The 72,089-nt window shown below is 36.9% G+C and overlaps 1 protein-coding gene across 2 annotated transcripts; it reads left to right on the top strand.

The window, feature by feature from the left end:
• The first annotated feature begins 12,736 nt into the window (after positions 1–12,736).
• LOC131078437 (bifunctional bis(5'-adenosyl)-triphosphatase/adenylylsulfatase FHIT) lies at positions 12,737–56,071 on the top strand. Of its 2 annotated transcripts, XM_058016139.2 has the most exons (6): positions 12,737–13,056; positions 13,188–13,222; positions 13,376–13,475; positions 14,156–14,304; positions 55,301–55,399; positions 55,557–56,071. In XM_058016139.2, exons 1-6 carry the CDS (start codon positions 13,020–13,022, stop codon positions 55,674–55,676), a joined length of 540 nt encoding a protein of 179 aa, XP_057872122.2. In that variant the 5' UTR covers positions 12,737–13,019; the 3' UTR covers positions 55,677–56,071. The 2 variants fall into 2 exon arrangements, with proteins under 2 accessions (XP_057872122.2, XP_057872121.2); XM_058016138.2 differs by having other exon boundaries at positions 12,741–13,222.
• Positions 56,072–72,089: the final 16,018 nt, after the last annotated feature.

A 72,089-nucleotide genomic window follows, 5' to 3' on the forward strand; every position in this document is an offset into this window, starting at 1 on the left:
GCCTCCCCTTAGAAGAATAGGAGATATTAAATCTCATGTGCTATGTTTGAAACTACAATTTTGTAAATTCATCTAGTTTACAAAATTTTCAACCAACAATGTTCATGTGTGAATGTTTTATGAATCTTTTTTTTAAATCTTATTGATGTGCTTATTTGAAATAAACTGATTAATGAAAGATTGAAGTCCAAAATTTTAATTTATGTTGATTCACCCCACCTCTCAGCATCTGACTTATGTTCAACAATTGGTATGAGAGCTTGGATCCTCTTGAGTAAGCTTAACTATATGAGGTAGATCTACAATTTTGAATACTATGTTTGAAGAAAAACTAAATGTTATGAATGCCATGGAATAGAGTTACTATGAATGTGAAGGTGCAGTTGACATGGAAAGATAACTAAGATATGCTCTTGTAGATATGGATGAGAGAAGATTCAAATTAAAAAAAGCTGAGGACAAAATTAAGTATGTCAAAAAATTGTTGGATGAAGGAAGAAAGCAAATGAATGATCTTGATATAAAGCTGAATAGCAAAACAAAGGCTTTTACTAAACTTGAACAAGAGGTGCATTAGCTAAAAAGGGAATTGAAGGAGGCAAAGGAATAGATTGATAAAAGTCTAAACCTGAAAGGTGGAAGTGAAGTTCTTAGTGCTATACTCGGTGCTTAGAAACAAATCAAAGACAAAGAAGGTCTAGGATATGAAGAAGGAGAATGTTATAAAGGGAAAGAAAAGAACAATGATCCTTCAGTTTAGATTCTTTATTTTAAGGGTAATTGTTTTACTTGCAATAAATATGGACATAGAGCTAGTGAAAGTAGAAGTCAGATAAAAAATCAACCTATTGTGATAAGATGATATTTATGCAACAAGTTTGGACATAAAGAAAATGAGTGTAGGAACATGATGATTTGGAATCGATACAGAAATACAAATGTTGGACAATCATTTCATGAAATTTGTTACTCTTGTAATAGAGATGGGCATAAAGAATTTGAATGCAAAGCATTTAACAGACCTAGAAGTAATGGATGGTATGAAAATCATTATCAGAGGAATGCGGTTTGCTACAATTGCAACAAAGTAGGGCATATGGAAAGAGATTGTGAAAACAAATCTAATATGCCTTTCAGATCGACAAAGAAAATGGACGTTAACCTTGAGAAGGAAAATATGAAAAAAGATGTGGGTTAAGAAATGTGATGAGAAGACATATTAGAATATAGAAGTTGTGTCAACACCGACTGATTGTGTTGCTTACTCCGAAAATTAAATTTTCTTGCTGGACTAAGGGGGAAAATTGAAAGAAATTTTCTTGTTTTAAAGACAAATTTTTTATGTCTGAGAATGTTTTTGGGTATTATAAAAAAAAGGACTCAAAAAGGAAAAGTTGTTTTTGGAAAGTACGCTTGTCATTAATGCCTATCCACTTGAAAGAAAATATATTATGAAGACACTTGGTTATTTTGATCATTTGCGAGAACGAAGCCTAAGGAATTTTAGTCAAAGAGGAGCTCAACTTGTTGTGCAAAGAAAACCCTAATTCTATGGTATGTCAATTCCAGATGTCATTGATCCAAAATTGAATCCTCAACTAGTGTTGAAGCCACATCCATTTGTCGTGATGTTGATCAATAAGAATGAAGCATTTTCTAGGTTTACTGCTCAATGTTTATATACTGAATATGTGTGTGCTTGCATTCATGCCTAAATGGAAGAGGTGAGTCACCTAAAATTCAATGACCTATGGTAAAAAGTAACTTAGGAAGATGGTGTAACTCTGAAGGAATACAAAAAAATTGAAGTTGTTGGTTTAGACATTTGGAGAGTATTTCCTAATTTTTTTGATGAGACCAATGGGATTAGAATAATTTTGATTTGTATTCACAAAGACACAATGTATCTTGACAAACCCTACCAGATTATGAAGGATATCCTTCGAACCCTAACTGGTCTATGTCAATTGGGAGAAGTTCTAGTAAAGCGATCTATGAAGAATGATACTCTTACCACTCTAATAGGAGAAAAATGTGATGGAAGAGCAATGACATGAAGGTATGGCTACAACTATATCTATTCATACGACCTTCAAAATTGTGGTATGCAATGAATCATTTGATATTTGTGAACTTATTTTGGGAGAAGTAATGGAGAACCTAAATAAAAAAGGAAGATCAATTACCCTTTCAAGTTTGGTTCATTAAAAATCTGTCTAGCTTTCATGTTTTTGAATGAACTCCCTTGGAAGAGGTAATGTTGTATGGGAGAAAACATCTCTGTTGGGGATGTAGATAGGGGATTATGTAAGAAAAATTATGTTGGATGACAAGAAATATTGAAGGGAATTCAGTGGTTGGTTTGAGGATTTGCAATCATCTATATGCAACAGAGATATAGGTTTTCATTTCACTTAGTGAACTGATGCAAAGACACATTTACTTTTGTTGTTAGTAGGGACAATTGCTATATTACTGTAGTGGAACCATATGTTGGGTGGATTTTAGAGTTGCCCTATGAGGTATCTAATGAAATGGCAGTATGGAACATTGAGCAAGTGAAGAAATTGGACAAGGATCCCAATAAGGACCAATTTGGAATTGTGGAAGAAATTGAAGAAAGTACGAGGAAAGAAAAATCTACAAAGACCTTAAATGAGAGAATGTATGAGATATTCACTAAAATGGGGCTTATAGAAACTTCTAAAAAATATGCTTCTCAGAAGTCTAAGTCCACATCCTTGTTGTCTCATACTAAGCCCAATGTTTCAGAGGTATTTGGAAGTGTGTAGAGTGAAGATATATCCACAGAGAAGAAAATTAAACCTAGGAGGAAAACAAAAGCACAAAGAAAAGTAGAGGAAACTAATGAAAGCATCGATGAGGAGGCAAAACAGGAAAGATTTGTAATAAGTCCCAAGAAAGTGAATTTTGAAGAGACTCCTGTGAAAGAACCTCTAGTGAAGAAACAGAAAAGAGGATCATCCTCTAAAAAGGGAAAGAGGAAGTTTACAGAGAAAGAGGAGAATTCTAAGGTAGAAGTCTTGAACTTGGAAAGCTTGGTTAATGCTTTAGTTGATTGTCAATCTTTGAGCTATGTTTTAAAAATATATGATGAATTTGAATCTGTAAATACAAGAATCTTGTAAAAAGCTATGATCAAATATATGATTTTTTTTGACAAAACATTTAATGAAATTAAAGATGAAATTTTGAAAGAGCTTTATGAAATTTTGGTAGAAAAAAGAAAGGATACAATGACTAAAGAATTGAATTTCAAAATTGCTACAATGGATAAAATTTGTAGTCCTCTGAGCAAGGAAGCTCGATTAAAGGTTTGAAAAGCATTGAACACCCACTTTTGTACTAAGGAAAGAGTAAATTTTATCATGACTTATGATCGAGAGGATATTAAGACAATAAGGAGAAAAACAAATGATATAGCTGAGGAAGTTGCAGAACAGGTTACCATTTCACTATCTTCTCATCTGGAGAAGATCTCAAAGCAAATTGATTTGGGTGAGCCTAGTAGAAGTTGTGTTGCTCTGGTATCCAGACCAAATGTGTCTATAAATGAGCCAAAATCGATTCTAGTTATTGTAGATGTTTTTGATATAGAGGCAAAGAAAGAAGAAGAGAAAGAAACTAAATGAGAGCCTGAGAGTGTGTTTGAAAACCTGAAATATTTACAAGTAGATAATGCCTTGGATTCTTTATTGCAATCCTATGGAAGTGCATCTAAAGGAGAAAATGTAGAAAAGAATATTGCATAAGTGGAAGAACGAGGAAGACCTGAGGAAGAAATGAAAGTAGTAGAATATGAAAAGACTCTTGTAATTCTATCTGTTGTAGCTCTTGAATATGATATTTCACTTGAGTTGTTGCATGTTATTGTCTTACAAGGTAAATTGCATATTGATATGTTATATCTCCACAACAAATGCTATTGCTTGGTAATTCTTTACTCTATGAAGAAAGAAAGAAAAGTTTATGTTTCGAGAGATTTGGTTGAGGATATGTTGAAGTTTCTCCTTGCGGAAGTTAAAGTTGAATCTTAGAATGATGAAGGGAAAATGAGAAATGCATTCAATAAGTTGAAAGTTGGTGTAGTAAATTTTGAAGAAAGACTTACTAAATCTGTTGAACTAAAGACAACATCTTAAAGATTGTAGTCATTGCTGATAAAAGTGTGTAGAGCCTCATGTCAGGCTAAAGGAAAAGATAGTCTCACTTGATGCTTGCCTAGATATTGCAATAGAGACATAGGGTCATTTTGTCTTGGTCGAAGGCCACTGAAGACGTTCTGTAAAGGATTTTAGATATAGAAAGAGCAATATTGGATATTTGAAAAAATCTTGATCCCTAGATAGTTGAAGATGGTTTAGAAAGGATGAAAATTGCTCAGTTAAACAAAGATTTGGAGTTATGGAATGTCCATAAATAAGCAATTAAGAAAGACTTTGATAGATTGTGGGACACAGTTGAAATACATATATTTGGAATGTTGAAAGTATCAAAGAATGAAAATATGTTGTCTGTTTTTTGTCTCATCTCCATCAAGTTTTGAGGATGTTGAAAAATGCATTTTAGATATGGATAGTCAAATCAGAGTGCTTGACTCTGTAGATATAGACTAGAATGTTGTTCTACAACAGTTGCAGATAGTGCATGGTGGATCCATCACTCTGGTTCTTCTAGGTGCTTAATTTCTTTCTGGTTGTTTATTTAATTTTTGTGTATATGGATTATTTTTTTGAGGGGAAGTCTCTTGTATCCTTTGTCTTTGATGGCAAAGGGGGAGAGAAAGAGTAGTTTTTTGAGAGGAAAGGATAAGATGCGGAGTTTTTTTGTTATAAATGGATTGGTAAGTTGTTTGGTAGGTGTTACCATCAAGACAAAGGGAGAGATTGTTATAAATATGTCTTTATCTTGTCATTGATGCCAACCCCTTTGATTCAGAAGTAGTCTAGAATGTGGAAGTATACCGAAATCAGAGTTTTGGGTCTGGAAGTTATGTTTGGTCTAGTGTGTTCGTGTTTTGATTTGGAAGAGTTTTGTGTATAGATATTGTTATTAGAGTGTATCGAAAGACCCTTTCATGTATTGTCCAATAATCTAGGTGTTTCTTTTTGATCTAGAGCTTCTTGGTTGGTTTTGTTTTTGGTTCAAATTAATATCAATACGTTTCATATTTTGGGTCCGATTGTATATTTTGGGTTAGAGGTGTGCATACACATTATAATCTCTTTTGTGGCCGACTTGGTAAAATGATTGTTTTAGATTGGTATATATGTACAAATGTAGGATAGAAGCATGTATGTGTGTATGAGAAAAAGCGGAATATAGCGGTGAATGATTGTGCGACTTAATGTAAGGATGGTGATGTAATTAATGCAGAGTTATCAGTTGATATAAGGTCTATGATCTGGAGACTTGGTGATTCAGGTATTTTGTTAGGTCTAGATTTGTGCTATAATAGAAAATGTGATTAGCATACAGAGATGCTTTTGTTCATGCAATTCCTTTTCTATATATTATAAAACTATATCTTGGCCTATTGCAGTTAGCTTCAGTGTGCAAGTCGTCTTTTATATCTTGCCCCAAGAGTAGTTAGCCTTGGTTAGCAAGTCCGGAGCAATAAGCTTCCATCTATAATCATTTCTATATAGTGGAGTAATTTTGTGAGTTTTCACTCACTATGGTTTTTCCCAGTTTGGGTTTTCCACGTATAAAATATTGGTGTTCATGTGTGAATGTTTTATGATATCTTTGTTTAAATATTATTGATGTGATCATCTAAAATAAACTGATTAATGCAAGATTGAAGTTCGGAATTTTAATTTATGTCGATTCACCCCCTCAACATCTGGTGTGTATTCAACATAGATAGACTTACTGAAAATAATAAGTGCTATTTTTGAAAAGTGGACATGAAATTACATTCCTACTACTGTTTGTTGGTTGCTTTGTGTCTACACTTATTTTATTAGTTTACATTGTCATTTGTACATGCTTTAAGGCCTAATTATACAATATCTCAATCAATCAATTGATCTTCTTTGCAACAAAGGAACAAAACCTTGGTAGTTTGGCTCTCTTTGATTAGAGTTAGCCAAACTAAACACCTTTGGTCAATTTTAAATCCATTTTTTTTTATGGAAGATAGGTTGGTTCTAGTTAAATTATTAGCTATTTTAGTCCATCTCTTTTCCATATGAAACATATTGTTAGAATCTTGCCTTATTTATGGATAACCTTAGAGTAATCCTTCATGATGATTACACAAAGATTTCTAGTCTTTTTACCCTTCCTATAATTTTTAAATGTAGTGTTATTAGAGTCATTTGAAAAGAATTTGTGAAACTTGAAATCTGTGTAGTTATTGTAGCTCCTTTTTGTTGGTTTTTATTAGATATATCAATTATAACTATTTAGACTAATGCAACTTTTATATTTTATGCAATCAACTTTTCCTAAATTGAGAGTAAGCCCCATACGATTCATAACTAACTTTGTTGCCCCTCCAAACCCCTTCCCACCCCACTCCCCCTTCCCACCAGTAAAAATAAATAATATACAATCTTTTTTAAGTTTTTGAAAAAAGCTAAGGAAGCCACAAATAGAAGTCCTCCTCATGTGTCCTCTAAGAGAGTTTAACCCAAACGCCTCAAATGCCACAACACTATGGCTATTTGTTACATGGAGGATAGTTATAATAATGACAAAAGCCATGTAATGGCATATTATTTGACTACAAAATAATTTAACAATAGAATTTGTTTTTGCATTGTAATGTATTGTCAATATGAGAATTATAAAATTTGTTCTAAAATGAGATAAATGAAAAAATAATTTAACGCTAAACAAACAACTGATAAATAAAGAAGATAATTTCAACTTATCAAAAATACTTTAAAGGGTGATAATATAATTTAGAATCATTAAGAAAAATAAAACCAAAGTGGACTTAGATATTACGTAAACTCTTACATTTCATGGGGTTATTGTAAATTTTGAAAAAATATGAAACAATTGTAATGTTTCATGCATTGTAACAACATATATTATTAAGTACTAATAAAAATTACTAATATAATTATTATATTAATAAGTACCATGGTAAATAATATTAATATAATAATATTAATGTTTGTACTAAATTAGGTTTATAAATGGTGGGTCTCAAGTTGCAGTGTCCTAAATTGTACTTGCCTACAATTTTACCCTCGCTTAGGCCGCACTTTGGCATTCGTCCTCTAAGGCTTGATTGAAGCACTTATTCTGCTCACACCAATAGTCAAACATAACTTTTCACCATCTTTTTTGACTCCCCTTGATCCTAGAGCCTTGATTTCTGGGACCACGACATTGGGCGCCATGGTCCTCTCAAAAAGGGCCCATCTTGGGGCCTCATAACAATCACCTAATTTGAGTGGGGACCCACATCCTGTGTTGGACTATGTCGGAAATCCAATTTGTTTTTCAACCAACAAGTATAACAGGAGGTCTACCCCTCTCATTTCAAAAGCTAATCAAAATTCCTAATCAACTCAAGACAACAAAATCGAGATCCTACATTCAAGTGAGCAAGCATTCAATCTTTTAACAAGCATCCGAGTAGAAGTGAAGTCATGATTCAAGCATTGGAGATGACATTAATATATTATGTTTTATGAAGACTATCTACATGAAACCCTAATTCCTTGTGAAGATAAAAAAACTTCATTAAAGGTATATCATTAGGTTTTCGTTCATTTTCAACCTTTCTCTCAAAAGGAAAGTATTTTAGTGCAGTACTTCATTTACATTTTCAATTCAATTTCAAGGTTAATTTCAAAACTAGGGTTTGACCTAAGGCAAAACCCTATTCCCAACAATTTCCCCCTTTTCATTGTGTGCAGGAACATGTACAAAACTGTGTTTGGGAGGATTGATAGGATTCATAGAGACAAACAGGTTCACCTTTTGAAGCCAATAAATTTGGAGGACCAGGGCAACCACTACCACGGTCCCGACAAATCAGGCTGAACTTTTGGGAACAAATATGAGCCATCATCTTCTGCATAGATCTAGGTTGGTGGCTCTGTACGACAACTATAGCTTATTGTTTCTATCAAATTGCTTCAATAATTCATCATTTTGACCTAATCTTTAAATAATTCAAATTCAATTTAATCTTAGGGAAAGAAGAGCCCCATTTAGGAGATTTGGAATCTAATTAGAATCTTAATCTCTCAAGGTTAGATCTATCAAATTCATCTTTCCCCAATGTGATGGTAAATTAAGCAAAATTAGTGGTTTTATTACATTTTATGGTGAAACCCTAATTTTTCACCCATTACACAAGTTAAAAAAAAAGACAGACCATAAATCACCAACATTTGGAGTTTTTTCTAAAAAAGGTGAAAAGATTTCTAGATTCCATGTGGCTTTTAAAAAACGACCTCCCCAAGCCCTAGGTGAAAGTGATTGACATCCTCATAAGGTATTTCACCCTTGAGGATAGATATAAAAGGATATACTCATCAATTTCCAATGCTTAACCATCTCCATCATGGAATAAAATGAGTTTTATTTTTTTCTTATTAAGTCCCCTTTCAAGTATTTTGTACAAAAATGTGCTCCTAGGGAAGATTGAGTTGGTCCTAGATTAGGGCTTAAATATTGCACATATAGATTTGAATTGGTGAAAATCCTCACTTCTACTCTTTATCATAGGGTTGTCAACCTTGCTAAGATTTTGCCTAAACTAAAAGAAGATAGTCTGATAGCTACTCTGTCCAACCCTACTAATCTTAGGTGTGGGTTGAGATGTCTCCCCTTTCTCTACACTCTAAATATTTGGTGGCAGATAAGACTCCCCCAACCAAATCCATACCTCTAAGCTCAATATTTTGGTCTCCCCCAAGTGTCCTCAAAATGAGGAATGTTCTATTCCAATTGACATCCAAAATATGTCATGTGCCATAGAAAAACCCAACTTGTGGATAACGACACACAAATTTTAGAAGAGGATTCCTCAACCAACCCTCTTTTCAACTCATTCCCCTTGTATATGTGTCCAACCCCATTGATACTAATGCAGGAGCATCCTCTGTTCATAACAATCTTGCATCAACCAAAAACATTTTCCTTTCTGTTTTCCTTTCTGTTTGTAGTTTTAGTTTTTCTTTCTGTGTGTCCTAGTTTTGGCTCACCGGATCCTGTGGAGTTGGATTCTTCTTGAAGACTTGATCGTCTTTCTTTCTTCCATACCACATTGCTTTTGGATCATTTTCCGGCAAGATATCGCTATCGGTTTCCTTGACAGTTTCCTATTATCGGTTGGTAGTTCTTGTTACCGGTTTCCTAGACCTATTTTGGTGATCTACCAGAACCCCTTCCGAAGCTTGTGGAGCCTTAGGCGTTGATTCCAATGTTCCTTGGTGTGTGGATGACATTTTCCCGCAATTTACGTTTCATCCTTTGGATTTTTCAGAGGAATCTCTTGGCGAAGGCCAACCTTGTTATTCTACACGTTAGGTCTTGTTCTTTGGGTTTTGATCCTTTTGGGCCGACGGGATCCTTTAGATTGATATATATAATTGTAATTGTGCATTAGAATGCAATCAATCAGAGAATCAAGTAGCTAGACTATGCGTAGAAGATAGATCTCAAGATTCAAGGTCTCGATTGTGACCTATTTTGTATGTTCTACTAGGCCTATGAGCCGGTATGTTGTAACCCGGTTGTTATCGGTTGGATGTAATCAATTTTCATAAAATAAAATAACTTGTTCTACATTGCCTCCATCATATCTTTGTGTTTCCGTTGTGTTTACTCTTGCTGACCATTCCAGATTGATCTCTTTGAGGTCCCTCCTCACCGGTGATTGCTTCAGATACCTTTCCTATGGATAAACAATTGATATCCATCTCCCAAACCCAAGAACCCTAAAGCTGCTAGGCTTGTGCAAAAAGAGACTAATAGTCCCCTGCGTAAATATGATAAGGTGTAAAACCTAAAATATCCTAATTATATCAATTTGAAAAGCTATAATGACATGTTAGAGGATAAATCATAATTTTACAATAATATTATGAAATAATTATTATAACAACATCAAGAATCTAAAGAGAATCCAAGCAATTGAAAATGAATTGTATACGATAGACAAAGAGGAGGCTAGCTCGACCATTTTGATGATGAGCTATGATAGGAAGTTTAAAAATTGTTTGCCATGTTCCAAAGACGGAAAAAATTGTAGGAAATCATTACTATTAAGAGAAACATGGATTGGTTGAAAGATAATCTTGCTTAAGTTGTTGCCTTCAACAAAAAAACTAAAAAGAATTCCACCACCAACCTCTATGTGCTACATAACGAACTATATAAAAGGAAAATGGATATCAAATTGAAGGGCTCTACAATAAGAACAAGAGCTAAGACTATAATTTAGAACTTTAATATTTTTGTTATTGAGGACCCCCTAGAGGATTTTTGTGTGGATCAAGTGGGAATTTTTTAAGAAAGAGTTGTAGGCTTCCTCGAGCCTGCAAAAGCTTGCTGATATCAACTAGGTGACACTTTATTCATGTTTTTCTTGTTGTAAATAGTGCTATCAACATTTTTTTTTCTTGTTTACTATTCTAGTTGGTGTTTTTTTTTTATTGTTTCATACCTCATGAAACTTGTTCATCTTACTTGATGGAAGGCTCAATAACAAAAAATTTACTCACACTTTTACCTTTATAAAACTAAATTTATATTAAATTATTGATTATAATAATCAATATCTTCTTTGGATAGATCAAATTGAAATTCAGGTTCACCATTTTTTTAAATTGAGACATAATCATTCATTGTACTTAATTAATGAATAAATGAAGGTTTTTAATAACATCCACAAGGCCAAACAACCTATGAAACCACTAAATAACCAATCACACTGCTAAGAAAAGATCCCAAACAAGTAGGTCATCCATACAACACCTTCTTAATCTCCCTTTCCTTATGGATCTAGGATCTTCTACTATGGATCCTGATGAAAAAATATTCAATTTTTGTTATCCTTACTTCTTTAGATAAGTTATTCAATGAACCCACATTCAATATCTCAATGTAATTGGCCTAAATGTTCATTTGATATGAACACTCCATGATGTAGTGCAATTGTGTCTCCACTAGCTCTAAAGTACAAAACCAACATATTCCATTTGCCAACTCTTCTTTAGGCATTGTCTACCCAGTTTCATACCTAAGCTAGTGCGAACTAGTCCTTAGCTTAGCCTTAACATTTTCACTTTCCATTTTATTTTTGCTCCTATAGTTCTTTTGTGCGTGCTCATATGAACGATTGAAATGCTTGATATAGTATTCTCATTTCCTCCCAACTTGCTTTGTCCACATGCTTACTTTGACTTTTTTATCGCATGTACTTTTGATTGCTCCATTAGTATTTGGACACTCTTTCATGCTAATATTCCACTTATTCACACATTTGTCATTTTGTTTTATCCATGTGTTCTTCCTTCTATCTAATTTGTCTTCTATTGCCATTTTGGGCTAGTGAGGCAACTCTACATTCTATAGTCTCTTTAAGTTACTTAGAAAGCAAATCATAGCTAATACCTCCATAAAAAAGGTGCTAGCTTTAGTCGAGGTAGTCTTGCAAGGAATTAATAGTTTTGTTTTGAAATTACTTGCGAATAGGTGCTTTTGTAATTTCTCTATTTGTTCTACTTCATTGCCTACATGTTGTCACCCCAAACATCACACCCATATAGCACAATCAACACCGGTAATAAGTCAAGAAGAGTTTTCTTAGTTTTCCAATACCATAGTTCAACCCTTCTATATCTATTTTACAATGAGTACAAAAATTTCCATCCTTGTATTATTTTTGCTCTACATGTCTCCTAATTGAGCTTATTGTGGAAATCAAGGCCAAGATATTTATATTCATTAGCCACTTGCAAGCTCAGTCACCTTCAAAGACAAATTCTAGTGAGCCTTCATTCTCTTCAAGGTAAAGATCATGACCTTAGTTTTGTTGGTGTTCACTTGCATCCCAACCTCTTGACAAAACAATTCTAGAACTTTCGAGTGTTCCCTCAAATCATACACTATTTTTGCCATTAAAATAAGATCATGTGCATAGAGAAGCAACTTTATTACATAGCTAGCCAAGTGAACAACCCAACCACCAAACTTGTCTATCCACCCTCTCTAATTTGTCTATATACAGTCCAAATAGTGTTGGAGATAACAAACAACTCTGTTTGACCTTAATGTCACTCTTGAAACATTCTGATAATCCCTAATTGATCATAATCTTGGCCCAAACTTGAGTATACGCTTCCAAAATTCCCAAGTCTTCCATTCTACTTCACAATTTACTTCTAGGGACAATGTGAAACACCCTTTCTACGTCAACAAAGCACGACAAGACCTCTTCTCGTTGTTTATCCCAAATCACCTTAATCAAGTGTTTGAGGCTAATATAGTAATCAATTGAAAGGTATTTTGCCCTAAAACTTGCTTGTCCTTTTGCCATCTTTTTCTTAAATATTGATTTGACACTATCATTCTGTTGAAGAGTTCTTCAAAAAAAAAAAAAGAAAAAAGAAAAAGAAAAATAAAAAAAAGAAGAAAAAGAAAAAAGATGATTGATCATTATAATAGGATAATTGAATAAAATCACTAATAGTTCAATTTGCCAAAAAAGACATGATTCCATTAAGTATTTTTTCATGTGTGATGTAAGAACTTCCAAGTCCATTTTATATATTCTGCTTGAAAATATTCCTATGTCCCATGCTTTACCTACTGCAAATTTTTTAATTCCTCCCTGGATGTCTTTAGCCATTGAATTCTCTCACGCAGCAGGCCAGAAGCTCGTAAGCAAAATATCGTACAAGTTGACGATAATATAAAAGGACATAATCTGGCAACTGAGACGGTGCAAACCAGAGGCCTGCAAATCGACGGTGACTACAGTAGAAATGAGACGCACATGAGTTGCCTTTGTTTTGCGGCCTATGCAACTACAAAGATCCAGAATTTGTGTTTTGAGAGGTGCGTGTAAATGCTTGCATTAAACACACTTCGACCATATATTCTCTCTTCCTTCCACGTTGCTTTGCGCTCCTATAGAACCCCTTTTCTTTCTTGTCGATTGCCCATTCACACGTTAACTTCATCTTCAGTTTCAGCCATGGACAATACTCCTGAATATACTCAGGTAACTCATTCAGTCTCTCCTGTTATTTTGTTCGTACCTGCTTATGACAGAGTTTTTTGAGTTTTCCCCCTTTCCTCTTGTTCGATACAGAAGCCCTGCATGATAATGTTGTTTGTAATTAGAATGTTATTGTTGTTTATCATATCTCCACAGGACTCGTACGATTTCGGGCCTTACAAGATAGATAAGAGCGAGGTCTTCTACACAACCGAGCTGTCCTTTGCTCTGGTCAACCTCAGGCCCGTTGTACCTGGTAGGCGTCTTATTATTTTTGCTTTTTAAGAATGCGACAGAAAAACACCCATACTTTTCGTTGATGTAACAGTTATTTTTCGGCTGAAACTCAGTCTGGAAATTTTTTACAATCTATCAATTAGGCGATTTTTAAGTTTTCCATTTACTGAAACATTCGGCAATTGCAAATGAAGATTTGCCATTTCTTTTTCTTTTGAGAATCCGCTAAAGTTAGATATGAAAATCCTTAAACCCTAAGCTAACTGGAAAAGACCATTGAAAATTTCGTAGTTTTATATAAACGAGAATTCTTTACCCCGAGGGCTGTGCTCCAGCTTTAAAGCTTAGGTAGATTAGTTCGCTGGCACAGAATTGAGCCACAGCCCCAGTCCCCAACAAGGCGCCATATCCCAGGTAGCCATTTGAGAACTTAATGTCAGAAAATGAAAATATACCGCTTCTTAAAATCATCACTAGTTACAGTTTTAAACAATGCCGTGTGGTTTGCTCTTGATAAAATACATCTTGGTTCGGTCAATAATTTTTTTTTTCAATTGCTAGCGATTCTAATAATTAGGGCATTTTTATTAAGGTTTTAGAGATATCTGGTTTGTGTGTTTATATTCTGCTTCTTTTAGTAAGAGTAAAGGTTTTATAGAATCAATGGTTAATCTTGTGGCTTGTGCTTATTAAAAATAGGACATGTCCTAGTGTGCCCGAAAAGAATGGTGAAGAGATTTACAGATCTGACTAAGGAAGAAACGACTGATCTGTGGCTTTCAGCACAACATATAGGTAGCAAGATTGAGTCTCACTTCCAAGCTTCTTCACTTACATTTACAATCCAGGTAAAATTAAGGGATTGATTTTAGTGAATTAATTAAGTTCTCTTGGTTATTCCTTCTCTTTATTTAGAATAGATTATACAAGCAGTCCATTTTAACATACTTAAGTTCCATTTTACTATATTTATTATTATTATCTAATTAGGTAAGTACCAGATAACCAGGTTTTGTTAACCAAGTAATAATCCAGCCTTACAGTCTACAGCGACCTTGCATACTTAAATGACATAATATACCGACTTTCCAATATCCTCCAACCGTTTACTATTCCCATGAATCATTTCCAATAACAATTTCCTTTGTTTCAAATTCAAATATACTGCTTGAGGTATTGGACTTCAAAGCTGCTCTGAACTTGCCCTCAACCTTGTTCTTTTTATACATGTGATAACAGATGGGCATGCTGGGGTGAGCCGCTCGTGAGCATCATGAAACTGCAACAAAGTTGCTAGCGAACCATTATCCCATCTGCGACCTATCATTACCATTTATTAGAAATTTATTTGCCATACTCATTTAGAAACTAACATATAAACATACTGAGTATCCCTTGATCTGTAATTTTCTGTTGATAAATGCATCCCATGTCATATTGGCTCAAAACATTCTTTATTGCCTTCCTTTTTGGAAAACTTGATGATCCCATTCATCCTAAATCATTGATATACCCTACTTACACTACACCATTTCCTGCTTTCCAAGAATTGGAATATTTAAGCTGCAAAAATTTCTTACAGAATATGATATAATTATTTTGCCCGATAAAAATTCTTTTTGTAAATGTTTGGACCCCATTGTAAGTTTGTTCTGTACCAGATATTCTTTTCCCTCAACTATTGGCTGTGGCATGTATTTACTATTTAGTTATTTATCTGCGTTGAAACTCTCTTGTTTTGACTTCATTTATATGCACATTGTTTGAAGTCTTTTAAACTAATGGCATCAACTTTTCTCTTAAACTTGATTGGCTTATAGAACCGAATAATATTGTGTATCAACAAAATTATTCACCAAAAGAACTAAAACACAATTGTCATAAGGGGGAACTACTGAATGATTTAAAGGAAGCACTCACACATATTTTAGAGTGCATGCTAATTATATGATAGGGCATCAGAGACAGTGACTCTTCCTGCCACTAAGGTTTAGCAACCTTTTAGGTCATCAAGTATACAAATTCATACATCTAGAAGAAAAACATATCATGAATCATCTTTTATCATCTCAAATGGGGTAAAAAAAATCAACGTTTAAAGCAATATATTTATTGGCCTTGTGACATTAATTCCAACTCAAATCACAGCATACCTTTGAGTAAGACCTGCGGTTATATTCCAGTACAAACATATTTTATAAAACTCATTTTTATTAACTCTTGAAAATGAATAACTTCACTAGTAAATTTAGAGTATTCAATGTTGAATCAAGGCTTTAGAGCAGAATAGATTCCCATACAAGCAAACTTGATACAGGCTGCCTTACTTTTGAAACACTTACGTCACATTTTCCGCCCTCAGAAAGTGATATTAAATCTCCACACACTTAATAAACAGAATGAATGCTTATAAAATTTAAATGCTTTTGAGGTTTCCATAGGTATCCAATATCCATGCAAGACAATGTGCTCGTTGCATTGGACATTTGGTTCTTATATTTGTGGTGATCTCACAGTTAGTTGGGTGTGGATCACAATCTGCACTTATTCTAGTACAAAATCTGCTATACTATTCATTTTAAGTATGAAATGACTCACAAATGAATCCTTTGTAGTCTTAGGGTCTTGGAATACAAAGACCAGGCCTTAGGACAGATTAACTGTTAGAAGAAAGTCTGATACAAGTTGCTTTGTTTTTGAAGCTCTAAAGTCATGTTTTCATCATTCAGAAAATAATATTAATCTTCCACATGATAAATGAAGAGAGAAATTTTGATAATTTATATAAAAAGTGAAGTGCTGTTGGAGTCTTAATAGGTTTCCAACCTGCATGACTGACACCATGCTTTTTGCATTGGACATCATGCTCTTATATTTTATGGCAATTTTGTTGTTTTTTAGGCGTGTTCTCATAATTGTCGTACTTATGGCTACAAGTTGTAAGTTTATGGTTTAAAGTGACTTCTAGATAGTTATAGTTGTCTTTCAAATTACCTACAAGTAGCTTCCAATACTTGCAGGTGTTTCTGTAAAAAATTCTCATCTTTAAGGAACCTGTTAACTGACTAAGGGATGCTTGTCACTATGTTTCTTGGGACTTGTCCTCTATTCTTTTAGCATGCCTGTTTTTGGGAAATATCATCTCTCTTCTTTGTACTACAATCTTTGCCTTCTACAAGGTCAGCTTCTGTGGTGTAAGTTGCTACATTGACCACTTTATCAGGTACTATTCATTTTCTTCAATATAAAGCTTTTTGGCTCATCCATCCAACATTCTAGTTGGATAACTGATCTTTTGCTATACCTTCTACACATCCACAGAAGCTGGTGGACTGTAATCAAATCTTGACAATAACTTTTTATGAAGCTTCAACAAAATGAGTGCTTTTTGACATTTGAAGCGAAATCTACAGTGTACCATGGATGCATGTCCTCTGCCTTCTAGGGCCATCTTGAATGTCCCAACTCCTAAACATTTCTAGGATGTGGAGGGATCCCTTCTATCCCACTTTTCTTTTTATTTTTTTTATTCTTTTGGTGTCTCTATTTTAGGGGATGTCTAGACATCTCAGACATCCCTGAGACACTGGTGGATGTGCCCTATCTGCTAGGGCGTATTGTGAATGTTGTCACATAGTCCATGCCAACTATTGCTCTTTTTTGTTATAGGTAAATGAAGGGATCGATTTGGGTCCCTGCTCATAAAACTAAGGAACAATACTTATTACATGCAAAAAAATTAGGAGGACACTATCAATCACAATATAACAGAATGGAGACACTTGAAAGAACTCACCATAACTGAGTGACCACTGTACTCTGACACATCTAACACAACGGGCAGAGATCTAAACACTATCTAGAAAATCTACAAAACATCCAAAGTGCAGTGCTTCAAACTAGATTTCATAGAAAGATAAATTCAAGTACCAAGAGCACAATCTACACACACAAGAATCCCCTCCTCAAGAGAGGACAATGAGTGATCTCCTACACTTGAGGGATAAGAGTGTTTTCATGGTCCATTGACAGCCTTCATTAATTGCTTCTAGTGCTACCATCTGCAATCTTTCAATTTATCTTTGTTCTCCATGCTTCTTAGGTTTGATTGTGGAGGTAAATGCCTTTTCCAGGGGAGAGAGACCCTCAAAACTCTTTAAAACTTTCAAAGGAGGATGATAATCCTGAAGCAACAAACCATCATTATCTGAAAATAAGGCCCCAACATCAAGAAGCAAGTCCAGATCTGCTTCCTTCTCCTGGTCACTCACCCACTGATCCACAGGACCCTGGGATGTAATTTCCCAACAGTGTTTGGAGAAAAATGCCAAATTTACTTCAATCCCCAAGAACCCCCTGGAAGAAGTTTTAGAAGGGTTAGCCTTACCTATCTCCTGAGCTGCCATAAAGGACCATTATTCCTCCACATGAAGTTCTGGTCTGGTGCTTTGGCTCGTGGAATCCTTTTCTGCACTTGGATTGGACAAGGACCGGAATTCTTTTCAAAGAAGGGCACTCAGCAATCTTATTGCAACAAAATCACCTAAAAGGCAGGTCCTCAAAATCTACAAATCAAAGCCAAGATTCTTCATTCAAGGAAAAATCTGAATGGAATGAGTGACAGGTTTTGAAATGTCGACGAAAACACAGACCTTAACATGATTGCTCTGATGCCCATCCTTCTCTGAGTCGATCTTGACAAATTTGTGAACCTTAAACTTGATCATATGTGTATTTCTCAAGACCATAGGAAACTTCTTAAAACAAAGTCAGACGTGAATGCTAATCATAGTTTCATCTACAGAATCAAAGAAGGGTTTCCAAGGGCACAAATACTAACCACATTTTTGGGAAACCAAGGTCCATTATTTCCATATACAATCATATGCCTGCTGTGATGGGAATTTAACATTGAAGAAACCCTTGAATGGTAGAGACAGAAAACAACATCCAAAATCACTACAAGTTTGCCTATCCAATGAATCATCTCATTTTCTTTCAGATATATACGTAGATTTCCTGCCCACAAGAGATCTATTACTCATCTCCCTGGAAATCTACTCTACACTTTCATCTGAAAGGAGTAGGTATACTATATCTTTCAATCAGTTTGAAAGAGACGTCCCCCAAGGAGAGGGCACAGAGTCAAATTGATTAGCCTCCACTGAATCTTGAAGATTCTCACGCAGCCCAGAAGCTCTACAAGCCTATGGTCTCAACCTTTCTTCTGCAGCAAAACCTAAGTTGCCGGTTCGGGTTTGGGTTCAGATTCAGGTTCAAGGACCCGGTTAGACAAAATTTTGAAAATGGGTTTCGGGTTCGTTATGTCATGCCTCTGCCATGACAAACATACTCAATAAGAGAAAATTCTTGTATTTCAAGACTTCACCATTTTCTGGAGACTTAATTCAAACCAGACAGCAATGGGAAGGAATCAACTAGCTACAGAGGTTGATAATATTCAGGGTTGTGGGAGCATAACACTTGTTATTAATCGTTCCTCTCCTAACTAACAGTGATTGCAGAATTAGTGAAAATAATTTGATAATGCATAAGAAATGTTATTAAAGGCAGGTTGGTTAGATTAAGAGACGGTTCATTAAGATTAAGGCGACCCCAAAAGTAAGTTTTTAGTTATAAAAGGGCAGCGGTCAAACAAGGAAGAGTTGCCTCTTCCACAAGCAGTTGCAATCGCAGGAAGACATAACTTCTCATCACCATTGGAGGGATACAAATAACCATTCCATCATTCAAGGAGGGGCATGGAACAATATAGATAGCTGGATTCAGGCATTCAGAGCTTTAATATTATAATTGTGATTTGGTATGAACTATGAAGTAAAAATTTCTGTGGTTGACAGCATAATGGTTTTTATTTATAATTACTCACTTATTATCAATATGTATGCAATCTAGGAATTTAATATTATTATTTGATCTCTTATATATAGAATATAGGCAATATTGTATAATTCTTTATATATCTGTTTAAATGCTGCAATCAACCATGATAGGGATAGTAAGGGAATGCAAGGAGGGGAAACTGTTATGAGGTCCTCTTCTAAGCATGCCACCTCATAGTGGTGACATATAGTCCCATGAGGCCAAGGGGGTGCAAGGAGTGCCCCGCCCTTGGGCTTAGAAGGGAAGGATGTTTCGGACACCCTATTGTAGTTTCCCCAAACCTCTACCATGGTTGACCATTAGATTGAGGAACTCCATTCATAAGGAGGAGAACGATGGTGACAAGAAGAGGGGAACAACTATGGGATTCCTCACTAGGTACACCCCCTGAAATGGATGGCAAAGGGCCACATGATGGCCAAGAGGGATGGTATATCTGCTCTTGGGCCTAGGGTAGAGGATCGTTTAAGGCACCCTAATATGCCCCATTATCCTAACTCTCCTATGGTTGAATTCCATCAATCAATTAGATTTATCTTATGATTAAAATTAATGTTCCTAACCCTAGTAGGAAAGATCTATGCTTTGATTTAAAACAATATTTCTAATAAGGAAGATCTATTTTATGGATTATGTTTAAATGATTTCCTAACATGTTTGTAGGATCTCAATTAGGTAAATGATGTCACTAACCCTATTCCATTTCTTGTTTTACTTGGAAATTGTGTCTTAGGGCAAAACTAGGGCATTTACAAAAAGGGGACATTACAATTGGTATCAGAGCCTTGGTTCTACCAGCCCGAGGGACTAGTTGATGCAACTTAGCCAAAGGGCTTTTAAGGGCTCTAGAGAGGGAAAAGAAGAAAATTGCAACAACTAACAACACAAGGAGTGAACAAATGGAACTTGACTTTAGGACTTTCATGGAACAAACAAACCAAGTCTAACAGAATACAAACGCCACCATGAATACTCTTAGATCTCACCAAGGAAATGGGTGAGAGGTCACCCCAAACCAATCTGAAAATGACAATAAAACTATGTTAGGATCCATCCTAAGAATAACTCGGCCTCCCTTCTTACCTAGGGAGGGGCCATCAAGGGAAGAGGAGGAAATTGATACACCCAATCGTGATTTGAAAGAACTTGCTGAAGCATATGCTAGGCCTGACCCCGAAGTCAAGAGGAGCATTCCATTCACGTACATTGTGAGGCCAGGATAAGAAACACCCATTGAAGGGGGAGAAATCAAACTAATAAAAACTTGCAACAAAAAGTAGGCAAATTGACCCTCCCAAACTTTGATGGATTAGGTAAGGTCACGACCCATGAATGGATCCAAAAACTAGATAGCTACTTATCTCTTAACCCCATGTTGGAAGAAGACGCCATTAAGTTTGTCATATTGCATCTAGAAGGGGTTGCTAATGAATGGTGGTACCATGGCTTAGTCACCCAAAACCATCAAAACATAAAAAACTATGATGCCTCCACCGAAAAACTCATTGAGAGGGTTGATCAAAAACATCTCGAAAGATACTAACAAGAATAAGGCAAGAAGGAACCATTGAAGATTATGTGGCCAAGTTCCAAAGACTATTAGTTTTGGTACCTGGAATATTGGAGAAAAGGCTCATCTACCTATTTATAGATGGGTTGTCTAATACCACCTGTGGCCCTTCCACACTCCAAGAAGCAATTGTAAAAGCCACTTGGCTAAATACCGCCGAAGCAAAGGAAAAAGAGCACTCCAATAAAGATGACATCAAAAGATAAGCACTTCTATGCGAAGGATAGGCGCAAGAGAGCATTCCTTTCTAATGATGACTGAGAAGAACTTTAGAAGAAAGGTCTATGCTTTGATTGCAAGAGAAAATGGGAATGCAGGCACACTTGTAAACAAGAAGAAAACCAAGAGAAAAAGTTGTGTTTTAAGTGCAAAGATATATGGAAGCCTAGACATTTTGCAATCGAAGGGACCTTAAAAGAAAAAACTTGTGCTACAAGTGCAGAAAGAATTGGGAACCAGGACATGCATGCAGAAAAAGAAGCTAAGCCCATGATACTGAGGAAATATCTAATGAAGTGACAAGAAATGAAGGAGAAGAAGATCCAAATTGAGGTACAATGAAGAGGACGAGGAATGTGGAACCTTGGCTTCTATCTCAAGGGCATCCAAACATTATCCTTTTAGAATTCAAGGTGTTATTAAGAGGCAAAAAGTAACAACCCTTGTAGATAGTGGAGCAACCCACAATTTTATTGACGAAAACTTGGCTGCAAGACTAAAGCTAGAAGTAGAAGACTTTAAAGCAATGTTACTCCGAGTTTTTGGGATGACAAATTTTTTTGCCAATTTTAGGGACAGCTAATGGACAACGAAGGGGATGGCTGTATAAAATATAGGGAAAATTTAAAATATATAGGGAAATTATAAATGTTCATATGAAAACATGGATAAAGCGTTCACATATACATTATATTCATATGAAAACATGGATATAGCATGCATATGAAAACATGGATATAGCATGCATATGAAAACATTTTAGAACTTTAAGTTTTAACATACAACATCTGCGTTCAAAATTAATTGTCAATACTCAATATGCATTCATAATTCAGAATTCATTGTCAATGTGCATGTGATATTAAAAAAATAACATAAAAAATGCCCAAAGGCTACATTGCTGCCATATAGTTTCATTTTCAATTATGATATGAAAATACTAAAAAGCGAAGTACACTGGTGCCCCTAATCTGCAGCTTCTGACACTGCATCAAAATCAGAGTCCTTTGAGTCTCTACCACTGTCATGGGCCATGTCCACCTCATCCAGTAGAATCCCAACCAATCCCTGTAGTGTCTCCCCTCATCAACTTGGGTCACATCTTCAGGATCAACACCCCACCGTAGATTCAACCTCTTTTCCTCCTATCATGATGCTCCTCCTCTTTCAATGGTTGCTTGCTTCAAAATCTCTTGCTGCTCCAATTTTTTTCCTCTCATACAAATGATCAAATGAGTCAAAATCTTTTGCCTAATGGCTTTTAGGGCGACCTGGGAGGTAGGGGCATGGAGATCACTTAAGAAAGAAGGTGGTTTGGTGGGCTATGGGCATTGGAGAATGGGGCACACAAAGTGTTTTACTACTTGGGGTATAGTGTACACTTGGGATTGCCTTGACTAGGGCTGTGGTGCATAAGCATGGTGTGATTAGGCACATTTTATGTTTTTACGTGGGTTCTCTAGAGTGTGCCATAGTTATGAGGGCCAGACCACATAAATCTTCCTAGGGTTGGGTGTCCATCCCAAGTGTTCTGATTTAGATAAGTATTGAGCTTATTATTATTCAAATATATGAGATGGAGTTGATATAATTAAATTCTCAAAAGATGTTAATTCATTTTCTTTGATAATATTCATATTTTTGGATGTAATTTTATATATTAATAAAGGTTATTTTAAAGTGCCAAATTTTTTAATTGGTGATTTTGATAAACAATCATGCTTGTACATTTCTTTTGCATTATAGATATATTTTATAATTTCTAAACTCAGATAATAATAAATCCACTGACAGACAAAATTAACTCTGATATATTAAATCTTTTCAATTTTATACTTTGGAGTAAAGTAGCATTACATTTTGGTATCAGAGCCTTAAACAATCTTGTGCCTATGAGAGGACCTCCTTGACATGGAGATTATTATGGAGATTAGCGATAGTGTGGCTATGAATCATGTTCTTGAAGAAATTATTTCAATAGAAGAGGAGATTGAGTAGTACAATCAGTAACTGTTATGTGTTATTGAGTATCTAGAATCTGCAACCCATAATATTTTGTTAAGAATGATTCCTTTTAGGATTATATATTCTTTTTGTGGTCTTAGTACATATTTATTATCTTCCATCATGATCAAAATTCAAATTTATCTACTATAGGGCCTAAAATGTCTTTCAATTCCAACTTGGAAGAGAAATCATTTGTGAAATTATCAATCCATATAGAGTTACGATACAAGATGGGGAGGGAAATAATTATTAATATTTAAAAAGCATAGTGAGCAACAACTGAGAAAGTTATTACCATACATTGTTAATTCAAATCAGTGAAGATGAATTTGGGAGAAGACTGCCATAGTTTTTACTTTATAAAACAAGGTTTTGTTTTAATAAGAGAGATTCTTCAAGATCTGGGAAATCATTCCAAAGTTTATTGGGTACAAAACATTCGGCGGTTTTTGGACGAAACCAACTGAGAGAGATAGTGGACATTGAGATGCCCATATCGCTGATGCCAAAGAGTGCTGATGGAAGTACTCCTAGCTGCCATGGCGAGCTCCTGAGAACCAGTAGAATCAACAAGTCTATAAAGCCCATGATCCTCAATACCAACTGCAACTATAGTGCGAGTCTCCCTGTCAACAATGCTGTACTTGTGCAACCTGAAGATGACATCCAGCTGTGGTGAATGCTGCATAATCTGACTGACAGACAGTAGATTGAACTTCATACCAGGTACAAAGTATACATTGAGGAATATTAAATCCCTCCCACTAGATGAAATCTGAATGTTGCCCTTGCTGACAACAGTATACTCTTCGCCTCCACCAAAGATCACTGAATCAGTGAAAGGCATGTACTCTGTAAACCAATCCCGACGATGTGTGAAATGCTGAGAGGCTCTAGAGTCAATGTACCAGGCTGATGATTGAACATCAGAGGAGGAAGGTTTGGGCCATGAATGCATAGAATGCAAATTCCTTTTGATTAGGATGCGTGGTAGAATTGGCTTTCTTCTTGGACCCTCCTTGTTTGGATTGCTGGGATGCTATCAATTTCCGGCAATCTTTCACCAAATGGCCATATATGACAGTAGGAACACTATAAGCTCTTCTTTTTGGAAGATTGCTGAGGTTGACCTTGACCTTGTCCTTTCTGTTGGAAGGACGAAGCTTTACCCTTGTACTTATGCGAGGCTGAGGCTGTGAAAGCCTGTTCAGTGGATGAACTAGCGCTGCTTCCAAACTGCTGCTTCCATCGATCCTGTTGTAGCAGCTTGTTGCAGAGATCAGGAAACTTCAAATCAACACTACTAGAGGAGATATTGAGCGTATCAATGAAATGCTCGTAGGATCTAGGAAGGCTTTTCAGCGTGATCACTACCATATCCTCTTCCACCATGGTTCGACCTATAGCTTCCAACTGATCACGGATGTCCTTGATCTTCGTAAGATGTGCCTAGATAGATGACTGCTCATCCATCATGATAGAAAACAACATATTCTTCAGAAAGAAATCCTGGCTCTTGTCGGACGTTTCATGAAGATCCTTCAAAAGATCCCAGATCTCTTTTGCTGTTTTACCTGAAGGCACCTGTGGGAGTTGATCATCTGTGACAGAGAGTTTGATAAGCATGACATCCTCTCGATTCTTCACATCATGTTTGTCTTGATCATCACCTGCTGTTGTAGGACGAGTTTGCTTGCCCAAAACATGCTGATCAAGGCAATGATACTCAAAGATTGATAACATGCGCTGTTTCCAGGGGTTGTAGTCGAGGCCGTTGAACTTCTGATTGTGTTCCAAGTTCCAACATGATGTTGGTCAAAGATGCCATCAGAGAAATTGAGGTTGAACGTGGTCAACCTAGTGAAGGCACAAAGAATGAGATAGAAGATTCTGATTAAAAATTAGAATAGAAGCAGCTGCTGAGAAAACTAAAACCCTATAGGAGAATTCTGGCATGAATTCCAGGGCACAAATTTCGAGGTTTGGAAGAAACCCAGAAATGATTTTTTTTTTTGCAAACTTAAAACAACAAAATTCCCAACGTCCACAAAATTAGCAAAAATTGCGAATTGTTTTTAAATTCTAAGGCAAATTCATTGGCACAAAATTTGAGGCACGAAAAACGAGGTGTTGACGTGTTTTTTATGACTACGTCGAACATAGAATAAAGTTGTCTAATAGTCACTTCACTCTCTCTTGATCAAAGTGCGATTGCATGCTAAGATTGCAAGAAGTTCAAACAATCGACTTCAAGGTTCCTTTATGCTACGGACATGACTCAGTTGGCTGATGTGATTGCTAGTAATCCAAGGGGCTTTACGTTTGCATCATTCTTTCACTTCTTTGTTGTGGCTGGAACTCCATCATCGGATATGGCAATTCTGCGATGTTGCTGCTTCGAATGGACTAAAATGAACTGAAAGCAAAAGGGAAAGGGTTTAGAAGGATCTAAATCTGCTCCTAAGGGCAGTGATAACAATGAATAGTGCTTTGGTGGACAAATTCCAAATAAACCAAGCTCTGCTTTGCCAAGATCAACTACAACTCCGCAAGAACCGGTGCAATCTTCTGGGGATGCTAGAGGATTTTCAAATCGAGAAAGTACATTTGAATACCTAAAAACGACGCAATCCAAACGACTATTCACAATCGAACTTAGCACAAATTTAGGGGGCTCAGACTAACTTGCATTGCAACTTACAATCAACAAGATGCAAAAAGTATGAACCATGGAAATTCATCAAACAACATTACATTCTCCATTGAAATCAAAGCACTTTACTATTTCTAATCTAAGTGAGGAAGGTGAAACCATGCAAGCTTTGAAAAAATAATTTAAGTGGACACTATCAGAGAACAATGTTTCACTGTTATTATCTCAGAACTTATCGCAACAATTTCATACAAGTCTCCCTCCGATTACAAATGAGGGGGGTCACCCCTTTATATAGGCTTCAAGCCTTGGCTACATGCAAAACCCTAATTAGGGTTTGCCCAAAAGATTCTCCACTCAAGATGCAACAAGGTGGGAATCAACAATAAATACCCCATAAAGCCCATATACAATTAATTAATTACAATCCTACTGAAAATGGCACCCATAAAGCATTAATTAACCATTACATTTAAAAAGTGCCCACTATGCAATGAATGTACCCTCATGCAAAAATCGCCCATGATGCCATAAATACACCATCATCTCCTGAACGTGACGGTTGCATGCAGAAGGAATCTACCATAAATTCAACATGCAATGACCGGGTCGCCATTTGGTCAAATATTCCGGTAATGAATGCGCCACTCTACTGCCACGTGTTCAATAGATCCTCGCCATGCAAGTGGACCTCGCCGTCGTATATCTGCTCTTGCACATCTAGAATTGTTGGAGGGGGGAAATTCATTCAGGGAGAATTTTCTTGAAGTCTCCTCAACTTTCCTTGCTTGAAGAAGGTTTTCCATCAATTTTCATCATCTCCTATTTTTTAGGAATTTTCCACAAATTAGGGTTTCAAGTCCAGGAGGGAGAGAATTCTCCTACGAATCCAAATCTATGAAAATTTTGAAATTTGGATGTGATTTGGTGTCTAAAAAAAGGATTTTTCAAAATTATTCCCGAGGGGATTTCCCGCATTTCCATTCCTCCTTGACCCTCAAAATTCTCCTTTGCCTTGGAAATTTCCATCTTGGACTTTCAAACTTAGGCGTGGAACTTGGAATTCAGCTCAGTGAAGGAATTTCATTATTTCCATGCCTTAGAAAATTTTCAACTTCCTAACTGGGCTTGGAATTTTGACTTTGATAGAGGAAATTCATCCTTCCCATGTCCTTCCTTGAAACCTGGATTTTCGCGTGCCTCAAACAAATTTTCAGTTTTCCAACTTAGGCATGGAATTCACTCTTCATGGTGGAATTCATCATTTCATCCTTGACTTTTTTTCCTGACTTAGCCATTTCAACATCCTTTCCTTGGTCAGGGCACAATTCTTCACTTGTGAAGGAATTTTGAGTCTTTCAACTTTTTCCATGGATATCTCTTTTGGCGCCTTTCCAAGGAAGGAAGAATTTTGATGTTTTTTTTTGTGAATTCCATGGTAGCTTAATTTTAGCGCCCTCCTTTGGCCTAGAGCGGAATTCTCACTTGCTCAAGGAGGAATAAATTTTTAGTCTTTTCCATGCATCATTCATTTTAGTCCCCTACCTGAGTGTTGGGCGGAGTTTTGCATTGGCGAAGGATTCATGCACTTCTTCATCTCTCCCTGCACACCTTCCTTTGGAGCCCTCCTGAGTGTTTGGGCGGAATTTCACTATGGAGGAGGAATTTCATCAAACTTTGAATCCTCCACGACCCCTCCATTTTGGCGCCTTGCTGAGTGTTTGGGCGGAATTTCACTGTGGAGGAGGAATTTCATCAAATGCTGAATCCTCCATGACCCCTCCATTTTGGCGCCCTGCTGAGTGTTTGGGCAGAATTTTGCATTGGTGGAGGATTCAATGAATTTGTGAATCCTCCATGCCTCCTTGATTTTGGCGCCCAGCTGGAGAGTAGGGCGAAATTTCCCACTGGTGGAGGATTCAATGAATTTGTGAATCCTCCATGCCTCCTTGATTTTGGTGCCAGTCCTTCATCTTGGGCGGAATTTTGCATTGGTGGAGGATTCAATGAATTTGTGAATCCTCCATGCCTTCTTGATTTTGGCGCTTGTCCTTCATCTTGGGCGGAATTTCACACTAGTGGAGGATTCAATGAATTTGGGATGATTTTTCCAGACAGAGAGAAATTTCCCGAGCTTTCCATTTCAGTAGTGGGCTTCCAACACTCAACCATCTTCTGGCTTTCTTTGTCTGCTTTTTGACTTCCCGGAATTAGAAATAGTTGCAAATGCCTGATCTTTGTCACCTTGCCTGAATGGTCCTGTCAGATTAAACTTTCCAAAAATAGAAACCTTTTCAATGTCAGCGTTAGACCCCTAGACAGGATATAGGAATAACTTACTATAAATAGAAACTTACTAAAAATAGTAAGTTTGATTTTTGGCAAAATGACGACATTCTGGGACTCAGTAAATCCCTAAAAAATAGGAACTTTCTAAAAATAGAAAGTTGCTCCGTTTTGGCTCAAATTTTATTGGGAGGTTCCTTGAAGGGTCTTGATTCCAGTCGTATGTTCAGTTTTTCCAAAACCCTAACAGAACCCCCTAAAATCTAGGACAAAAGACAAAAACCCTAAAAAAGGACAAAACAAGCCCTAGACTTCACCAAACTCACTCAAACGAAAAGCAGATTAAATCCAAAGGATCCTCGAACACCTGCAAAGCGGAGAGATTGACGAGACTGCTGCGAAAAGACCCAAAAAACAAAGCCAAAAGACCGGAAGGACCTAAAAAGCAGGGGGTCTCCATTTGCAATGGGGCGATGTGTGATAACATCACAACACGAGGCACCCAAAAAAATCTGAGACCAACCCCAAAAAGCTCTTGAAAAACCCACTAAGAATCTGAAAACAGAATGCAGATCCGACAGCTCAAAAATTGAGGCACGGAAAACGATGCACCCAGAAAAATCTGATGACCACCAGTTGAGGTCTCGAAAAACCCTTCAAGAATCTGCAACCAGAATAAAATTTCGACTTGAACTGAAGGGTCAAAACCCTAGTCGAAAATTGCAAAAACCTTAGAAAAATTTTCAACCTACAAAAAAAATCCGCCAAGGAAGAGAAAAAGAACCTTTCTAAAAATAATCTGTTCAATAAAAACTTCGAAAAATTTTAATAACAAAAGTTTTCGAAATTTTTAATTTCCATGCTCTGATACCATGAAAAATAAATTGAATGAATGATTCAATAATCGGATAATTACATTGAATGATATACACACGTATATATAGAGGTTACAAGACGATGTTCTATAATTAGAACATAACATTAAAGTAATAGACTAAAAAGCTAAACACTAAATTAAGCGTGAAAGCGAAATTAAGCTTAAAAGCTAATTACATAAAAAAAGTAAATGACCATTAACCAAGGAATTAAATATAGGTGACTAACATAGAATTAAATATTCTAATAGAAATGAAGCTATAAATGAGGTAAAGGATTAAAAAAGGACTCTTTTTGTAGCGTAAGTTTATCATTCCTTCTGACCGCTCCCTGTGCAACGGACTTCTTACAAAACTTATAAAATTGATAAGTTCCCTTGGAGATAAACTTAGCAAATTTCCAACGGAACTTACAGAATCTTATCTAAAAAATAAATTCATTTTAGAGAAGCATTCATCTTTGGTGAATTGAATACATTGAGTTTTATTTTATTTTATTTTTTAAAGTCATAAACAAATAACATGAAGTAAATGTCTCATTAGATATCATACTAGGCACGATGAGTTACAAATGTAGAAGTCTTAAAAATAAAATATTATGATGCATTAATTTGCAAATAATCTATTCAATATTTTAAATAATATAACTGCCATCGCCAAGATTCAATCAATATTTTGAAGGTAATTTCTGTAATGAATAATACAGTGGCACATTTTCTGTAATGTATAATAGGTTAAAAAAACAAAGCTGGTGTTTCCAGCATTGTTGATTTGAGATATCAGATATCCAAAGAAGATCTAGGATATGAACATGTATCCCGAACTAGGATATTGTTTCAAATCTGATTTGGCTTTTCGATTTTTGCCATGTTTTGCTTCATTTCATTGCAAAGTAACAACATGCAAACATGCAAAGGAAACAGTATAGATTTCCAAGGAATTAAGTATGTTACAAAAACAAATTTATTGATAATGATTTTGATATAAAACATGCATGATCATTTGAAACATATAGAAGAAGATTGAATGACATGCAAGAAGAGAGACCTATGCAATGTGTAGCTGCTGCTGTAGAGATGCGCCAATACCAACATGCAAGAAGGAATCAATATCAAGCAAGCCTACAAATAATTGCTACAATATGAAGAAGGATTACTGTCCAAAATTGGAGAAGCTGCTACTACACAATTGCCTTAGCCGGAAAATCTACTCCAACACCTGATTAAAATGATGCCAATCTGCTCAATGATGAACCCTGAGTGAGCCCACCTCTCAAGTAGTGTTGGGTTTCCATCCGACCTACAATTATCCAAGGGTTTCTGTCCTCAGATATGGCTGCTACTGTCAAACCAGCAACAATGGAGAAATTATCAAATATCAAATCAACATATCATAATGCTTGGAGAAGGAAGGAAACCCCTTAAATAGATTTTCTAAACTGCTTTTGGACGTCAAAATCACAATGTGTGAATTTTAATAAACTTTTCCCCCCTCCTCCAAGTTCGTCCCACTTCTAGAAGGCTTAATAAATTAAATAAATTCATTTTATAACTTTGCCGTTATGATAAAGTAACTTTATATTTTATTACCTTTTTAATGAAGTCACTTTATGACTTTATTTCATAACTTAAGCCACTTTATTTTTATAATTTAATTTTATAACCAAAAGTGACTTTTCCCTTATTTCACCGAGAGGTGATCTACAATGGGATCAATATTGTCCGTAAACAAAAAGTCAATCCAAGATAAAATCGACCTTCATTTTCCTAGCAGGATAGTTGGCATGATGGTGGCAGGGTAGTGGTCTCTTCAGTTGAAACGCCTCTATTAATGGCACTCTGGCAATCACAATCTGCTTTAGCTGCCAATTGCAGGAAAATATTATCGCTCAGCCTCCCAAGATGGAAAATCGTCGCTTGTGGGTCATCAATGAAGCCTTCAGTTGACTGCATAATGGATCCAAAATAAGAAAATGAAGAGCGGCCACATCGATAAATGTATCAATTTTTTATTTTTAAAAGCCAGGAAACAGAAGGTTTTCATCTTAGGTTTTTGTTGAAGATTAGATTTTTCAATCCAGTTCGCTACATTTCATATGATCTTGTTGCCTGAAGAAGGAAAGGAGGACAAGGTACCTTGGCTTCACTGAATCATTCGTCACAAAATCAAGTACCCCCGGATAAAACTCCATCTCCATCTCATTCAACACTTCTGTATTTTGCATGCTTTATAAGTAGACAAACTTTGGCTTAGATCTTGTCTTCGATTATTCTTACTTTTTCTCTAACCTGTAGTCATTAGGAATGTCCAGCAATCTATATTGCATTGTCTCCTCTTTTCAATATTAAGCAATGGGCTCACAAATCTCGAGATGCTTCTCAATGCCCACCTTGGCGCAGGCACGGATAGAATAGGGTATGTTAGTATTTTGGCTATTCAATAGCCTATTACTTTTGCCAGTGTGAATGCAAGGTATTATGAGGAATTTACTTATCATAGTTCTTGTTTGTCATGAGGAATACACATCAGTATACAGATGTTTGCCTGAAAATATATTTAAATTGATTACAGATGCTCCCAAAACCAAAAGTGTCTGAAATGATTAGGTATTTGATCCTGTAGCAATGCCAGCGCCTGTCCTTCACATGCAGTGTCCTTAATATGCACTTTCTTATTTTTCTATATAAAATCTGCAATCAAATTTCCTTGTGTTCCATCAATATCTTCTTTAGTTTTAATAACCACCACATCCAGATTTATCACTAAAAAGAGGAGAAATGAGCAGTCAGGTATGTAATACATCTGCTTGAAAACCCCACGACCACCTAGCATTATCTCAGGCAAAAGGAGGAGAAAATGATTTCATATTTGAAGACCACTGTCATGAGCAAGCTAAATCAATGGTTCCTCCATAAAGTCATTTGGCATCATGGTTTAACAGTTTTACAAGGTACAATCAGCAATGCAGTTATTCATCCATTTGGTTGATAGCCCTTTTACCATTTTATTTTTCATTCGCTTATTCAAGACAAATTTAGTGTAATGCAAAATGACTTCTCGATATCTTTTTCAACCAATTGTTGATGTATAGACCAGCGGATTACAGTTGAGAAAGACACAGAGTTTTACTGTTTACACGCCCTATTAACTGCATTTTGATCTTGTATCGTCAATTATCTTAATTCCATTATCTTCAACGAATGTATATTTGCCATTGCTGGGGGAAGGTGATTTTGTATCCTGTTGCAGAGTCAATGAAGGTGATCTTTCCAGTGTGGGGTTGCTCCGAGAGGAAAGTTGGGAGGTTCAAGTACTTACCCTGGAGAAGGTTTAGTGGCTTTGCCTTGTAATAAATAGATTTTTTACTGCAGTATCCACTACAAGGATTCACATGCAGAGCCGTTATGGATGTCATATTCAGGTGCTTATAAAATAAAAAATCTCTCTCAATCCTTCCGACAAATTTGTGCACCCAGTCAATACCAATGTCAACTAAATGTTCATGTTTTCTCCCTTTCTTCTCGTACTTGGATGAACAATGTTTCTCTGTCGATACTGTAACCACTCTGTAGCTAATCATTTAGCGAGCAGGGCCAAGGGGCCTGTACAGGTTAAACCTTTTTTGATCACCTACATATAGTTTTTGTTGGGAGTGCATGTGCTTCATTCAAGAGTCCTGGAGTTTTTCATGAAATTTTGATCATTTCGATAAAAACTCTGAGACCAATATCCCATATAGCGATATGTTCAACATCGCTAATTTTGATTGGCTAAAATAATACTATTTCTTATTTTTCTCCAGTTTTCTAAATGCCTTCTTTGAAATATCTAATTATCATCAAATTAAATTATTCGAAATCTTAATGATTCATGAATGAATTCCTAAATTTTTTAATCCAATCTCTTTTCTATTTTATAATCAAGTCCTAATTTCTCACATTAATTAAATCCATTTTTAACATCTTTATTACAAGCTTTTATTTTTATTACAAGTTCAGAATGTTGTTTAGCCGATCATAATTTTACTTTGACCTAGCATAAAATTTATTTATACCATAAGAGAAATGTACAATCTCTTTTTAAGATTGCTAAAAATAAATTTACCTTAGCGAGAACTTTGATTGAAGTCCTTAGATTTTTAAGCTTACGCTAATAGTTACCAATGATTCATTTATGATTGGGAAATCCTTTTTCTTGCTCTTTACATGTTCATTGTATTGTCATCCTACACAATAATTTATTGCAGATGGTGTAATGAATGGTGCAGGGCACAAGTTATTAGGTGTTTTTTTTATTTGATCTGAATTACAGACCTTGTTAAAGTTTTAAATGTTAAACTAAGTCACCGCATTTGCTGAATTTTGGGCTTCAGGATCGAAATTCGGTGAACCTATAAAAAAATTAATAAATTCATCAAAATTCGTCTAAAATTCGCATGACATAAAGTTCAGCATTTTTTTTTGGGTATTTTTGCGGAGGTTTTGATGCATTTCGCAGAGGTTTGAAGGTCGCCTCCTGCGCTCATTGCTGACTACTCCCTGCACAGCAGACCGCCATTGAAGTTGAGGTTTTCTGTTCTGTCCGTCGACTTAAGTAGCCCGTTCGTGCCCCGCAGACTGCCATTGACTGAATATGGGCATTGTTCGTGCCCCGCAGACTGTCATTGAAGCACTTTCGTGCTGTGTGGGTGTGAGCCGCCGCTGTTTCCCCACAATGCTCTCTATTTTTCGTGACTCTGCATTTAGCGTAAAATTTCGTATTAATTTTAGTTTTGTTTCTTAGGTTTTTTTTTTCCTCAACTTATGATTCCATATTAAATTTATGTTATTTTAATTTACTTATTAATATTGAATAGATTCAGATTTATTTATTATTTTATTATTTTTATTTATATTAAATAAAAAATATTAGATATATTAAAAACAATAATAATTATTTTTATTCATATCAAATAAAAAATATTACATATATTTACAAATAATAATTTATATATGCCGAATTAATGTCGATTTTTTTTTTCGAATTTTTTGTCCTTGCCGATTTTCATCCGAATTTTATAGTTGCCAAACTCGAACTCGAATTCGAATGCGGTGACTTAGTATATATATAAAATGTGTTTAAAGATATTCTTATTGAGGTGTCTATTTCATCTTAATGTGAGAAATTGATTAAAAAAATCGAAAAGATATCTCTCAGCATATTTTATATATATTATTAAATATATATATACTAGTAATATTACTTTATGGGCTCAAAATAATATTATTTATTTCTCCATCAATAAATAATTGACAATGCCAGTCTCTCCTCCCTTTTATCTCCAAATTAGTCTACCGGAATGACAGAAGAATAGGCTAATCAACACCTGAATGATCACTTATGAGAATGGGACATTACAATATGTTGCCAATTGTGTTAAGATCTTATGCCATGTTTTAAAAAGTATTTGAACCTTTATAAGGGTCTTCTCTTTAGATATTGGCACCATCCTTGGCTACTGCATTAAGGGGGGCTAATATCTGTTTTTCACAAGTTGATTGGGCTATTTTTGTCCCTTTTCAAGTTTCAAGTGCCTGCTTTCAACTGCCTTCTTAAGTTGGTAGAATGCCCGAGTTTTTCACAATATGTAAAATTCGTGAATTTCAATTTGTTCGTCAGATGAACAAACTTCTTGATTTTCAATATGCACGAGAAGATGACAAAACATTTGCAGTGATGTTGACCAAGCTGGTGTTGCATATTTAGTTTACCCTGGGGAAACAAAAACTTACAGAGGAATCATATGGCTAGTGTATCTCTCCCAATAAATGCTAGTAGTGGTAAATCTTTTGTGTGCTAACAGTTTAACTTTCACAGAAGACATCAACTCTAGAGATAAAATCAGCTGGTAAACGTGTCTTAACTGGATCTGAGTTATATTGTACTGCCAGACAGCAGAGATCATAATTTCTACTATTTAGGATAAGCTCAAACGAGAGTTGGTTAAATATGACCTGCTTGACATTGTATTCATTCCAGGGCTTTGATGAAAAAGCCATTCCAAACATTTTGTTTGAAAGAAATGCCTATTCAATTGCTGTATTTTCCTGTAACCTGCACCTTTATGAGTCCCTGGTTTTAGCTTGGTCACTGTGAGATCTACTTTGTTGTACCATCTAGATCTCTGTTGCTTCTCAACAGCAGAAAGTCTTCCTAGTGTCTACTGCAATGTAAATCCATCCAGTTCAGATTCTGGCCTGCCTATGTGTTGACGTGTATTTTGTACACAATCATACACAGAATAAAATACCAATAGGCATCTTATCCTCTCTTGAGAAAATAGTCTCTAACTGCTGAAGATTCGCGTAAAGGATCAGTTAGGTAGACTCCAAGGTTCTTTTAGTAGGGTCTCTACGTGTGGACAAGCTTTTTAGTGGTATGATGTGATTTGCTGTTTCCTCCAAGGGGTCTTACGCATTCTAAAGCTCGAAGATTTTATTAAACTAAAAGAAACTTTCAAAAAATAGCAAAAAGATAGGGTTTAAAGAGGTCTAATCTAGCCTAACCCTATGAATGACTTAGTATGGACGAGATTTGGCAAGACTCAACCAACTTCAATTTTGCCATAAGATAACAACTCAATTGAAATTAGTGCGATCTTCTAAGGTAATATAATGGTATTCAATGCATCAAAAGATCAAGGACACTACTACGAAGGTACATATCCAAGACACAATGATAATTGAAGATTAAGGACTCAAAGTGTTCTCCAGTCGACCACACAAGGCGTTCCGACAATCAGCAAGAAGCTAGTGGTTTGGATTACGAATCCTACCAAATATCAAATCTCACACTTAGTCTTTCAAATTAACAAACTACTTCGATTGAGCACGATTCAAGTGTATCAAACAACCATGAAGATAACTCAAGAAATTTGCAACAAAACACCATAACTTCAATATTTTATTGATTTCCAAATCATCATGTACAACAATTGCTTGAATTTCTCTCTTCAAGCCTCAATCTTGCTACAAAATAAAATTGCTTATAACTCTAATCAACTATTGACTCTCTATTGCACTATTAACTATTACCAAATGAAATGAAAAATGGGGGTATAAATAGCATCCCCAGTTACAATGAAAGGTCCAGATTGAAAGTAAATCAACGGACAAGATCATGACACCTAAACCCTAATTAGGGTTTGTTACAAATGACCTCCTTTTTACTGAACAATATTAAATACATAGCCAAATATTAAATTCGGCACAAAAACCTAGGAGGTATCAACCAATGAGAAATAAGATGTCATGTCATCTGTAACAACCTTTCATCTAGAATCTTATTCCCTTTCCAATTCTCTTTCTTAGCATATGCAATGAACTTTGTCACGATTCCTTCGATTTCTGTGATTGGAATCTCGGGAAGATTCTTGATACTCTCTTCTAAGTGGATGATCTGATCGAATGCATCTAGAAGAGCTGCGTCCCAAGTAGGTTCAAGTTCCTTCGTTCTATCAATCAGGAGCATGGTGGCATACATCTGATCATACTGTTCATCTGTAACATCTGCGTCCTTGCGAAAGATGATCTTGATTCTATCCTCAAATTCTTGTATATCCACATCTGTCTCGACCTCGATCCTTCTGCCAAGAATGGTACGAAGTACCTCAAATACTCTGTCCTGGATCGGATTGATCACCTCCTCAACTTGACCACATCTAACACTGATGTCCTCGAAGAGAACACTCTTTATATGGAGTAAGGTTGACCACTGAAATAAACTGTGAGAATCACCTTCCAAGATCCTCTCCTGCGCTAAAATTCTTCTGGATGTATGTCTTATTACTTTCAAGACAGGGATGATAACGTCCTTGGTATGGGCAAATGCAGCTACTGTTACCATCAATCTGTGGATTATCTCAAGAACTTGGATAGCCTGATGAATAATCTTCGTCATCCTTGAAACAAACTCTATGGCCACTGTATGAGATCTATCCATCCAACAACATGTACGCTGGACCAGGTTCCTGAATCTTTCTGCTTCATTGATCGATTGAAGGGGCAATGCCTGCACTGGTGATCTAACTGGATCCTGACGTCCCAAAGGTTCATTGATGTGACTGAAATATGTCCTCCATGCACCAACCTCTCTCTCAAGCTTTCTATTCTTTTCCACTTCTTCTCTAAGCTTGTCCTTCAATGCTTCAAATGTGTCGGTGGCATCGTCTAAAGTCTGCTCTGCTGTGGATGGTCCTAACTCAAAAGTCTGTATATCATATTCCTCTGCTAGGATCTCACCCTCATATTTGTCTGCTGCCGGTGTAGCTATCTGCAGTTTTCTAGATCCAGTCTCATCTCGAATCATCTTGGACATCTTGGTAGCCTTCTTCTTTTCTGTTACTTCATGTGAGCGTCCAACAAGGCTCTCTAAATCAATTGCATTGTCCTCGTCCTCTACTACAATCACCTTAGTCAATCTTTCCTTCAACCAATCTGGAATATTCGATCTTGTTTCTTGAACTTGAATCTCTTTATGCACTATTTCTTCTTGTCTGGGAGGAGATGTCATTTCATTGTCCTCTTTGTCTTCATCCAACTCATAGTCTTGGAGAGATCCATCTGACGAAACATGCTGTGCCTGTCCTTCCTCCTGTCTGTCATTCTGTACCATAGACTCCATGGACTCTTCCACTTGAATTGTTCTATTCTCTGATCTAGAAGAAGTACTTGGTACTTGATCTTTGTTGGCACCCTGCTTTTTCTTGGAAGACTCTTTCTTTTCTGTTCTTTCCTTTCTCTTCGAACCTCTCGGATGGAGATTGCCCTCATTGGCACATCGAAGGTTACCTTCACCTGAATTCCTAGGATTGGGATTGCCTTCACTCACACTAGCTCCACCTTCGGCTGATTTTTCTTCCAAAGTGAAAGACATAGCTATGCCTTGTTCTCTCAGCTTCTGATGCTGAACGTCTACCCATCTGCGAGTACAAGACAAGACTGGTGCCATCAAAGCATCTAAATCCACGACCTCGGGCTCATTCCAATCCAACCTTATTGTTTTGCTTTCTCTATCATAGGAAGACTGGACGTGCCTGCCATTGTCCTGAGCTTGGTCGGCCACTCTGTAAATCCTGCATTTCTTGATGAAATCCAAAGGCAATCTAGAATGTATCTTTCGTTTCACTTCAAGATCATCCAGGAGATTCATCATAAAATCTTCAATCTGGTGCTCATGTCTAAATCTTCTACCGACCGTCTCCTCTAAATGTCCATGTGGATCAAAGCTATTTCTCCAAGCAAAAGATGAAAAAGAATACAAGGCTAACTCCTTCTCTGCGTCATCCATGGCTAAGACATTAGGACATACCTCAACTGAATTACCCAAAATAATAGGTACCTGAACTCCATTCTGATGTCTGTGTCTGAATGCCTTCACATATGCTGCCAACTGCCTTGTTACCTCAAGTAACACAATTCTGTCTGTCGGATACCTCGGCAACATGTATGGAGGTAAAGGACATCCATGCACTCTAATGTAAGTGAATTTGGGAAATTGAATGAACCAAGCACCGTACCTCTTGATGAATTCCTGGGCGTCCTGAGATAATCTGTTGTGAATCCCACCTTGCAACGTCCTTGTGATGTTCATTGTGAAAGTATCATTAACTAACTTGTAGTTTTTCCCTGGCGGATGATGCAAGTAGGTATAGGATTCACAAGCTCTGACCTCGCCGGGTCCTCTTCCAATCACTCCTCTGTGAGGTAGTCCTGCGTACTCAACACTCCTGATCAAAGCATAGATGACGTATGAACTCATGTGGAAGGACTTAGTAGCCCTGAGTCTCCTCAACTGTACGTCTAAGCAATGGCTAATTATCCTAGCCCAATGTATCGTACCCTTTCCTTGAACAATCACCTGGATGAAGTAAAACATCCACTTCTCAAAATAGAAGGCATGAGGTGCTCCTGTAACTCGGTTGAGCATAGTAATCAAATCTCTGTATTCCTCCTGGAAATCAATTCTGTGCGGTGTGTTCGGTACCTTGCTTAGACGGGGACGACTCTTGAGTAGCCAGTTCTTGTTGATTATGCTTAGGCAAGCATCTGGATCATCATCGTACACTGATCTGGCTCCTTCAATGCTCTTATATATCATGTCCCTGTGCTCTGGAAGATGGAAAGCTTCACTTATAGCTTCCTCTGAAAGGTACGCCAAAGTGTTTCCCTCATTGGACACAATTGTCCTGGACTGTGGATTGTAGTGACGGGCACACTCGATCATCAACTCGTGGCACTGAATAGCTGGAGGAAAACCGGCCGCCTTAATGATGCCACTCTCTATTATTCTCCGGGCGACAGGTGATGGCTTGCCAATGTAAGGGACCTCTCGAAACTTCTTCGTGCTAAAGTTCCCCAAGTTTGTATCTCCAATGTTGCTCCACTTCGACACGATCTTGGTCTCCACTTCTTCGGTCTTCTGATCTTCTTTCATGAGAGCTGAGCGACTGATGGATGCTCCCGCCTTCGGGGTCGCCATACCTACACAACATTTCATTATAAGGACTAGATTTTGCAATAAATAACATAGATAAGAGAGAGAATATTTTTTTAGGAAACGTCATGATAAGTCTCTGGAGTTATCATTTCCTAAAAAAAGCAACGATTGAGCCAAGAAAATCAAAATTCAAAACTTCAAAATTTAAAATATGACGATGAATGAATAAAGCAATAAAATCAAATCGCCATACCTCAATAGAGAGCTAACTCTAGAATGCAAAAAGGAAAAGATCGCCTAGGCAAAATTGAGGTAAAAATGATCTTCAATGTTATCTCCTCAAAAGATCGACTTCGCCACCTTTGGATCAAACGCGATCTTCAATTGCACCTTTGACAATTCGCTCAAATGGATCTTCAAGTTCGCCCAAACAAATCTTCCAAGTTTCGCCCCTTTGACGTGGTCTTCAATCCTTGGCAAATTCGCTCCAATGAAGTCTTCAAATATCGCACCACCCTTTGATAGACTAGCGCCACCTTTGGTTTGAATTCGCACCATACATGAAATACTTCGCACTATCTTCGCTTCTCCTTAATATCGCATGTAGAAGGCTAAAAAAATGATTATGTGAAAGTGATTATTTTCACCCTCCATATATAGCGCTTGCATTGCATTCATTCCTTAGGCCGACTTGAGGATATGAAATGATTTTTTAATGATTTTAAATGATTTAAATAAAACAACAAGGCCGACCTCCCTTAAATGAGCGCTCCATGCGATTTTTATTAATTAATTAATTAATTATTAAATGCCTTACGTTTTTTAATTTGCAAATTTCGATTTTAATAAAGGCAAAATAATTAATAAAGGATCAACGCCATATTAAATGCCAAATTAAATAGGATTTTCAATTTTTTATCGATTTTAGCATTTAAGGAAATTCGAATTGTCTATTTGGCGCCAAAATTATGAAAATGAAAGGGACGTACCTCATCGCCCTGGTCCCTTGGAGAGGGACAGGAGCGATCCATGATTTTGTCTTGATTTTTGCATTTTTTACGTCCAACTCCTTCATCTCCACGTTCAATATTGATCATTGATGAGTCCTTCGAATTTGATTGCCTTGTGTGCGTTCATAGGTGCCTTTTGGATGTTTATTGCCCTGGTCCCTTGGAGAGGGACAGGAGCGATCTTCATATTTTCACGTTCACTATGCATCTTCGACCTTCGGTCTTTGATTGTAAAGCAAATAGTATCTTTGCTCGTTCCTTTTACGCTTGCTCCATTTGTTTTCATGACGTGTTTGGACGTTTAAAGGGATCATCGCCCTTGTCCCTTGGAGAGGGACAGGAGCGATCCATGTTTTCTCCTTGACCTTGGCAACTTCCAACTTCGACCCTTGTTGTGATGTCTTCCAAACGTCGTCCTTCACCTCGTTCACCCTCGCCTTGCCTTGGAAGTAAAGGATTATGAGTGCTTTTGATGGGATCGCCTTGGTCCTTGTCCAAAGGACAGGAGCGATGTGAGCTTTTAGCATGTTTAACGATGTTTGGACGTTCAAAACACTTGCATGTGATCTTCAAACGATGTCTCGAACCTTGTATGGCCTTATGAAGTCTTAACTTGGCACGCATTTGAAACAAAATGGAGAGTCCAAGGCAAATCGCCCTGGTCCCTTGGAGAGGGATAGGAGCGATATGGTCCCTATGTTCATTTTGGTGATTATTTTACGTTTGAAATCTTCGTGTATCACCTTCCTATCATACCATGGACTTTCTAAGACCTTGCAAAACTTTGACCTTACGTAAAACTTGCATGAAGTGGCCAATATATCCAACATCGCTCTGGTCCCTTAGAGAGGGACAGGAGCGAAGTTCATCATTATGTGCTTGTTCTTGTTTGTACCAACTTGCAATCATCTTCATTACGTGAAATGATGTCTCTTCGACCTTCTTGGTTGCTCGAAACTTGTTTGCCTTTTGAAATTTACGCCATTATGTAGATATCGCTCTGGTCCCTTGGAGAGGGACATGAGCGATCTGGGTCTTAGAGTGTAAATCTCTTCATTGTGATGACCTTTAAGTGCTTGTGCTCGATGAAGATGTCTTGAAATGTCCTTGCCACCCTTTGTCTTGACTTTAGATCGGTTTTAACTTGAGTGAGGAGCAAAGTAATCATTGTATCGCCCTGGTCCCTTGGAGAGAGACAGGAGCGATCCTCCTTTTGTGGCTCTTATTTCACTTTGTCAGGTTCCAAGTTTATATTCAACGGACTCGTCATGCTCTACTCCATTCGTCCATGCCTTAACATTGCTTGTAACTTGGCCAGAAAATCAATTATAACAAAAATCGCTCTGGTACCTTCCTGAGGGACAGGAGCGAACTAGGCCTTTTGGGACCCCTGTGGACGTTTTAAAATATTCAATTTATATTCAATGAGTTCATCTCACCGTCTTCCTTGCCTTTGAACGTAAACTTGTCTTGATTTTTGCCTGGATTTTGCTCAATGAAGGACATCGCTCTGGTCCCTGGGAGAGGGACGGGAGCTATAAGGTACTTCGCCCTGGTCCCTTGGAGAGGGACAGGAGCGAACTTTGCATTCTGGACCATTCTCCTTTGCATTTGCATCTTAAATTATATTCATTTGGTAAAGCATCTTCCTTTGGACGTCTTCAAATCATCGAGTCAACGAAATCTCGCAAGGACAAGGCAAAATTTGATTTGTAGCTCCGGTCCTTCACTGAGGGACAGGAGCGATTTTCCTCCTGGAGGCGTTTCGGTGTTCATGAAAATCTTCAATTTATATTCAATGGAAAGATCTCGCCGTTCTCCATCACTTCCAATTTGAAATTTGTCTTGACTCTGCAGGAATAGTGAGATATTTGAAAATGAGCTCCCGTCCTTCACTGAGGGACAGGAGTGATTTTGCTCCTACAGGCCAAAATAACATGATTTTTCACATTTTAACACTTTACAAGGCGAAAACAAATCATTTCCAATGCCCAGGATCAAAAATCAAAAAAGTCAAAATTTAGTCAAAATATTCAATCGGACAAAAATTCACACTTCTCTCAACACTTAGACAAATTTAAGCTCTGCATCAACATTCCAATTGAACATTAGACCACTCTGGCGAATTTATTGCATTCAAAATTTGCATCCTAGAAAAGGAAGCCCAAAAAGCTCTCAAAAACGACTGGATTTTGGCCTGAAAAGACAAAAATAAAAACCCTAAGGCTTGACCCTAAATCCAGACAACTAACTGACTAACAAAATCCTAAAAACGAAGGCGAAAAACGAGGGGAAAACAAGCAAAAAGAGGGGGTCCCCATTTGCGATGGGGCGATGTGTGAAATGGTCACAACACTATGGTAAAAGTTTCTAGCATTTTGAGGGAATCAGGCTTCAGAGAGCAAAGTAGATAGGTGTGTCCTCCTTGTTAATTTTTTGATGTCGCTCAAAGTCCTCCAATCTTTCCATTTCCTTTTTGTTCCATAGGTTCTGAAAAACAATCCCCTTCTTGACAATCTGTTCCCTCCTAAGATAATAGCTCTCCAAATTTACTTCTCGGAGAGGCAAGGCCAGGTATGCATTGCAATCATATCCCTTGCATAACACAGTCCCTCATGATTGCAGTGCACTTGTCTGGATGAGAATTGCCTAGCCTGGAATAATGTTTTGAGGATACATGAACTGCTTGCACATGTTGAAAGATTCTGTTGATATTTTCATTTTGACATGCAAATGCAGGTTTCCTAGTGTCTACTGCAATGGAAATCCATCCAGTTTAGATTCTGGTCCACCTATGGCATAATTTTCTACCATTCCAAGGGAATCAGGCTTCAGAGAGCAAAGCAGATAGGTGTGTCCACTTGTAATTTTTTGATGTGGTTGAAATTTATCCAATCTTTCCATTTCGTTTGTTCCATAGGTTCAAAAAAACAATCCCTTTCTTGACAATCTGTTACCTCCTAAGATAATAGCTCTCCAAATTTACTTCTTGAAGAGGCAAGGCCAGGTATGCATTGCAGTCATATACCTTTCATAACACAGTCCCGCATGCTTCCAGTGTAATTGTCTGGATATGAATTACCTAGCTTGGCATAATGTTTTGAGCATACACAAACTGCTCACACATTTGAATCTTTTAAAATCCTTGTTTACAAGCAAAGTTAGATTCATCAAGGGGATTTCATGAGCTTTCCAGTGCTTTACCCATTTCTTTCTCTTGATCACCTGTTGCTGCTTCCTCTGCAATTTGCAGTGGCTTCAACTTGGAAATTGTTGAAGAGCCTTTGATATTTGTCATTCAATAATTTATTGAAACTATTATGATCCTTCACCTAACAATTTTTCCAAGGAGTTTCCCCATCCACCATCTGCACCATCTATAATAATTTGCTCTGATATTAGATAAATTATCACGTATGTTTTCAACAAACCATCTGCAATCTTTTGGCTTCATGTCTTTTTTAGAAGTTTCTATGCGTGGTTGCAGATTTTAAGATCCAATCTGGCTAAGGAGAACATCTCCTGCTGCAATAGGCTGAGAACTGCTGTTGTTTTTCTTACCAGTTGAAGTTACTAATAGTGCCAGTTGTGAACTTCTCAAATATGTTCAGCGCCTTACTCCATTGATTATTGGGAGAATCACACCCTAATGGATTCCCAGAGTAAATACTAATCTGATCTAGTTTGACAATCTTTCAATAGGGGTTTGACAAGTTTAGTTCTATGTCTTTGGTGAAATTATATCATCTGCTTTTCCATCACATATCACTACACGAGTGCCAAATGGCTATTGTGAAGATATCTGGGTATGATATTGTACCTGAAACCTGTGATTAAGCAAGTTCTGGATTCAGAAGACAGATTTAAGCAAATTATGCCTTGAGAGTTGACTTCCCTCTGGAAGGTAAATCTCATTTTGTCCTGAACTTAAGTTACTATCTGTAATGTCCCCTTTTCTTTAGTGCCATTCAGAGCTTAGATTCACCTGTCACCCATCTCCACAGGTGAAGTTGATGTTTGGAGATGATCGACTTGCCAAAGGGAATCTTACACTTGGTCATTTTTATGACTTTGGTAAGTTAATAAAGTAACTTTATAAATTAAAGTTATAAAAGCACTTTTTCTAAAAATAGAAAAAGTTAAGTTACAAGTTATTATAAAACAACTTTATGAAATTACCTTGGCACATTTACCTAGGTTGTTTTAAATATTAAATTGGCCCCTCTTTAATGACAAATAACCCCTCAAGTTGGGCATACAAGTTTGGAGGATTGAGATTCCATTTGGAATCTTAAAAGGATGCTTTTAGGGGTTCAAATTAGGGCAAGAGGATTAAAGATGGAAAAGGGTTTTTGGAAGTCATTATGCATTGGTTATTTTTGTAGTATTGGTAATTTGCAGGTTTGCAACTTTCCACAGATCATCAAGTTTGGGACGTGTTGTGACCTTTTTCACACATCGCCCCATTGCTACTGGGGACCCTCTGATTTTTCCTGCTTTCTAGGGTTTTGTTAGTGTCCTATGACTTTTTTGCTGCAGTTTCACCAAGCCTTGTCCAGTTCAGAGCATTTCAGGGCCTTGTCCAGTTCAGAGCATTTCAGGCCCTGACGATTGAAAGTTAGTTTTTGCAAGTTATGTGATTCCGAAGCGTGAACACCACCAGAGTGCTTAGAAAGGCCAAAGGACGAAGATCGCAATTGATTTGGACGAATTTGGACAACTTTCTATTTTTAGAAAGTTTGCTTTTTTGCTTTTTCCTATTTTTTAGGAAGTTTCGTTTTTGGCATTTTCAGCCTGATCCCCGGTATGGCTATTTTTAGAAAGTTTTTCTTGTCTTTTAGGGATGTCTGCTTTTTGCTTTTTCGGGATGCAAACCTAGGGTTTACACTTGCACCACTGACCAGCGTCGACCGGAACTCGAAAATTCCAAGTTTTGACCTAAAAAAGCCAAATCCCTAGATTTTAGGCTTTTTTTGCTTTTTTGGGATGCAAACCTAGGGTTTACACTTGCACTATTGACCAGCTTCGACCAGAACTCGAAAATTCCAAGTTTCGATCTAAAAAGCTAAATCCCTAGATTTTAGGCTTTTTTGCTGCTTCAAATGATCCACCTAGGCATGGATTTCAAATTTCAAGTTAATCCGATTAAATTAGACTAAACTGTGAAATTTTGAAATTTCTCTGAAAATTATTCTAAGTCTAGCTAACAAGGGTTTTGAAGTATTTTTGCAGGTTTAAACCCCACCACGATGTAAGAGAGGCCATGAAGGAGCCTTGCTTGAAGTCCGCCATGCCTTAGGAGGTTGTGTGGGTGCTCACCTCAAAGTTCGCCATGCCTTTGGGGGTCACATGGGTGCTAAGCCAGAAGTCCGCCATGTGTTGAAGAGGCCATGATGGCCAGCACTCTAAAGTCCGCTCATGAGGGGATGTGTTGAAGACCGCCTTGCATGGAGCAACCATCAAAGTCCGCCATGTATGCATTGGAAGCCATGTAGGGGACACCACCAAAGTCCGCCCAAGCAAGAGGAGGGATGCCTAAAGTCCGCCACACCCTAGAGAGGTCATGTGGGAGCTAAGGCCAAAGTTTGCCATGCCTTGGGAGAGTCATGAAGAGGGACCTTCAAAGTCCGCCCCAATGCCTTAGCCAAATTTTCACCTTAATGGAGGCCATGAAGGTGCCTTAGCCAAAGTCCGCCATGCATTTGGAGGTCATGTGGGAGCTAACAACAAAGTCCGCCCAAGCATGCCAAGTGATGGAGGAGCCTAGCTTAAAGTTCGCGATAGGCTAGGCGAGATGCCTAAAGTCCGCCATAGGCTAGGAGGGTCCTGAGGAGAGGTCACCAAAGTCCGCCCAAGGTGGGAGAGAAGTATAAAGTCCGCCATAGGCTAGAGAAGTCATGTGGGATAGATGTCTAAACTCTGCCCTAGGCCATATTGGAGATGTGTTCAAAGTCCGCCCAAGATCTTCACAAGGGGAGAGGCCACCAAAGTCCGCCCAAAGTAAGAAAGCCATGGAGGAGCCAAGTCTAAAGTCTGCCAAGGGTTATGAGGTCATGAAGGAGCAAAGGCTAAAGTCCGCCCCATGCCTTAGCCAAAATTTCGCCTTGAAGAGGGCCAAGAGGAGAGGTCTCCAAAGTCCGCCATACCTTGGAAAAGATGGAGATAAAATTCCAAAGTCCACCTACACATTGAAAAGTCAACATGATGTCACAAAATCCACAGAGATTTCAAAATTAAATCCAAAATGAAGAAAATATCTAAGAAATATCTAAAAATCCTCAAAATAAATCCAAAATGGAAAGTTTTTTTGAGAATATTGAGAGAATATTGAAAGATTATTGAGATATTAAATCGAAATGGAAAGTTTTTTTTTGAAAGGAGAATGGATAAATATCTTCAAACTTAAATCATAATGGAATGTTTTTTTTGAGATTGTCTTAAAATTGGGAAACGTGAAGTTAAAATTAGAAGTATGGGTTGGATGATTTTAAGGGTTTCTACTTGAAGATTTAACCTTGTCTACAAATACTTCATTATCAACTTCATTATTATACCAAGAAGTTCAAAGTTACTAAGGAGAGCTTAGTAAAGTATGTCAGTTTGAAGATCATCTGGAGAAAATTCTAGATATTGCTAGAAGTGGGATAATATTTTTTGGCAAAAGGTTTACAGATTTCCGGAGAAAGGCAACCAGTACGAGGAAGAATCATCCAAACTTTTTTTTAAATTTTTTGAATATTTCGGAGAAAATTCTAGCCTTACTTCTATCCAAGTTAGAGGTGAAATTAAAATTGTGAATTTTCTGAATATTTTCCATAATTTAATAAATGATTTTTTTTCGAAAATTTTGGAGGAAGAAAATCATTTTTTTTGGCTAAGTATGAAATTTTTTGAAAGTTTTGACACTTGGTGGTAACCACAACCAGCCTTAAGATTGAGGGTTTTAAGGTGAAAATTCGATTTTATGGCTAAGTATGAGAATAAAAAAGGGAAAATTTTCCAACACTTAGCCATTTCGCAGCCCCTTTATTTTCAAAACTTTGCAAATCCTTTTCTAACTTTAAAATTTCCATTGTTTGCCTGCAGGCCTTATACATTATGAAATTCCAGGTAGACAAAGATGCTCCTCCAGAATCGAGGATGACTTCAAAGTGGAAGAACATCAGCGACACCAACCTCGGACACATCAATCTGAGGGAGTTTAAGAAGCGAATGTTTGGTTTGGACAACCTTGTGCCTACCACCATTGCGCGAAAAATGATGAAGAGTGGTATCGTGCACGTTGCCGGCTTCCTTCCCACCATGCAGTGCAATGAACTAGTAGTCGAATGTGCTAAACACTACAACCCCATAAGTAAGGATATTGTTGCCCCTGATGGAAGAGTGTTGGCGAATGTCAGCGATGAGGCCATCAGAGAGGCCTTTAGGATCCCTGAGTACCACAACGCAGTATATATGACAAATGATGAAGCTAACAGTCTGTACCACGACCACCTAGAGGAATATGATGCCATAGTTAACCATTCCTGGCTAGACAAGCCAAGGAAGGGCGCCTCCAAACTCCAGAGAAAGAGCCTAGTGCGAGCATACTTCAAGGAGGACATTGGGGACATGATTGTCCTGCTCAATAGAATAATAGGAAATCCTCAGGGAGCTCCATTCGAACCCTGGATGTATTATTTCATTAATGAAATAATCAATGGAGTAAAAATGATAGGCTGGGCCCGGATGATCAGCGACAACCTAGACAGCCAGCTAAGGAACCTGGAGGCGAATAGGACTTTCTTCATGAGTTCTTACTTGTTTTATTCTTTGGCCAGGACCTACAGGTACAGAGGTCTCACTTGTAGAGGAGAAGTTGGGAACAAGGAGAACCAATTTCCAGTATATGATTGCTATCCCCAGCTCCCCATGGAGGAGAAGTTCCATTTCAAAAGGGTGAATGATACCTTCCTGATTCACATTACCCGGACACTTCAAGGTGGCCTGCACCAGAGGCTCTCTCAAGAGTCTATGGACTTCATCGGTCGGTTCGGGTGTTGGTACATCCAATATCCAAAGTTCACTTACCTCTGAATTCAGGGATTCTCTGGGCCTCCATACAAGCTTCCAGCTTACCCTACCAACGGAGTGGTGTTGCTCGAGGTTGTGAGACAATTGGAGGAGTATATAGTGATTCAAAGGGATAAGCAGAAGAAGGCAGGGACGTCCTCACTTACAATTGGTAATGGGCTGGAAACATGTCCATCATCACAGGCTGCAACCACCGTTGAGAAAGAACTGGCCTGGTATCCCTTCTATCAATACAAGGCAAGAAAGGATTTCGATCCATTCCATAGGTTAAAGAAGATCGAAGGGACAACGTTTGAGCACCGACTAGATCTAGAAGACTACTGGGCTAATGCAGCCGATAGTTTCGAGATCCGAAAGAGGTTCTGGTCAAGAATTCCTTTGAGTATGGTGAGAGCAACGAAAGTATTCAAAGTTGCTGATCAGGTAGAAGAAATCCTAGAACTTAAGCAGCCGGGCTTTGAAAAGATGAAGAATGAACCCTTAGTCTTAATAGATTGGACAGAGGGAGAGAAATCAGATCTATTAGACCTCATGAGGTCGGTGGTTGAGTACTCAAGGTGGTGGGCGTCTGAAAAGACAAAACAGTTGAAGGCCAAAGGTATGACTTTGACTTATGAATTAATGGGAGTAGATGATACTCTGTCCGTCGACCTTTGTACCTCCGCCGGTGATGCTCGAAATCCAGAAAGTGTTGGGTCTCGAAAGAGGAAGGAGTTGGGTGGAAGCTCCACAAAGGTCATAGGGAAAAGGGCTGTAGGTGAGAGAAGAGAATCCAGCGAAAGTCACTCCATCCTAAGTGCTGCTTCCATTGCGCCTGATCAGAGTGCAATTGGGGAGCAAGAGATGAACATCTGTGTGATTGATGATGAAGTAAGAGTGCTTTCCCAGCCAGTTGAGGAAGTGGTGGAAAAGGTCTTCCGAAGTCCAGACAGGGGGCAAATTGAAGCACCTACAATCTTCTTGGATGGCATACCAGCGAACCCAGGAGAGGCAGATGATGAGTTTGATCGGAACACTGTAGAACAATCAACCATTCCGGATTGGCTGAGAGCAAGGATAAAGGCCAAGGTTCCCAAGGAGGCCCACTCAACCGAGGAGGTCACAGCAACATTCCTAGAGAAGGTGAATGAACCCGCTATAGCTAAACCGTCCAAACCCGCCAGGAAGTTTTCCTTGATTCAGAGAGACAGTGCCGGATTCAGGACACTCCAGATAGCGGTGCCCAAAGAAGGGAAGACTAGGGACAATGTCACTGCAGATGATTACAAGGTTACTACCATAAAGATGGGTAAGCCTACCCAGGACCAAGAGATCCAATATTTTGATGACTCTTGCAACGTTCTAAAGACGAGGCTGGCTCATGAAAAGGAAAAGAGGAAGAAAGTGGAAGAAGAGAACCAAAAGTGGAAGAAGTATGTTCTCCATCTTACCAGCCCGCTCAACCATGAAGTCTCGGCTACTCCACCACAGCCTCTTCAGCAAGGATCAATGAAGGACTATGATGATATGAAGGGTTCGTACACTCAAGGAAAGGAATGGATTTCAGACGCTTCGGTGCGTGCTAACACTCTGGTAGAAAACTTGGTATCGGCACATGAGGCAACTTCTTTGTTGATTGATCGTATCTAGGATCTAGCATCCAATTGCGAAGAAGTGGATGAAATTCAGAATGAAATACTCCCTCACCTGAAGGTTATCCGAGGCATGTCAAAGAGGAGCTTAGTGGATGCAGGCATCATACAGACAGGAGACAGGTACGACTTCGGCACGTGGTACTATGCTCTGGTCACTCAGATTGAGGTTCTGAAGAAATCCGAGACCAAGTGTTTTGAGACAGAGGCAAGTGTTAGAGAGATCTTGGGCAAGGTATTCCGTGTGGCGTCAGAGATCTGGAAGAAGGAAAGCCTAAGGGAGAAGCGTTTACAAGCAGAAAACCTGAGAGCCAGGATTCAGACGAGCTTCTTCCAGGATTCAAGGATGATTGACAAAGGCGATCTTTCGAAGATTGCAAACTTCCTCTCCATCGATGACAACTTCCTCACCCAAGCAGTGGAGTGGGAAGGCATCCTTGCCACATGTGCTGACGATGTGGACCTCATCGACTTCCAGATTGGCGGTTTGCCAAGTGTCACCATGGAGAAGGTCAAGCTCATTGTGTCCAGATACGTTGAATCTCTGAAAGAGGAAAGTGGCCACTCACCTCAGTGAAATTAGCAGCTGCGCCACTTGTCACTCTTTCATTTGTTTGCACTAATAGTATTTCGGGAAACCCTAATTAGGGTTTAGGACTTTCAATCTTGGCCCTTGATCACTGTTTGATCTCGGCTATTCATTTATTTTTGAGAAACTATATAAGGTTGCCTCCTCTCATTTGAAAAGGGTGAGGTTTTTGATGTATTGTTGCTTAAGGTCATTTCTAGATAATATATTGCATGTGCGCTGCTTTGTAATCTCTATTATTTGAATGATTTGCATGGTTTCAATTGCCTCAACACTTAGTTAAAATTAACGTAGATTTGCTTTCATTGTTGTTAATTCGAATGAAGGATTTGATAAGTGTCAATTGATGGTGTATCTCCGCTCATACTTTTGGTGTATGGATGATTTCCATCTCACCGTGCAAAGTTAGTCTGAGCCCATCCCCTGTGCATCCCAACATCTCGATCATAAGCACAACCCATTGAAGATTGCACCGGCCTTGTGTAGTTGTCCCTAGTGTGGCGAAGCAAGGTTTCGTTTCTCGAGAGCACCCAGTTGATACCGTCTCCAGAATTCGTAGGATTAGATTAGCCTTCCTGAACTCTATCCCTTTTTCCCTTTCTTTTGAAAGTCTAAATCCTAGAAAATTTCCAAAAAAAAAAAAAAAGCCTAAATTGCTAAATCCATCTAAGTCCAGCAGTTCAAAAATACTTGTCAAACGTAAGTCCCCCTTGAAAATTTCAGCATACACTACCCAAGAAGCTATTCCACTAAAGTCGCTTGTTCGCACATATAGACCTTGGAATCAGTAGTGATTTTTCAAGAGAGGATAGAATACCTTCGGGTATCCTATCCTAATGTTTGGTAGATGATAAAACAGACACCAACAGGACGATACCCTCAAATTTGACTTCAGAAGGACGAAATCCCTTCTACAGGCACCACGTGGGACACATCAGAAGCTTGTTCCAGGCCATTGAAGGGCCCATTCTGCAAGCAAACTTTGGAATCAGCATTACTTGAAAAATTCGATCAGATCTGGGCAGATATTTGTGAATTTTCAGTCCATATTTGATGTCTATGCAAGCCATACCATTTTCCCATGCTGTCCATATCATTTCAGCAGCCTTGGGTTTGCAATAAAATAAATTAGAAGGTTTTGGAGGCAGGGTTTGTGTGCAAAATCATTGTCAGGCAATAGGGAAGTCAGTTGATTGATTAGATTGATCATATCTTAGCTTATTTGGGAGCTATCAGCAATTCATTGGGAATTCGGTGCCAAATCCTAGTGGTTCTCCTGGCAAGAATTTGGGAAAAGCTTCATATTTGCATTCTACCTCAATTGTTTTTGTTAATTATTAGAGTGATGAATAAAGCTCATGAAAGCTGTTGATGAGCATTGGAGACATTTGTAGCAGCAGTCTACTTCGATTCAATTTTAGTCAATAACACAGCCTCCAGGCAGGGCGTTGGACCTCTGGTAGGCCATATTTGACATTATTGTGTTGAAATTCATTAATCTCTTGCATTTAATATTTGCTGTTAATAAAATCAGAAATCTGATAATTGATTTCAATCATTTGTTCCTCTGTATTGCATTGTTATTTCCTTTATGCATTGTCAAAACCCCAAAAACTTACAAAAGTCCGAAAACACATTCGCTGGTCAAAGTACCAAAATTGGAAACATTCAGTAGTTTGGATCAGAATTATAATCAGGGATCTTTCACTATCAATGTCTATAATAGAGCATCAACCATGAGAACATTGGAATACAGTGCCAGGAAATAACCTTGCCTAATAGACTTTATCAGGTATAACATTTAGTCTGGATGGGACCTAAGAGAAAAGTGTTTTCATGGGCCCTGTAAAGACCTGTACAAACTTAGTTGAGCATATCCATTTTGCAGAATGAATTCTCATTCTATCTTGTGCTTTATTGAAGTTCAAAACCTCTCCTGATTTCTTTCTATGCTCATTCAGTGCCTTCTCAGGCAATGATAAGGCTGTTCATGCTAAATCTACCTTTCATTAAGCCTGGATGCTCAGACCTTACAACCTTGCTATGAGGAATTTCTCTTTATAGCAAGAACTTTAAAGTTTAAACAATAAGTCTCTGTTCTATCCAATCAAGATTGTTTTATCAACTGTACAGCCTGAGTTGGCCTAGTGGTGGAGAACTTGTGCTCTTGAAAAAGAGGTCACAAGTTCAAATCCCACAGGGAGGTAGGGTATGTACACCTTATTGGCTTCGACCCATTACCAATCAAAAAAAAAAAAAGATTGTTTTATCAACTGAGCATAAATAAGCTCACCCATTTTACACTCCTAAGAGCTTTTTGATACATGTGCAATAGAGCTTTCCAAATAATCAGCAATGTATCGTTGAAGAGATATGTGAGAAGACCATCTGTACTAGGATTATTTTTCTCTCGATCTCTTTCACAGGCATCTCCAGTTCCTTCAGATTATATTATCTCCAAAGCAAGTTTCTTGTTTTACTTATCAGGTATCACCTGTTTGAGGATTTCCTCACTGTTTGATGTGTTTATTGTCCTGTTAAATTGCAGTGAGGGCTGTTATGAGCCACAGCTTGTTTGAACCCATCTTGTCACTAAATAGAAGACACATTAAGTGGGTGCATCCTCATGCTTCACCTGGTTTGAATGATCCCAGATTCTAGCTCCTCTAGCTACGTACTTTCAGTAGCTACTGAGTTTGTGTTCCAGGTTGCTTGTTTTTAAATTGCATGATTGGTATTTTGATAACCTGGTGACAAGAACCATTCTCAAATGCTGTTTGATATGCCTGTTGCAATGAGGATGCATTTGTTCCCGTGGATTCATATTATCATGTTAAGAACCCATACCCATTGGTACAAATATATTTCTTGGACTGCTTTGTTGCGACAAGCTTCAAGCGTTTCATGTTACTTAAATGGACCTATATTATTGGTACATTTTCCTTTTAAGATATATTCTATCTAAATTTTCAATCATATTTTAATGTACTAAGAAATGGTGCCAAACAATATACTGTAGGATATGTCTGTGTGGGTTTTCCAGGCTAGGTGTAGAGTTTTAGTTTTTCTACTTTGAGTTCTGTCTGTACATATGACAATATGAGCAATAACCGGACATTATGAGAACTATCTTATTAATTTATCATTTTAATTTATCCTTGCATTCAAGGAGAAATTTGCCATTGAGATTTGTTGAGCTTATTTGAGATCCTCTGACATGTAGGAAATGGTAAGTCTAGCTTGGAATTTTTTTCACATAAAATCCTGAACATCTCTCTATATTCTGTAAAGTCCAAATTAATTTTTATAATTTTACAAAGATAGGACAAATCCGTAGTTCTTGCTGAGAAGCACAGAGTGTACATTGATGATCCTTCTGTATCTGAAGGGAAGTTAAAGAATTGTAAATAAGCCAAACCATGAGTATTGGAATTGGTCCACTTTTCTGGGTGGATCAGTCCTTTGAATGTTTTCTGTATATTGAACACAAAGCACAATTGAGAGAGGGATAATTCTTATCACAAGAGACCAGATTAAATTTGCAGTATAGGAAATAAGAAAGCATTAGTTTTATGATCCTTTGATATTATCAAAATTGCTTTAATAAGGTACAGCCGTAAGACTCTTAGGTGCGTGTACTATAATAAGTAATGCACACTCATGGATGTGAGGTCTGATCACATGAAGTGAATATATCTTTCAATTATCTTCGCATTTATTTCTCTAAAAGAAGCAAAGGTGCATGGTGCATTGTGTTAAGTTGCCATAGCTCATGTAGAAGATGCAAACAGTGCCTTATGTACTAACAAAATGAAAATCTTTTATTCCTTCAAGTAATTTCTCAAAATTACCATTGTGGCTGAGAAGCGCACACAACCTTGAAATTCCCTTTTAGATCAGACTGGACTTGAATTAGGGAGAATAAATAGATCTAACAGTAAGATAATTAATAATTATTCTAGATCAGGGGCAGTCTATAAATGTTAAAATTTTCTGTTTTATTTGTTACATTCACCAGTACGTGTTTAGGATTGGATGTGGGTAATAGTAATTCCAAGCACGAATATATTGTGAATAGAAGCATGTCTATCTTGGATCGCACCTTGGTAGAACTCCAGACATAAGGGTTTTTTAGGACATATAGAGACAATTCCTCAGATATTAGTTATTTGAGGAAGATATTCGGCTTCATAGTTGTCTTACCTTGGAAGTGGAATTCTTTTTTTTTTAGTTTTGAGATGAATGAATTGTTTTACTGGAATAGGAAAGGATTTAAAAGTGTATCTATTACTATCTAATTATATCTTGATTAATTTATATATGTCTTCTAGATTATATTTTATCATTGTTGATGTTACATTTTCTGCCCAGGAAGTTTCAACATGCCTCTGATTGGATATTAGTTATTACAAAGTAGCACATTTATATTTACAGTTTTGGTATTTCAAGAGAAGTTTTATCTGGCTTCACCAGCAAAACCACAAGAAGTCAGCGTAGCAAATATTGTGAGAGAACATCTGTTTTAGTTTGACTAATGGCTCTCTGCTACAGGATGGTCCTCAATCAGGTCAGACAGTTCCTCATGTTCACATTCATATTCTTCCGAGGAAGGTTGGTGACTTTGAGAAAAGTGATGAAGTTTATGACGTGGTAAGGATAAACACATTCTTTCTTTTTATTCTCAAATTAAGTTCTCTCGTCATAGATATTATTATTTTCTTGCCTTGGAATAAACTCACATGCACATGGTGGAAGGAAATTGTAGTTATTCTGTGACATGTTAACATGCGGCACATCCAATTTTCAGATTGATGAGAAAGAGGTAAAATTGAAAGAGAAGCTTGATTTGGACAAAGAAAGGAAAGACCGCTCTAGAGATGAAATGGTTGAAGAAGGAAATGAACTCCGAGCACTTTTCTGTGTTTGATATTAGTCTGTCAACAATTTTATTCTGACATAATGCTACTCTCTAAGTTGGCACTTGGTTCTAGATTCTGTTTTGGGAATGCACTTTAAGAAATATTATGAGGTTATGGTGTTGGAAATAACTATCAGGCTTTGGAAGAGTACGATTTTATTTGCAAAATAAGCATTATTCTGGGGGTTTCATTTAAAAGGATACATATTTTCAAAGGTCACTGAAATTTCCAAAGAAAGAAAGTTAAAATTAAGTCTGATTTCTACATTTAAGCTTTGATATTTTGATTTCTAGGTAACTTTCTAGGAAAATAAGTTCTTCATTTGTGAGATGAAGTTACAAATATTTTTCTGTAAATCTAACTGGGCAATAAATGATAAGCAGTTCATTATTTGAGGATGGCATATTGTTGTGACAGCTTTTAAGGTATATGAATATCCATAACCTTACTAGATTTTTTTTTAACCTTACTAGAATTGCTAAACTAATCATTTTATTTTATTATTAAAAAATATAAAGTATATAAAACATATATTAATTTTTGATCTAATAATACAAGATTTAGGAATTTGAAATCGAACTTAATGTAATTAAAAGAGGATAGAGAAAAATATGAAGTATATAGCACAAAGTAAAGTATATAGCACAAAGTAAAAGAAAATAAATTTTTGATCTAATGATATAACAGTTGGAAATTTTAAACTGAATAAGTTAAAAGTATTATAAGGAAAAGATAAGAGAGGAAGAGAGGATGCATGCTTGAGTCTGGTTGGTGTTGAGAAAGGTTGAGATAAGTAATGGAAGATTGGAAAAGAGATGTATTAGATGGTTCGAGTTCATTTCAAAAATAAATTGTTTGTCTCATAATACAATAGTTAGTAAATTTCAAATTGAATAAGGTTCAAAGTATTGTAAGGAAAAGATAAGGAAGATGCATTCTTGAGTTGATGGTGTAGTAGAAGGTTAACATGATTAGTTAATGATTGGAAAAGAAATGTGTACACATTTTGATTATTTAATAACAATTATTGGTTCAATGAGATATTTTATATGATTTAAATCTTAAAAACTTCTATAGGTGTGTGAATGGGTGATTATAATATATGAAAAGAAGAGGATATTGGAGTTTGGAAAATTGTTAAGATGCAACGCAAAAGAGTGTGAGATCAGATGTTTTGGGAATAGATGAGTAAGTGGGAGGAATAAATGGCTATGGAAGAATCATTAAAATTGTAGAATTTAAAAATTAGAATTCAAAATGAGGTGAGTGAATTCCATTTTTTTTTGTGTGAAAGAGTAAAATAGTATAATAAAAGTGAATTTGTATGTAGTTTAAAATTATGTTTGTATAAAATTAGCATGTGATTATTAGTTATTAAAAAATTCAAGTTCTTTTCTAATTGAGGTAGTGTATTTTTTATTTTTTTGTAGGCTAAGTGATAAAATAAGAGAAATAATAATGATATTTTAAGTGTGAAAATGAGGAAAATGTGAGATATAAAACAAAAGATAATTGCAATAAACGTAAATTTACCTTAAATTTTCACTTTTTGTCACCTTAAGTTTGAGCTGAAGTAAACACATCCATGTTTATTTGATTTGCTCTTTCAAGTGCTACAATGTAAATTGTTTTTTCAATAGCATAACTTTGGAAGATGAGATTATTGAGAAGATTTGACACAACCATGACCCGAAGGATCCTGAAAGAGAATAGTCTAGATCATGCACCAAGAGTAACACAATGGAAGCAACAACGCAAAACATAGAAAATGGAAAATCAGATATCCGTATCATCATATATTCATCATAAAACATCCAGTAATATTTGGGTTATATATAGGCTAACATGCCTAGTTTCAAACTACATCCCTGAACATAATCCATCCGGACCTCTAAGAAGTATCTGATTTACAATTTATGAATCTAGATTATCATACTACTTCGCTATATCTCTAAGGATCCCATACAACAATATATATACCATCTGGAACGCATTCGAGTCAGCCACAAAAGATTACATTTACCAAGGAAGGAAAATGAAATGTGTAAAATAGGTCGGCCCCAAAACGTGAAGATCTCATCCGCCAAGAAAAAACATGAAGTGTGGACCACAAAGGAGGGTCGACTAAGGGCCTAAGAACATTGTGTGGTGCCAAATTGATCCACAAGCCAAGAAATTGCTTTGCACGAGAAGAAATCTCCAACATAGACAATAAGCTCAAAATTGCTTCGGAACCAAGAAACAGACACTCTGAAAGGAATAAATTGTCGGAAAATAATCCAAATGAACAAGAAATCTAGAATAATGAGCAAGAACAAGCCTGGAAGCTGAAAATCTGATCCGCAACGAAAAAGAAACAACTACCGGAAAATGTTGAAAGAAACACAAAAACTGCAACAAGAACAAAACTAAAAGAAAACATTTTTGGTTGATGCAAGATTGCTCATAGATCGGGGATGCCCCTGCATCAGGATTTCAATAGCATAAGTTTAACATAAATAGGATTGATGGAGATGGACAAAGCTCCAATTTATATAATTTCGATGGCTAAAATAGAGGGCCAAGATGAATTGTGAAATGGAGGGATTGGATTAGTGAGGATGGAGTCTTAGCCTTGTGACAAGTGTCATAAGGTGGAGGCTTGAGAAAGACATTTATCATGGCAAAGAGGGATAGGTCTACTAACACATTGGGAAGAATAAGGACTTGACAAGTGGAGACATGATTGATAGATGTAAGAGGAAGTAGGCTTAGGAGAGTGACAAATGGAGAAAAAGGAAAAGTGTTATATGGCCACATGGGGAAGAAGATGCATACACAAATTAATGAGGGCTCGAAAGATACATGTTTCATAACTACAAGTTTGGGGATTTGGTAGAATGTAAAATTGAAGAAAATATGAGAAGAATTTAGGAGTGGAGCTAAGGTTCAATTAAATAAATCAATTAACTTTTAGAAGGGAAAAAAAACGTAACAAATTAAATAAAATTTAATAATAAATTATTTAATTAATTACAAGAATTTAGAAGACAGTGAATAATGATAATAATTAAATATTAATTTAATTAATTATATAGGTTGGTTGTGTTGTTGTGTAGCTAGGTCAGATCCCTTCTAGGGCCGGCCTAGTGCACAAAATGCCAAGTGGCTTGTCAGCCTTGGCATTTGGATATCTCAGTTGTATGAGTTTAATTTGGGGTAGGCCCTATTTGGGCGAACCACTTGTTTGTAACTTGTGATTAAGTTAAATGTAACTTGTAACTAAGGGAGACTCATATGTAACTTGTAATATATAGGTTTGACCCTATCCTTGGTGCCAAAAGTATATGGCCTACTTGAGATCTATTAGGAGGTATTGATTCATATATATGCAAGGTCGTGATTGCATCAATAAAAATGAATTCAATAACATGAAGGACATGTAGTGTGCTCGGGGGTGATGATAAGAGCTTATCGTCTATGGTTGGGAAGGCAACAGATCTGATGTTTGCCTATGGCTAACGAGCACCACCATAAAATCAACATGGTATCAGAGTGGGCTCCTTCTATAGAGCCTAACCGCTTGAAGGTAGATCCTGTGCTTTTGAGGGAGTTCGATCAAAGTAATTTGCAGATTGAGAAATCTAAGTGCAGGCAAAAGTCGATTACCAAGCCTCTCAACTCAGACATGAGCATCGCATATGCTCTGCGGCGAGTAATGACCGTTGAGGTGCCGATGATTGCCATAGATCTATCGTTATTACTCAATGACAAATTCAGTTCAATGCCTTGGCATTGAAAGTCGACAAGCATGGTATCGAAATGCCGACGGTAAGTGGAGTCGCTATGGACATCTTTGTCCGTTTTAACATTATATATTCGAATTCTTCATTCAGGGAGGAGAACATGTTGTGGAGGATTCTCTTCGGTGATCGTAAGTTTTACTAGCAAATGAAAGTGACGAGATCGCTCGCTTCGCAATGCTCGTGGCTAGAGACATCGACAAGGTGGCAACAAGCATTCTGAGGATTCAACGAAGCGATGCGAGTCGGTACGCATGCTATCGACTGCTTAGTGTAATGGAAGGTTGAGATTGAGCAACAACATAGTGACGAGTTTTGTGATAATCACATTAAGCTGTACACAAATGTGAAATGTGTGCGTATGAGGATGAAAGTGAATGGAGGCACCTAACAATCAGAAATGGTGGAGAAGGCCTCCGTGCAATAATGCCTTGCAACAACTCTCACATCATCCTAGAAGCTTCGAGAGTCACATGAAGCATTCGTTTCGCTGAAGCCTGCATAGGCATAATTAGATGGGGTTGCGAATCAGATGATATTGCAACTGAAAGTCTAGTTATTCGAGTTCTTACTTATGTCGCTCTTGAAGATCATCTGATGTTTGTCCTAGGATGGTCATTGCAGCTTAGCATTCTGGCACACCCTACTACAGGTGGATTTTTGTGCTATGAACGGAGTAGATATTGTGGACAGATGATGAGTGATGGCGAGGGCCAAAGGCCACACAACCATTAGATCATCACTAGGTGCTTTGGTGTGAACAATCGAAGTGAATAGAAATTCCATTTCTGAGCAAAATTATAAAAAATAAGTACTCTTTATGTTTGAATAATGTTCATAAATTTTTCATTAAGTAATGCTACATCATTGAATAGTGAATCATGTATTGACATTTCCCCCGACTATCATTATCTCTCTCTGAAATGCTTCCAGGACAAATCAGAGATTGCATTCAATGAAGATTGCTTGCATTTCTTCGCAAAGGAAGAATTAACTTTCATAGGGAGTCTGACATATCGTCAGAAGTAACCTTGGACAAAGAGATCAGAAGGTTGATATTTGCTTCAGAGGGAGCTTGACATTTTAGCTTCAGAGGAAGCATGATATTTCAGCTTTAGAGGGAGCTTTACATTTCAGCTTTAGAGGAAGTCTGACATTCTAGATTCAGAGGGAGCCACGTCATCATGAAGATTTGGTTAATGCATTTTTCTTTGTGATGGAGAAATTTGAGGTGAAAACCCTTGTTAATGAGTTCTTCTTTGTGAGGGAGAACTTCGAGGTGCAATCCCTTGTTAATGGGTTCTTCTCTGTGAGGGAGAAGTTCGAGGTGCAATCCCTTGGTGATGCATTCTTCTCTGGGAGAAGTTTGAGGTTAAAGCCCTCGTTCCACCCTCTGCGAGTAGGTATGGTGGATCCACCCTCTGCAAGTAGGCATGGTGGAGATTCATTCTTCTCTGGGAGAAGTCTGATGTTAGAGCCCTCATTCCACCCTTTACGAGTAGGCATGGTGGTAATGTAACCTTCTCTGGGAGAAGGTTGAGGTGAAAGTCCTCTTTCCACCCTCTGCGAGTAGGCATGGTGAGCCCACCCTCTATGAGTAGGTATGGTGGGTATCATGGAAGAAATTCCATGATGTGCTTGTTCACCCTCTGGGAGTAGCTATGGTGAACATATTATTAATGCGAGTAGCCATGGTGGTAGTCACTATGTGATTTGGTTATTCAGAAGGAATCCTCCCTAGCTAAGAGGGAGTGTTGTTGTGTAGCTAGGTCGGATCCCTTCTAGGGCCGACCTAGTGCACAAAATGCCAAGTGGCATGTCAGCCTTGGCATTTGGATATCTCAATTGTATGAGTTTAATTTGGGGTAGGCCCTATTTGGGCGAACCACTTGTGTGTAACTTGTGATTAAGTTAAATGTAACTTGCGATTAAGTTAAATGTAACTTGCAACTAAGGGAGACTCATATGTAACTTGTAATATATAGGCCTGACCCTATCCTTGGTGCCAAAAGTATATGACTAACTTGAGATCTATTAGGAGGTATTGATTCATATATATGCAAGGTCATGATTACATCAATAGCAATGAATTCAATAACATGAAGGACATATAGTGTGCTCGAGGGTGACGATAAGAGCTTATTGTCTATGGTTGGGAAGGCAACAGATCTGATGTTTGCCTGTGGTTAACGAGCACCACCATAAAATCAACAGGTTAAATTTAGAGTGTCTACAAAGTGGGTTTAGTAAGTATTTTCAAAAGGGTAACTTAAATATCATTATAGGGACTATGCAATAGGCAAAAACTATTATTAAAACTTAATTCGATATGTAATTCATTTCTTATAATTTAAAAAATATCGCTCAAAGAAAATCATTAGCTTTTTGTCATTTTGTTATTCCTTATGGTTTGGAGTTTGAAACATATAAGGATATAAACCCTTTGTGCGGTGGATTCAGAAGATAAAATCCTCTTTTCTATATTTGGATTTGAAGAAAAAAACATTCTTATCCATTTGAGACAATTCCATTTAGCTGGAATCACAATTGTGTTTATTTGTTTTTGATTAAAGTAAGCAACAAAACAAGGGTGTTGGCCCTAAACAAGCTCAAGTCGAATAGGACAATAACAACAAGTTAGCCACTGTTAAAGGCCTGTCATACTAGCAACAACACAAAAGCAAAATGCTAAGATCCCAACTTAGGACTGGGGAGAAACACCCAAAACTCAACACAAAAGAGTTTGGGGGTGAGGGGAGGCGAGGCGAGGGGGGCACAAACAACAGTCCAGACAATACTATTACTAGGAACAATATTGTCGAAAGGGTCAAGTGGGGAAGTCCCCTCAAAGAATCTCTCCACATTAGGAGCAGATTGTTGTTGTAGAACAACATTAAGAAGAGACTCACCAGGAGCAAATTGTTGTTGTAGAACAAGAGCAACATGAGTAAAAGCCTCAAGGCCAGAGGAGGCCACACTTGTAGCATCTCAGGGCCCACTAGAGGTCTCAAAAATAGTAAGAGGCACAACCTCATCCTAGGAGGAGTCTTCTACTGCATGTGAAGAGTCATCAAAAGCCAAAGCTTTGACAGTCAAATGATTGACAATAGTGTCTTTCCACCAAGTAGCAACACCTTTATGGCGTGAGAGAACAATTGAAAGCTAAGTGACCCGCTGAGAAGAATCTACGATAGTGAAAGGGGAGGCCCTCATAATCTAGCGATTGGGTCCATGGCTTATCCCCAACCACAAGAACCGCATCCCTATGGAGAGGCATAGAGATGTCGATGTTGATTAAAATGTGAGAAAAAGGTAGAATGACCTATGGAGGATGTGGAATCATCAACCTTTAAGAAATGACCGATAGAGTTACCAATGGCCTCATAACAAGAATGCTCCCAAAAATGAAGGGGAAGATTGACAAAGTGAACCCATATCGGACACACATTGAGTGGTTCAGTAAGAGGATTAAAAGAAGTTCTCTAGGGTTTGACTGAGAGAGAGTAAACTCCCCAAGCCCACAACTTACCTAGCACCAAGTCATGATCATTAGAAGAAGCAAAGGAAGCAATGCAAAAGCCTTTAGCACAAGGATAGAGCTTAATGCTACCATCAACCAATGACTTCCAAGAATCACTCACCCAATGATGAAGATTAGGGAGAGAAGGCCAGAACCCAACAAATCCGCACACCAACCCACAACGTTGGTAGATGCCAATATTATCTACCACATCTTGGCCACAAATCACCACAAAGGAAGTCTTGGCACAAAGAAGAGAATGAGATTTCCCCTTGAGAGGATGAGTAGTAGTAGATCTATCCATGTGAGCAAAGCTTCACTTATTAGTAATAGAAAAAGGTCCAGGAGGGACCTTCACACCCTTAGTAGCCTTGGCTAGACCACCAACATCTAAACCCCTGGCATGGTCACCTTTGAAGCAGTGGGAAAAGCAACACTGTCTCCTAAAATCAAAGAGGACACATGCGTAGGCGTAGCCCCACATGAAAGGGTCACTCGAGGCAAAGCATGCCTAGAAAAAGCCGCTGCAGGAGTAGACACCAAAGCTGCAAGTGCTGATTTGTTAAAGATTGAGGATTCATTGTCTTTTTCGGTTGCTATATTACTGCTAAGGTATTGTTGCAGTGATAATATAGTTCCACAATAGTGTGGAAGTTTAGATTTTTTTAATTTTGAAGATACTTTTAGTAGTGCTACTGCCACAACATCTTCACTTTGCTTGTTTTGAAAGTTCAAGTTTAGATTTGCCAATGGTTGCTAATTGATAAGGGAGTCCAACTTGTTTTTACATCTAGTTTACTATTATCGTATGCCATATGAGAGATTGTAGACATTGATGAGGGTTTTACTTATTTTTTATAAACTTGGTTGTTTCTAGCATTATTACCAGTGCCATATACCAAAAACTATGTTTTATATAACTACATGGTAAAATTGTACTAATCGATGTTTGATATTTTGAAGGTTTTGGGAGTTTGTTGGTATTGCTATTACATAAGATTTTTGTGATAATTTAGGGTAATGTAATGTTGGTTAGTATTGATGAAGATATGGCTATTATAAATTGTTGGTTTGATCATATTATTGTGTGTTGTATTAAACAAAAACTACAAGGTATAGCTATTATGAATCTTTTGATTTTTAGCTATCATAACTTAGATTTGAGCATCATGTAATCACTACTATTATTTACATTTGTTATTCCAATTGATATTAGCTAATGATCAATTGTCCTAATTGAATGTAGTTGTCATGTGAGGATTAACAATCCTCATACCAATAATAAAAAAAATTGATTTGCACCTACATGATTACATCTTTGATATATGAGGGTTTCCTAAAGTAAATGACATTAATTTCAATAGGTTTTGGCATCTACATTTGACATTTGTTTATTACTTCAGCTTGCATATAGCTATAAAACTATATATTTCATAAGCTTATCCATTTTGAGGACATTATAGTGTGAATGATTGTTCACAATAGTGTGAAAGAGATAGATTTGTTGATTTTGAAGGGGTTTCAAACACTGTTGCTATTAGTGAGGATATTTAGTCATTAAATATTATGTTTCCAATTGTCATACCATGGAAGTCTATCACTACAAGAGATTTTAAAGAGATTTTATAGTATTGCTATCATTGTACCATCTTTATTTTGCTAACTTCTAGGATCCATCTCTTAGATTTGCTATTAATAGTTAGAATTTTTTCAACTCCCACTATACAAGTTTAGTGCCACTCTTGAGATATTTTACCTTCTATATAGTTGTATAGATTGTTGAGTAAATTTCTTGATGAAATAAAGAAAGATGCCTTCATAAATTATTGTTCAAGGGCATATTGATGATAAATGTTTAACTTAATATTAATTTGTTGCTCCGGAAGCTCAATTTAGATATGGTTTCTACTCTAATAGTTGTTTGTTACTTGTTATTTCTTGTTATACAAGTTTGATATGCTCTCATATGAAATTTATGATTCACGTGTAAGTGTACTTGACAAGTTATTGTACATTAGATTTGCTAGTACTTTATCATATTTTTGTCATTTGATGATTCCAAATTTTATATCAGCTTGTGTGTGGATCCATTGTTTGTAGTTGTGTATTTTGATTTGTAAGGGTCTACAAGATTGGCATATTGTTGATAAATGAATTTTTTAGTATAGTTTGGCATCTATGTTTGTTATTTGTTCTCCATTTTAGCTTGTACACATTAGCAAAATTATATATTTCCTAAGGTTGTTCGATTGAGGACATTACAAAGGTATCAACGCTATGATCTTGTATAGGCTACTGCATGCATGCTAGTAAAAGAAACAATAAGAAGGATGATACAAGACTTTTTAAAATATGAATTAGAACACAACTACCCAAAAGAGTCCAACAAATAATGATCTATCTTTCTTTGAGTAAAGTTCTTACAAAGGAAAGAAAATATATATCTTATTCAAGAGTTGTTAATAAAAATATAGATTAGGGAAAGGCATAAAACTTGAGGCAACCAAAATCCTTGACTAGTTTCAAGAGATGCATGAGAGATTAAGATCCCAAGCTCCATTTCATGAGTATATGGAGTTACTCAAAATGAGGTGTAAAAAAAAGAAGTTTATATAACTACACAAGAAGGTTGAGAAAGGAAGAGAAAACATCTAAACTTGAAGATGTTGCTAAGAAATAAATCAAGAAATAAGATGAATAACCAAACCAAATCCACAAGACAATTTTATGGAATGTATCATTGAGTAGGCACAAAAAAATTATCCTATGCAAGTTGAAGGTAAGGATCCTTTGCCAAATGAACGTATTATATTGAATTCTAATTAGTGTGCACAATAAAAAAATATTGATGAAGGAATAAACATTACTTGTTAAATACAATGAGCCCAAGATAAAAGTAGATATTCTAGTCCATGAACTACTTATAGATCTTCTAAAGGGTGATTCATTGTTGTATGTGAATGATTTTTAGAGTATCTATGTTGATGGGTATACAATTGAGGAGAATATTTTGGTTGGTCCTACTTGGGAATCTTGAATCACAAGGATGGTTGTATTGAGGATCCATCGACACCCTTTAAATTGAGAAAGGAAGGTAAGCTCTTTGATTAAAACTCTAGGTCTAGAAACAATGGCCATATTCTAATTTCCTTGATCTATACTATGTCATTAAAAGGCTCTTGTAATCAAGTGAAGCAATCTAAGAATGGTGAAAGGGTGAAGGATATGACTCTAAGTATAAGGTGTGTTGATAATCAAATTCGTATTCTCATACACCTCTATATCAACATGGAAAATATTATGAATGTGGGATGTGATTAGCAAGATAATCTCTAGAATAATAATCTAACATGATTTTTATTTATCTCTTGGTTTGAATTTAAAAGAAAAGAGAGATAAATTTGTTTGAAATTAAATATTATACAACTAGTTGAATTGTTGAACGAAGTGTTGTATCTTCTACCACTTAAAATTTGCATAGAGCTCATACTTAAAAGTTAAATAATGAATCAAAAATGGTATAATCATGCATAGTTTCAATGTCAAGTATAGAATCTCAAATAACAATCTAGGATGTTTAATAGAAAAATAATTGGACAACTGACAATAGAATGAGAGAAGAACACTTAGATAAGAACAAAAAAGAGAGATAATTATATGTTCTTCAACTTTATTTTACCTTAGGTACGAAAGGTCGATAAGTACAATCATAAAGGTCCAAGCACAAAAGAAACAATATTTTGCCTTGAAGACCTAAATACCAGAAGATGAATGTTTTATTCTACTAAACTAAATATAATAAGATCTAATCCCCTTAAGAAAATACAAGCTATATATTTATACTATCACATAGAATGTGAGAACATTATAAGAATCCATAAAATACTGAAAGATTGCATGAAGAAATCCATGCAAATTGGAGTTAAAGTTGACTTTTTGAATCATAGTTTGGTATAAAGTTTTGGCATGTCCTTTTTTTTATAAGGGGTAAACGCTTTTGACCTGGAGCTATGAACTAGTGAGGCCACAAACGAGGGACCTCATCCCCACACTTCACTTGTTCAAATCCGCGAGCACAATGACCCAGTGAAGGCACAAGGCCCTGCGAGCACAAAGGCCCAACAGGGATTTGAACCATGGTGGCCTCTTCACCAACGAAGTGTTTTAAATCATAGTTTGGTATAAACTTTTTGAATCATAGTTTGGTATAAAGTTTTGGCATGTCCTTATTTGTGTTTTTATTCCACTAACAATTGTATCTTTATTTCATTACATTGGAAAATCTTAATTGACACACTTGTCAAATCATGCATTAGCTTCTAACCAATAACACAATGACTTTGAGCTATTAGACTACATTATTCCTAGGAAGTGTTAACATTCCATGTGTTCTCTACATGGTAACATATTTTGAAGGTCTTTTCTCTTTGGTATGAGCTCCACCATTTGTTGATGTATTGATATGTGGACAATGGAAGAAGGGGAAATATTTGTTAGATTGTCAAATAAAAAATGGTGCACACATTGTTCATTAAATAAAAATCAACAGTTCCATAATTTCATGATTTAACTTGTACCCTTTTACCTTTGTCAAATTTGGGACTCACTTCCTCTAATGTCATCTTTTAGCGAATGATGCTACTAAAAAATTGTGTTAGTTTGGGCATTGTTTGGATGATTACTTTTGTGCCACATGTCTAAAAGTACAAATTTATTTATACTTTTCATGTATTGTTTGTAAAATTTATAAAATACTCTTGAGCCAACAAAATTGACCAGCTTATTGAACTGTTTTCCAATCATGCAATAGCTTCAAGTTTTTAGACTAATAACCTTGAGATCTTGCACTAACCGTTAGATACTACCTTTGTGTAATTAATGGCTTTGATTTGTAGATGATTTCTTCATATAACTTTTCTATAATGGGACCTACTTGAATTGATGTGTCATTTATCAACCAATGGCACGACAAGAAGAATACATCAAATTGACAAATCCTCTTTTGATTGCATTAGTCTTGATCTATAAATCAATCAATAAAGTAGGTTTATACTACCTCAAAATTGTGTTGTGCTTCAAAAACAAACTCATGGAGTGTTGGGAAATTTTATCATTTGTTGACTATAAATATGAATGCCATGAAATCTATATGTTGATGTATTTTGAATTTGAAATAGTTAAAATACCAAATTGAAAGGGTGAATAGAGAGAAAAGGTCTACGATTTTGACAACCTTTCAAAGGGTCCTTGCTTTCATTTTTTCACAACTGCTAGTTTTCACAGATTAATACATTCAATTATTTTATTAAAAAAAATTTAAATTTTAAAATCTTGTGTAAGAAAAGTACTCGCATTTTCCTAGGGCAAGCTAGAGCGATGTCATTCTACATCATTCAGGTAGCCCTTTCTCTTGAAATATTGAAAATCTTTATCAAGATCAATTATATCCTTGTGTGAGATTCCCTCAATTTTCTCCATTGTGGCCTTGGCTTGATATTCCAACTATGGAAATGGGAAAAGAACCACTTTTTACTCCACAATGTTCAGTGCTTGAACTTAGACCCCAAAAGATGTTTGGTGTGGTTATTTCTACCATGAGTATTATATTAAATTTCTCTTCTTTCAACACTTTACCATTATCATGGAAAGGGGATGAAAGTCCCTTTTGGATCAAAGCTACTATGTGCTCCCATAATCCTTTCATAACTTGCTCTAAAGCTTCCAATTGGACCTTACACTTTAGAGCGGATCTACTTTTGGCTCAAGATTAAATGTTCACCTTCATTGTCAACACTCTCCTATTGTTGATTCCCATGGAAATCTGGCTCTTATCCAAGAGATCATACAATTTGTCAACTAAGGATTATGCCTATGATATCTTGCGAGCAAGTGGATAAATTTTATCTTTGCACTAATGCTAAATTGATATTTAAAATGATCAAATAAATTTTTAGTAGGTATGATTTTTCTACAGTTCATATTATGAGAATTATTTCTGAATTAGCTATGTATGTTTTTCTGATCGAATCACACTCAGTGAGCCATCATCAAAGAAATTCTTACCCAATACATAATGCATATATTTGTTTTACCAAGGGTGTGACTCTCGAAGATTTCTTTGCTAATTTGATTTTTCTTGAAGTTGTTGAATCACCATATTTTGCTTATCATTGACACTTATTTCCTCGACCATCTTCTAGTGTAATTAATTGACTTTAATTGACATCCTCTTCTTTGAATCCTTAGCCTTCTAGAGTTTCTGGTAGTGTCCTTCCAAGGTCGGCAATATCTTATAGGACTTTTGTTAAGTTGTATTATATATATTTTGTCCCGCCACCTATCTATTATCACCCAAACATATAGCTTTTTGTTCAATTCAACTCCTCTTATGCCTTGACTTGATTAACCAATATCTTAGGTTATGACAATCTCTATATCCCTTTTCTCCAACTTGCAATTAAATTCCAAGAGATTTGTCAGTCATGAATTTTTATGAATCTTTCATGAGCTCAACTTAGTCCTTAGGTTGTACTTTTGATAAACTATGGCGAATGGTTTGGACAAAGTAATTCTTCATCTACATCAAGCCTTATGGCTTATCCACTTAAGGTTTCATATGAGCAATTATTAATTACTGCTTCATCGATTCAAAGAGTGACCCAATGTGTGTATGACTGAGGGCTTTATCCTCCCACATTTTCTAGTTCTCCATTTTGGTTTCATAAAATTGTTTAGCAATTTGTGATTGCTAATGGAGACTGGATTGTGAGTGGATAAATTCACCCACAAATGGAAATCCTTGAGGAAAGGTAACCATTTTTTGAGAGGGTGTCATGATTGAAGGGAGAATGGACCATGAAGGTTAATGGTGAAAATGGTGGGAAATTGAATTTAGGTAGGGGATGTGGTGAAGGGTGTACGTGTACGTGTGGCTTGATTGGAAATCAAAGATCAAATTTGGAAAGCTATTGATACAACTAGTGGTTGAGTGATTACAATTGGTAGCATAGTGGTTGTTGGAACAAGGCTAGTCTTAATAGAATAGGAAGTGTTTGAACCTGCAAGATTAAAAGAGTGACAATGGGAATATCTTGCAGAGGAAAGGAAAGAAAGAGAATCACATACATAAGTGGTTGAAATCATTGTTCGTTACAATGCCTCCACTTATAAATCAAAACCTTAAACTAAAAGAGGGGTAAAAATCTATTAATAACCAAAAGAGGTACAAAGCAAGGCCTTACATAGCCCTATCAAGCTCCACTAAGTGGGCCAACCTTTGAGACAAATCTAGGGGTAATTGACCCTATTCACAATGTTCCAATTTTTCATATTATCAGAGGCCCATTTGACCAAACAATCTGCTACCCTATTCCGTTCTCTAGGAATATGGATGAAAGTAACAGGATCCAATGAAGCACACAAATGAAGAATCTATTTAACAACCAAATCTAGATGCCAACTAGAATCTCCTAAATGCTGCCTATTCAACAAATTCACCACCACCAATGAATCAGACTCATAAATGAGCCTTCTCCACCCAAGATGACAGTCACACTCCACAACATATAAAATGGCAACCGCCTCTATCAAATTGTTAGTATGAAGACCCTTATAAATAAAAAAGATAAATTGAACACTCCCAGAACTATCACGACCAACTCCACCAATATCAGCATGACCAAGATTTCCAGGGGAAGAACCATTCATATTGATGTTCAAAACACCTTGAGGAGGAGGAATCCAATGCCCTTCCCTATTAATCTTACGAAGAGGGTGTGGACATCCATTTATCACAACCTGACCCTATTGAGGGGGGAGATGAAGATGATTGCAATAACCAACATATTTGGGATCCACAATCTCTACCAAATCACCATTTGTTGAAACAGTTTCTCCCAAAGAATGAATAATTTTCCACCACAAGCGATGGGCAGCCAACATCTCATCGTGAAAAATCCTACGATTCCTCTCCAACCATATATTCCAAATGATAAAGGAAGATCCAAGATCCCAAGCAAACCGAAGAAATGAAGTTTTAACAAGGGCCTTACCCCAATGATAAAAAAACTCAGCCAATGAGGAGACATGCCAACAAGATTGCTTCCGCACACCCCACCAAAAGTGCCACATGTTTCTAGCAAAGGAACACTGAAAAAAGAGATGAGAAACACTCTCCTCATGACTTTCCCGACACAACACGCACCACGAGGAGCCTTGAAAACCCTTCTTACACAAATTATCCCAAGTAAGACAATGATTTTGAACCACCAACCATAAGAAGAAGTTACACTTGGGCCAAGAAAACTTGTGCCAAGTAAGACAATGATTTTGAACCACCAATCATAAGAAGAAGTTACAATTGGGCCAATAAAACTTGTGCCAGACATGTCTCCACCAAGGAACCCCAGTGTCCCCAAATAGGTGTCTACCAAGTTGCACATATCCTGTTGAAATTGAATACTTCCCAAACAAATCACTGCCCGTCCAAGCCAAAACATCATGCCCCACCAAATTACTACATTCATGAGAGGAAAGAATCTGAGCCATCTCACGCCTGTCTTCCTCTGACCCTCCGGGTGGCCACTTAGAAGAGTTCTTCCATCTAAAACTAACATCCAACCCACAATGCTAAGCAACCTTATAATGCTCAATAGTAACCCAGCCTGTAGCAGAAAAAATATCACAAAGTGACTGGAGGTGAGGATAAAAAGAAAGGATAGAGGGATGACCATCCCAAGAATCCAACCAAAAAAGAGCATGTGACCTAGAGTGACAGATCCAAAAGATATCATTCTTAACCAACTAAGCCCCCAGTTACAAGTATGCCAGAGCCCCTTCCCTCTAATGGATATCGAGGGACATCAAAACTTCTCACGTTCTTAGAAGGCCAAGTAACTTGTTATGAGACTTTTTGCAAAATAGATCCACCTAAAATCTTTATTATCTATTGCATCTTCTCCCTTTCCTTCTATGGAGTGAATTGTGCTACTAGATAAACTTGTTCTAATTAGTCCTAAGACTTCTAGATGCTAAATATATTTGAGTTAAATTGGTGGGATCATATGATGACTACTCTAATGTAGCATGAAGAGGTGTTTGTCATGGAGTACACTTTGGTG

This window comes from Cryptomeria japonica, chromosome 7 (genome assembly GCF_030272615.1).
Source record: "Cryptomeria japonica chromosome 7, Sugi_1.0, whole genome shotgun sequence".
NCBI lineage: Eukaryota > Viridiplantae > Streptophyta > Pinopsida > Cupressales > Cupressaceae > Cryptomeria > Cryptomeria japonica.

Bases quoted from the DNA above. Each gene is read 5' to 3' on its own strand.
- LOC131078437 (XM_058016138.2), top strand. From the start codon at position 13,067: ATGCTTGCATTAAACACACTTCGACCATATATTCTCTCTTCCTTCCAC. The intron at 13,476-14,155 runs GTAGGCGTCTTA...TATTAAAAATAG, and splicing joins CCTCAGGCCCGTTGTACCTG to GACATGTCCTAGTGTGCCCG. The intron at 14,305-55,300 runs GTAAAATTAAGG...TCTCTGCTACAG, and splicing joins CACTTACATTTACAATCCAG to GATGGTCCTCAATCAGGTCA.